Source organism: Rutidosis leptorrhynchoides, chromosome 10 (assembly GCF_046630445.1).
Source record: "Rutidosis leptorrhynchoides isolate AG116_Rl617_1_P2 chromosome 10, CSIRO_AGI_Rlap_v1, whole genome shotgun sequence".
Classification (NCBI taxonomy): Eukaryota; Viridiplantae; Streptophyta; class Magnoliopsida; order Asterales; family Asteraceae; genus Rutidosis; species Rutidosis leptorrhynchoides.
In genome coordinates, this window is record NC_092342.1 from 320958348 (window position 1) to 321030436 (window position 72089).

At 31.9% G+C, this 72089-nt stretch overlaps 2 protein-coding genes across 2 annotated transcripts; one reads left to right on the forward strand and one right to left on the reverse strand.

Annotated features, from left to right (window-relative positions):
* Window positions 1-18605: 18605 nt before the first annotated feature.
* LOC139871963 (inactive protein kinase SELMODRAFT_444075-like) lies at window positions 18606-22380 on the forward strand. The gene is made up of 9 exons (XM_071859727.1): window positions 18606-18891; window positions 19364-19518; window positions 19584-19678; window positions 19769-20757; window positions 20978-21138; window positions 21232-21308; window positions 21402-21549; window positions 21796-21945; window positions 22058-22380. Exons 1-9 carry the CDS (start codon window positions 18711-18713, stop codon window positions 22262-22264), a joined length of 2163 nt encoding a protein of 720 aa, XP_071715828.1. The 5' UTR covers window positions 18606-18710; the 3' UTR covers window positions 22265-22380.
* Window positions 22381-24021: 1641 nt separating this feature from the next.
* Window positions 24022-29262, reverse strand: LOC139873344 (3-epi-6-deoxocathasterone 23-monooxygenase CYP90D1-like). The gene is made up of 7 exons (XM_071861270.1): window positions 28986-29262; window positions 28282-28606; window positions 25752-26153; window positions 25396-25485; window positions 24662-24847; window positions 24439-24569; window positions 24022-24145 (listed from the first exon to the last, which is right to left on the reverse strand). Exons 1-7 carry the CDS (start codon window positions 29231-29233, stop codon window positions 24058-24060), a joined length of 1470 nt encoding a protein of 489 aa, XP_071717371.1. The 5' UTR covers window positions 29234-29262; the 3' UTR covers window positions 24022-24057.
* Between the last annotated feature and the right edge of the window lie 42827 nt (window positions 29263-72089).

Genomic DNA, 72089 nt, shown 5'->3' on the forward strand with positions numbered 1-72089 from the left:
ACCCACCATATTGCCCTCTTAACGATGAACCTGAAGCACTTACCGGCGAACCTATTCGAGACACCATTTTCTCTCTCATTCCAGAGTATCTCGTCACGATTATATACTATCCCATATTTTAGATCTTATTCACCCACTTGTCCGAACCGATAATCACCCCGATGTAATAGAAGAAGTTAACGAACTTCGCGCTCGGGTAGTGGCTTTGGAGAATATGGTGCAAAGGTTACAAGCACCAGCAGCAGCACCGGCATCAACAGTACCACCATCAACAACATCAGCAGTACCACCAACAGCAATATCTGCTTCTCACACCTCAACATCATAATCTGTATCTCGAACTTCAACATCATACACACCATAGATACCAAGGAGTACCAACAACAATGAACGATGAAGTATTGATCCGTAACTTCATTGAAGAAATATTTTGCGAAAAATATGTGGTTTCTAAAAGTTTTAGAGATTACTTATTTTAGCTCAAACCGAAAAGCAAATGAGATTAATATCATATTAACTCATTAAATCCATGATTACATCTGAAGAAAATATATATGTATATATGTTTTCATAAAGATTGTAATTAAAAATTCTTTTGTACAAACTGTTAATGGTGAAAATATTTTAACGGGTAGGTAATACCCGAGGAATATTTAGATTTCACATTAATAAGTCACACTGTACATTTTTCGAATCTGATTCATCGGTCATTTACTATCCTACTTACATCCACAGATATACGTATCCATTCACAGCAGAATAACCATTTTTATTCAAATTTCATATTTGGATTTTAACCTATTAAAATCCAACAAGTGGCATAATGAAGAAAACATTGGACAAAATAAAATTTGTTAGAAACAAACAAATTAACTATGAGAAATTTTGTTAAGAATCCCTAACAAAATCCTCGCTAACTGTTCCTAGCTAACTGCTAATTCCTTATTACATTTTAATTATCGTAATTTAATTTTCGCAATTTTATTTATTGTCATTTAATTTCTGTTATTTATTTTACGCACTTTATTTATCGTCATTTAAATACTATTAATTACGCATTTTAAATATCGGGACACGTATACAAGGTTTTGACATATCATATCGACGCATCTATATATATTATTTGGAACAACCATAGACACTCTATATGCAGTAATGCTGGAGTTAGCTATACAGGGTTGAGGTTGATTCTAAAATAATATATATACTCTCAGTTGTGATCGAGTCTGAGACATGTATACAATGGGTCACGATACGTATTAATTAATTCGAATATTATATATTAAACTATATATGAATTATTGAAATATTAACTGTGAACTACTAACTGTGGACTACCAATATTGGATAATTAAAATGAGTTAAAATATTGATTATAACATATGAAACTAAACAATTCTTCAAGTTTGCCACTTGATTTCATCTTAAACTTCATTTGTATCTTGACGATTACAATCTGCGTTCAAACCTTTCATGATTCTTGAAAACACCTCAATCAAGAGGATGAACCAACCGTACTTCATCTACGGAAGAAAAGATAGATGCATATAGTTATGCACCTGTTTTGGAACCTGAGTAAACGTTTAACACGTATCTGTGCTAGCTTCCTTGGCATTGTTATTACCGAAAATAATTTTACAATCCCTCTCCAAATTAGCCAATTTTGTCACAGCTCCAGCAAATCAACTTCGACTTTCATTCGAATTAGCCTTATTTTAACATTGATGTATAAGTTTGCCTTCATCATCGTTACTGGGGAACCGTTTATATTCCACCACAGTAGCAGTAAACTCATCAACAACTTCATTACTCATTGACTTTAAGTCTCTCCGAAGAACCATTATATTTGTTCGTTAAAACCTATTCATATGCTCATCTACATCTTATAACGAGAATTACCACATCAATTACCGAGAATTAGCAATCAGTATTTTGAAATCTCGCAGCATGTCTACATCTACAGTTATATGTATACATATAACCTTTATCTCTTAGAATTATGATCTTCCATTCTGAAATTCTGAAAAGCACCCAGTCTACGAATCAATACTCTAAATTCTGAAAAAGCTGAATGAAACAGCAAAAAAAAAACTGTACACGACCTTAACCATTGGAAGTTTGTTGATAAAGAATAATATGTTGGCAAAGCTCAGAAAAGTTGGAACTGGAAAACGGATTGAGCAAACCATGAAGGATGCTATGGAAAAATCACAAAGACTAAACATACCTTCAAAGAATCCAAATGATTCAGTATCTGCTGAAGTCATTAACGAATACCTTGCTCCTGACTCTACACCTTTACGGATAAATCTTCATCATCATCCATCGATATTAGAAATTCTATGATATCATCGTATCTTTCATTATAAATATCCTCAATATTTCTGAAGATATTTTCATAACTATTCTTATCTGAAATCATTTATCTTTTCGCGATATCAGTGTTACATCAGAAAGGAAAACTGTTTTAGTTTCTAAATTCTGAAAATTTAGAATTTAAAATATGAATATTTTTGAAGTAATGTTGAGAACTGAAGCATGAGTTAGTATAATATAATGACACTTGATCAACATGGTTATATTACAGTAAGTCATGCTGAGTTTCTAACGAAACATGATGATTCACAGACCATACCGTCATCATGTGTCATGTTACACGACTCTTACATTCTACCTAATCTTCAAACATACCAAGAACATAAATTCTTGATATTTCAATCTTTATGGTAATTTAACCAATCAAGATCGTGCTGTTACAATCTCTCTTAGAACATTAACTATGTTCATTCCGAAATTCATATCTACGAATTCTGGACTATTATTCGCTTGACTTAAAGTCGGGAAGAGAAAACAAAAGTATGGAACTCCAAAATATAAAGGAAATGGAGAGGGTGGATTTATAGTGAAATATTCGACAGAACAATCAAAACAGATCATCGCATTTAACAAAGAGGATTCTAATTTCCTTAATTACCGAAGAATCAAATCTTACCACGAAGATTTTCTCTAAATCCCTTGAACTCCGAAAATCAACCATATCTACGTCAAAGGATATGACGAAACATTATTTTCTCATTTCACTCTTTTGTGATAGCTTCACTTATACTCTTCGCGTAATCGAATTGTTTTATCCATATTACTCAATGATGATAAAACTTTAATTTCTAACTCGTATGCATCATGAAAACATACTTATTGTCAGCCATGATGATCCCACTCAAATTTCGGGATGAAATTTCTTTAACGGGTAGGTACTGTGACGACCCGAGAATTTTCGACTAAATTTAAACTTAATCTTTTTATGATTTCGATATGATAAGCAAACTACGTAATGTTGAGTCTAGAAAATTTTGAAACGATGTTCATATATTCAATTGACATTCGACTGCTCTCGACGATTCACGAACAATTAATTATAAATAGATATGCGTGTATGTATATATAAATAATAATTCGAAATATAATTTGAATATTATATGTTGTTGTTATTAAAAATTAATAAAATAAAAATAGGATATTATAATAATTATTATTTAAAATGTATCTCTATATATAAATAAAGTATATTAAAAATAAATATTAAATGATTGTAATACTCGTTTGATGTTCCGATTGATATTAAGCAAGTTAAATTCAAACATATGTAATTTTAAAATAAACGGTGATAAGATAATGAGTTCTATAAATTATAGGCTTATTAAAAATGTATTTAGAAACTATTTGTTGAATTTTAAAACTTTTTATATTTTACTTGGGATTGGGAGTGAATAATTAATGTAATTTTTATTTAATAGTTAATGCTCGAATTTTATACCATAATGACCAAAATAAATAAATATACTTAATTTAAAAAAATGGAATTTTTCTGAATACTTTTATCCGCCACTGATTTATCAACGGAGTACGATATTGCAGTCCGTAAAAACTGTCGGTAGGAGAGTACAAATTAAGTGGCTGCTAATTTTAATTCACACGTTTATTAATTAATATTATATTCTATACATTTCTTTTCTCATTTGGACGAACCTTGAATTGATTAAAATTAATTGGAGACAATATATTGTGACTTACTGTTTCTTTTTGTTCCTTTTGAGCATCATAATTTAACTATCAATTCTCTAATTCTATATACATACTTTATATACGTACATTATGAGGCATAAACCACTTAACTCTCTCTTACTATCTCTCACTCATATTCTTATTCGAAGAACAGCGATAACTAAGAATTCTATTACTCATTCTTTACTATATTTTGCTATTCTTATTCGTTTCATCTTAACTCAATACCATCACCATACTTCACTACTACTTTTATGTTTGGTTTTAATCATGAACTCAATATTCACCATCTTTAAATACTACAAACACCACAGACACCTTGAAGCCCCTATGAACCACACCCGTTGTCACCTCAAACCCACCACTTTTGAAATTGTTTTTGATATAAGTTTCGTACACCACGTAATCTTTTTCTATTACTAACTCGATTGTAATACCCATTTGAATCACACCCATTCGATCACCACAACCTTAAGTCACCAACATCACAACAATGTTTGTTGCTATTGATGCAGTATGCTTCATGTGTTGCTCGCAAGAACCACCTCCAATAGAACACCAATTATCACCACCTATGTTCACCATAACCATCGCCCCAAAACCACCAAGTAACCGCCATGAAATCATCTATCTGCTTATGTTTCGATAACCATCATCTTAATCATTTTATTTTTCGAACTTACACTGCTACTGTTACTTGAAACAAGCTTCTGCCGTGATTTTCTGTTTTCTGTTTTAAATCAAACACCACATCGACAACCACTGCAGTTTGCTCGATTGTTTCCTGTTTCATTCTTCCTTCTGATCGAACAGATTTACTGCTATTACAGCTGTATCTGTCTTCCTGTTTATACCCACAGTTATGATTAAGAAGATGATCACGTTATGATTAAGATAGATGTTATGATAGTGATACAAAACCAATGAAGATGATGAAGATATACGTGTAAGATGATGATGAGCGTAATTTGTTTCTTCTGTTTGAGAAATCACAAAACGTAACCCTTTTATTCTATTGTTGTCGGCCACAATCATCCCACTAAGTCCCTCGTTCAATATTTTTTTTTCTCTTCAACTGCTTTTGCTTTTTATCTGTTCTCCCGTTTCTAACTTGGATCGAGAACATACAAATGATTATTGGGCTTTATTAAGTTATAAGATTGGGCTTGGGAAATATGGAGTTGGGCTGCTATTTAAACCGAAATTTGGCTGCTACTTAAAACAGAAGATGGACCGCCTTTTTTTTTCTTTTCCTGTTTCTTCTAAACCATTTCCTGATTTGCCAACTATTGTTTCTGTTTTATATCGACAACCAATACAGCATTAGGGCTTTTGTACTGTCCTGTTGGATTAAAATGCGAAGACATGAAGAATGATGATGAAGACAATGATGTTAGATGATGTTATGAACTTAATTTTATTTGATGATGAAGTTAAGATCATGAGTTATGGGGATCGTGCATATGATAACGATTAGGATAATAAAGATGATAACATTACACGATTTTGATGATGATAGGATAATAATTAGGATAACGAGGATTGCTAGCGATGATAATTAATATGATCACATAAAATAACATTGAGGTGGTGTGTATATTAAATCAAAAAGGAGAATAGGATGATGATGGTTGGGTTGTGGTAATGAGATGGGATGATGTCGAATGATTGGAGTTTGATGAAAAAGAAGAGATAGAAACAGAAAAGAATGGTTATATATATTTAGGATACATTTTATTCAGTTAAAACATAAACAGAGGAGTGGTTTGGTGTGGTGTCGGGTTAGCGAGAGGTCTCAGGTTCGAGCCCTGGCATAGGCATTATTTTTGGAACTTTTTCTTGAGAGATAGTCATTACTATTACTATTATTATTATTATTATTATTATTATTATTATTATTATTATTATTATTATTATTATTATTATTATTATTATTATTATTATCATTATTATTATTGTTATTATTAACTAAACATTACTAGTATTATTATTATTAATAATATCATTATTAGCATCATCCTTATTATTAATATGATTATTATTATTAGTATTATTATTTTAAAAATTACTATCATTATTATCATTAGTAGTAAATTTATTATTATAGTTATTATTTTTATCAGTATTATTATTATTATTATTATTATTATTATTATTATTATTATTATTATTATTATCAGTATTACTAAAAGTATCACTAGTTTTAAATTTATCTTTTTATTAAAGTTAGTATTATTTTTATCATTATTGTTATTATAATTAATATTACTAACTATAACTATAGTTTTAAATGTATTTCGTATATAAACTTTAACTAAATTTTTATGATCTTAAACTAAAAAGATAGATATTATAAATTAGATACAACCATTAGATATATGGAAGTATATATAATAAGTATACTATTTTTACTAATAAAATACTTTTTGTTCAATTACGTTTTAATATAACTCGAATTTATTAAAAATGTTATCATATTAAAAATTATGAGTATTTAAAAATATTAATACTAAGTACTTATTCAAAAGATATTAATAAAGTATATAATATATTATTATGATAATTTAATAGAATATATATATATATATATATATATATATATATATATATATATATATATATATATATAATAAATATAGTTAAGTAATTATTAATAATAAATTTAATATCACAAGTATATTACTAATATCAAAAATATATATTTATTTGAATATTAGTATATATGTTAATGTATGAATAAATGATATAGGTTCGTGAATCCGATGTCAACCTTGCATTGTTCAATTCTGTCGTATGCATATTTTTACTACAAAATATCGTATTGTGAGTTCATTTGATTCCCTTTTACTCTTTACATTTTTGGGACTGAGAATACATGCGCTGTTTTTATAACTGCTTTTGAAATATATTTTTTGAACTGCGAATACATGAAATACTTTTATAACTGTTTTACGAAATATACACAAGTAATCGAAACTACATTCTATGGTTGAATTATCGAAATCGAATATGCCCTTTTTATCATGTCCGAAGTTGTCCCGGAATGATGGCGAATTTATCATGTCCGAAGTTGTCCCGGAATGATGGCGAATTTATCATGTCTGAAGTTGTCTCGGAATGATGGCGAATTTATCATGTCCGAAGTTGTCCCGGAATGATGGCGAATTTATCATGTCCGAAGTTGTCCCGGAATGATGGGAATATTCTATATGCATCTTGTTAAGGTCGATTACCAGGTGTTCAATCCATATGAATGATTTCTGTCTCTATGCATGGGACGTATATTTATGAAAAATGGAAATATGAAAATCTTGTGGTCTATTAAAATTATGAAATGCTTATTTAGGATAAACTAATGAACTCACCAACCTTTTGGTTGACACTTTAAAGCATGTTTATTCTCAGGTATGAAAGAAATCTTCCGCTGTGCATTTGCTCATTTTAGAGATATTACTTGGAGTCATTCATGACATATTTCAAAAGACGTTGCATTCGAGTCGTTGAGTTCATCAAGATTATTATTAAGTCAATTATAGTTGGATATATTATGAAATGGTATGCATGCCGTCAACTTTCGGTGAAATGAAAGTTTGTCTTTTAAAAACGAATGCAATGTTTGTAAAATGTATCATATAGAGGTCAAGTACCTCGCAATGAAATCATATGTTATTGTGTTCGTCCTTATGGATTAGGACGGGTCATTTCATTAGTGTTTTCGGATCATTAGTTGTGTTAAAATGAAGTTTGGTTCGTGCATTAAGTGTTCAAAACTGCCCAAATTGCTGATCAGACACCCTGAGGGCCGCTCAAAGGCTTGGAGCGCCGCTCTAATCTCGGCTGACCAAAATTACTATGTTTTTGCAATTCCATTCCCGATTACTCGCAACTCCGGTTAACATGAAACTTGGCCAACATGCTTATATATGACTACGTTTTTATATGCAATAGTCAGATACCCGACTCGACCTCGTTGACTTTGACTTTGACCAAGTTTGACTTTTAGTCAAACTTAACCAAATGCATATGCAATCGTTCTAACATGCTTTTATACTTATATCTTGCATGAAACTTGACAATTTGACTCACATGCTATATTAAACGAGTCGTAACGAGCCATAGGACTAATTGAACAACTTTAACCGACTCCATACCTTACCGATATTGATACAACCTATTGTTTAGGTCGAGACTAGCATTTGTTCATGCACACGTTTACTTTGTGAAGTACCTTTTTACTTTGGCGTGCAACTACGGTGAGATCATAGTCCCATCTTTTCAACAACTTTTATACTTTTAAATCATGGGATGAGAAATATATACGGTTTATACTTTTATACTTTGAACACAAGTACGAAAACAAACATTCCACGTACGAATTAGAACAAAAATCCTCAAGTCCAATTATCATCAGTTACACTTGCAGGGTGTAAGTGTAAGCGTGAACTTATGTTGTGTGGCCATACGGGTTTGACGAACCCTCATTCGGACGGTTCGCTACCGTCGGTGGATGAAATATATTTTCGGGTATAGTGTAAGTTCTAACACTATGATTCAGAGGTACCATTCAGTTAAGCCTTGATAATTGGGTGCTCGACAAACGAACAACATCTTTGGAATGCAAACGATTTGGATAATCAACATATACTAAATCTTGTGGTTCAAAAACAACGTTTACAAATACACCTATGATTTCACCAACGTTTTTCGTTGACAGTTTTCTATATGTTTCTCAGGTTCATACTTGGCTACTTGATACATGCTTCCGCACACTTTGATTACTTGCTTGGGGTCAAGCATACATGCATACGCTAGTGATAGCACCTTTGGATTATAACTTAATGTTTACATGCATACGCTATTAATAGCATTCGTGATTTTTAACTTATATTATGTCGCAAGTTATTTCATTTATACTTATTAACTTTTGTAAACTTATACTTGTTGTCGAACCGTTTGGTTTACTTAAAACTTTGCAAGTCATGCACGTCTCAAATTAATGCGACATAATTTTGGTCAAACGCATCTCATTTAGGGACTATGACCACGTAACGGGACCTAAGTTGACGGCGCCGTCAATGGCGATTTTGTCGGGTCGTCACACCTCACTTACATGCATTGCGACACATTATTCGTTATTTACGTGGCACTTTATCTTACGGTTTGCATTTGTACAAATCTCCTAACCGTCGTCTAATTGCATATACAGATGATGATTGGGCTGGTTGCCCAGACACTAGACACTCCACTTCTGGTTATTGTGTTTATTTTAGAGATAACCTTATCTCTTGGTCGTCCAAGCGTCAACATACCTTGTCACGTTCTAGTGCCGAAGCAGAATATCGGGGTGTTGCTAATGTCGTTTTTCATTCTTGTTGGATACGGAATTTACTGCTTGAGTTACACTGTCCGCTGCCTCAGTGTACGCTTGTGTTTTGTGATAATGTCTCCGCTATTTTTCTTTCCGGGAATCCAGTTCAACACCAACGAACCAAACATATTGAGATGAACATCCACTTTGTTCGTGAAAAGGTTGCACGTGGTGAAGTTCGAGTTTTGCATGTTCCATCTCGTTATCAGATAGCTGATATTTTCACCAAAGGACTTCATCGGCTACTTTTTGATGATTTTCGAGACAGTCTCTGCATCCGGCCTCCTCCCGCTGCGACTGCGGGGATGTATTAGCATACATATTTAGTTACCATATCTATTTAGAATTATAATTTCTTTTCAATTTGAATATCATTATTTATAGTAGATTTGTTAGGCTTGGTGCCCAAGACATGTAATGCATATGTGTGTGTGTATATATATATATATATATATATATATATATATATATATATATATATATATATGATTGAATGGAATGAGAAGGGAACATAGAGAATTCCAAACATTTTCAATAAGATTGTGTATCTAGGAATTATTCGGGTCAATCGATGGTAAATCAGGGTGTAGCATGTTTAATCTTGGTTAATATTGTTTAGTCATTATGTACGCAGTTTAGCTTCAATCCGTTGAAATCTTTTGAGCTAAATTTAGTTGGTTGTAAACTTGTAATTTTTTTAGTTCTTCAGCGATTAGATGAATTGTCCCTGGATCTATATAATTCTTGTTTCTTTGAAGAAAAAAAATATACGGAGTAATAGAAATTAATTAGAGGGTATGGACGTACATTTGATGCTTGGTGATAAAAACAAAAGCGTAGGCGTCAATTAATTAGAGGGTATGAACGTGATTTGGTTACGTTCAAAAACAAAAGATAGAAAGTGATTTCGGTTCAAGTCTAAGCAAAGCGTAGGCGTCAATCTCGGTTTATATGGTCAAGGCTTGGTGATAAAAACACAAGAGTTTTTCATTTTGTTTCGCGATTTAGACTACAATCCTCATATATAGCAGGTCATATGTGGGATTTTATAATTCTTCATTGTATCATTAGTCTTAGACTCTTTCATGTTGTTCTTGCATTTCATCTTTGGGCTTTCAAGCTTATGTCTTGTAATGTTTTGGTACTCTTCATTGCTTTAATGAAGGTATCCTTTTAATATAATCCTTTTTTCGTCAAAAAAAAAAAAAAAAACGTACATTTGATGCGAGTGTGTAATTAATTTCATTAAATTCAATACCTTTCATCTGTACCACTTCCCCATGGACCAATGCCCCATTATTCCCTGCCTTGTAGATATTACATTTTCAAGTTTCTTTCGAAAAATTCTATGGTAAATTGCTAATTATAAAGTTATATACAATTTAGACTACTCACTACGCCGGCAAAACGGTAGTTGTTACCGTTTTACCAACCCACAACAGCCAAAACGGGCAACAATTAATATTCAATATAAATATCACACTACCATCTACAATTTTTACACACACATTTTCTTTTTCATCTTCATAATTCTCTTTCAATTTCTACAGTATAGAAAAACAAAAGCAAATTGAAAAAACATACGAGAATTTTAATCATGTTTTAGAATCCGATTTGAATGATGAAGTCTTGAAATTTATAAAACTTACTAACAAAGCCGAAGCCGCAACCAGTGAATCTTCAAGGAAAAAAATACCACGCACGAGAATATATCCATAGAGACCGTGAATGTGTCACGCAACATTTATGAGACGATTATTTATCTTAAACAGCCATATATCCAAAAAAAAAAAATCGAACGACGATTTCGTATACGTTGTCAATTATTCATGCGGATCGTAAGTGATATAACTCAAGTAATTTCTAATGAAAATTTTCCCGCCCACTTCTATATTTTAAGCAAAAGAAATATGCTATTGGTTGGAAAGGACTAACAATCTTTCAAAAGATTACATCTGTCATACGTTAATTGGCGTATGGTATTGTGCCAGATGCTCTTGATGAGTATTTACAAATGAGTGAAACGTCATATTTGAGATGTCTTCATAAACTTTGTCAATGTGTGTGACTTATATGGTCATGAGTATTTGAGGGAGCCAACTTCGTCCGACACTGCACGTTTAAATAATGCATACGAAGAGAAACACGGTTTCAGGGGATGTTAGGTAGTATTGACTATATGCATTGAGAATAGAAAAATTGTCCTAACGCGTGAAAAGGTTTATACACTAGGGGTGATTAAAAAAATACCCAAAATTCATGATTTAAGCAGTTGCCACATGATATGTGAATTTGACACGTTTTCTTGGCATGACGGGTTCTAGTAATGACATCAATGTTTTAAATGATTCTCTGATTTTTGATTCGTCTAAATTGGAACCGCACCACCTATATCATTTTATGTAAATGGACACCACTACACAAAAAGGAATAATATTGCTGATTGATAATGCTAAAAACGAACATATATTTCATAGCATTATTCCTCAAGAAAGACAAGCTTTTAGTTGCAATTGTTCTATTTACAAGTAATATTCGTTTAAAATAATAAAAGGTGAAGACAAAAGACAGATTCGACGAATTGAAGACGCAAACGACCAAAAAGCTCAAAAGTACAAAAGACAATCAAAGAAGTTCCAATTATTGATAAGAAACGTCTCGAAATTACAAGAGTACAAGATTCAAAACACAAAGTACAAGATATTAAATTATTCGCAAGGACGTTCGAAAATCCGGAACCGGGACCAGAGTCAACTCTCAACGCTCGACGCAACGGACTAAAAATTACAAGTTAACTATGTATATAAATATAATATAATATATAATTAATTCTTAAAATTAATATATATATTATAATATATTTATAATTCGTCGGCAAACAAAGAGCCAAAGCTGAGTGAGCTGTAATTTCAAACTCCGCGACTTGCGGAGTTTGAAGAAGGAAAATGCCGCGAGTCGCGGAGTTCCCCTGGACTCAATTCCCTATAAAAAGCCAACGCAGTTCGACGTAAAAAATATCCTAAAATCTCTCTTTCTCTATATGTAAACGTAATATATATATATATATATATATATATATATATATATATATATATATATATATATATATATATATATATATATATATATATATATATATATATATTTTAATTTTAATTTTAATTATAATTATAATTCTAATAATAAGGGTATGTTAGCAAATGTTGTAAGGGTGTAAGTCGAAATTCTGTCCGTGTAACGCTACGCTATTTTTAATCATTGTAAGTTATGTTCAACCTTTTTACATTAATGTCTCGTAGCTAAGTTATTATTATGCTTATTTAATCCGAAGTAATCATGATGTTGGGCTAATTACTAAAATTGGATAATTAGGCTTTGTACCATAATTGGGGTTTGGACAAAAGAACGACACTTGTAGAAATTAGACTATGGGCTATTAATGGGCTTTATATTTGTTTAACTAAATGATAGTTTGTTAATGTTAATATAAAGATTTACAATTGGACGTACCCATAAATTACCATATACACTAGATCGGACACGATGGGCGGGGTATTTATATGTACGAATAATCGTTCATTTAACCGGACACGGGAATGAATTAATAGTCTATGGAATTATTAAAACAGGGGTGAAATTATGTACAATGACACTTGGCATAATTGATAACAAAGTATTAAAATCTTGGGTTACACTCAGTCGACATCCTGGTGTAATTATTAAACAAAGTATTAAAATATTGTTACAGTTTAAATCCCCAATTAGTTGGAATATTTAACTTCGGGTATAAGGATAATTTGACGATGATACTCGCACTTTATATTTATGACTGATGGACTGTTATGGACAAAACCAGACGGACATATTAAATAATCCAGGACAAAGGACAATTAACCCATGGGCATAAAACTAAAATCAACACGTCAAACATCATGATTACGGAAGTTTAAATAAGCATAATTCTTTTATTTCATATTTAATTTTCTTTATTTTATATTTAATTGCACTTCTAATTATAGCACTTTTATTTATTGTTATTGTATTTAATTGCACTTTTAATTATCGTACTTTTTAATTATCGCAAGTTTATTTTATCGCACTTTTATTTATTGCAATTTCATTATCGTTATTTACTTTACGCTTTAAATTAAGTCTTTTATTTATTTAATATTTTACATTTTGTTTTAACTGCGACTAAAGTTTTAAAATCGACAAACCGGTCATTAAACGGTAAAAACCTCCCTTTATAATAATAATATTACTTATATATATATTTGTATTTTTATAAAATAAAACTAATATAGCGTTAAGCTTTGATTAAAAGATTTTCCCTGTGGAACGAACCGGACTTACTAAAAACTACACTACTGTACGATTAGGTACACTGCCTATAAGTGTTGTAGCAAGGTTTAAGTATATCCATTCTCTAAATAAATAAATATCTTGTGTAAAATTGTATCGTATTTAATAGTATTTCCTGCTAAAATTTAATATTATTTTATACCCCTTAGCTTTAACATCACTGATGGTATATATCTGGATTGAGCAACACTTATGATAGGGTATTCACAATCTACGGATGAGAAATGTGCGAAGTTCAAACGATTTCAAGAAAGTGGGCGGAAATATATTCAGATGACATTTGGTGTTCTTCAAGGAAGATTCGCGTTTCTGAAATAGCCCGCACCATACAAGATCTATAAAGTTCAACAAATTACGAAAATATATTAATACTTGTGTTTTGTTACACAACATGATTCAAGAAGATACCGGGTTTCAAATTAGCTCAACCGAAGAAGCTATGATTACTGACCCAGAGAACCATCCAAGAAGGGATGTCAGGAATAGATTAAGAGATCGGGATACGATTGATAGAGAGTTTCGAGATCGAAGAGTATACGAACAACTATGAGACGAACTTACTAAGCACATTTGAAATTTGCCAACAAACTTTCATAGTGTTAACTAGATTTTAATATTATGTGATTTTTTATTTTTAAGCATTTTAATATTATCACACAACCCCTCCATTTCACAACAACGTCACGTCATCATAAATCACTTCTACAACACCACAATACTACAAACAGTTAAAAAAGTTTATAAAATTAAAATAACAAATGGTCTAATATATTTAGTTAATAAATGTTATGTTACTTGTAAGTTTTGTAATGTGCATGTACATTATTTACATTAAATTTTAAACACATAATTGATTAATATATCATCTTTTAATTAATCACTTAACTTTATTGTGTAAAAACATGATTATATAGTAGTCAAAGTTCATCAAATTGTGTTTATCAATCAAATATATTTAGAAACGATTTTGTAAGCCACTCAAATTTATATATTGATCAACACATGTCAAATTCCTCTAAAAACTCATCCAAAACATGTACGTAATCATAAATTTCTCAATTAACGATAACTCTGTTTTTCAAGTTTTCTTCAAATATAATAATATTTGCATTCTTTTATACATTTACGATGAATTTTTAGCTAAATTTTATATGTATGAAATAAATTACAATTTGGGTGATTTACAAAATCATTTTTAAATACGAGTGACCTATGAACACAAAATGATACACTTTGATGACGTACTAGTGTATCATTCAAAAAAACAAAGAAAAAACACAACTTCGGTATATTTTATGTGAATATATTAACTGTCGCTTTATTTAAACATTATTATTCATATCTACTACTAGTCACGCTTATTTTTGTTGTTTAAGTGTAGCAAACGACGTGATCAAATAATAGAGAGACTATTACCCATTATGGATCAAGAGTGGGTAGATCTTGACTTTTTTTGACGTCGTCCCTCACCTTTCTTTTTTCTTATTGCACATTTCAAACCCTAACTTCTCTTTTTTTTTCTTGAACGCCGCCATCTTTCATTTTGTTTTCTCGTCTGCTACTACTTTTCCTCCGATCATCAGCACCTCGCCGGTGTTCCGGAGGTATCTTTCTCCGGTAATCTTCTTCGTTCTTTCTTCTTATTTTTCTTTCCGTCCGGTCGTGATGTTCCCCGTAGTCTGAGATCTCCGACGGTCAAGCCTTTCTCCACCGTTGTTCTCGTGGTAGGAAGGGTTTTGGGTGTTTGAATAGCTTTTTAGGATCACGAGCTTGTTCAAACTCGATATAAGAAAGTCAAGTTCGTTTATTTTTTTAATAATATGTTCAAACTCGGGATTAACCTCGTTTAAACCCAAATCGAATCAATTTTTTACCGAGTCGAACTCGAGTAGCTCGCGAAAAACCTGGATCCTTTACAACCATAGTAAAAATCATGATGTGACCTTGTAAGTACTATATATTTTTTTATAATTCATTTAGAGGTTGCGCGTTTACATAATTTTACGATTTCATTGGTTTAACATGCCACAAGTTTAAATATCGTATTAAATAACGTTTGATTTAGCGGTATCGAGGTACTTATCAATATTAAAGTTATGAGTTCGAATCATGTGTTGGATTATTTGTAATTGTGTGTTATGTGTTTATCGTTCTATAACAATTATAAGATCGTAACTTCAAGTGGGTAACTTGGTAACTGAGGCTTAAAAATATCAAATGGCAACTCAAATTCAATCCATATGAACAATAATTTTAGAGCTTTACTTTTTTGGCGTGCTCAATCTTTACTTTTTTGGCATTTTTCTTTCCGATCTACTCGATCCTCCATCTTTTACCTTTTCTGACGATCTTTTCCCGGTAATTTTCGTGAATTATTCTACGCTCGCAGGCGACGAGTGGCTTCCACTCTGTGATGTGGGGTTTTGTATGGGTTGATTTTGGTGAGGGTTCGATTCGTTGATGTGATTGGCCGGATTTCATGTTGTCATCGGAGTAACTTTCCTGATGGTTACTGTTAGGAGCTCGGGCAGCGAGCGCTTTTTGAGTTATGGGTTCCTCTCAGACGGTGGTGGTCTTTCGGTTTTCATATTTATTTATTTTTTACAAAAATGGGGTTTTCTTTGTCAGCGTGTTTCACATCCTAACTTACTACAGGTGTGAGGTGTCATTTCCGATGGATTTGGTTGATTTTCCTCATCCCTTCATAGCTAGCTTGGTTATGTTATACTGTTGATGACTCCGACCGGAGCTCCAACGAGTTTGGTCGGAGCTCGTGTGGTTACTGTGATTGGTTTTTTGGTTGTGGTGTGTTCTGTTAGTGGACGGATCTGTTTCCTCATGTTTTTGTTGTAGGTTGGGTATGAATATGCTCGTTCCATCTTCCTCGTCACCGGATTCGGTTCTGAACGATCCGATGTTGTTGCCACCTTAGTAGTTTCGTTTGAGCTGCTAAGCGCCAATATATTAGGTTTCCGAGGTGTCTCCTCCGGTAGTTTTTCGACCGTCCATAGGTTTCGACGGGCTAGGGTGTCTAAGTGGATCGTTTGAGATTTTCTTGGATTTACTGGCCATCGATGTTCTCTCCGGTCTTCTGATTGCGGTCTCGATGCGGGTGTTCTTAGATTGCCCGACGAACGTTTTTGTATCAGGTTTATGATGGGGTGGGATGTTACAGTTGGATGTTAGGGAGGTTTCGCGCTTGCTGACTTCAGTTCAGGTGAGGAGTTTTTCCAGATGTTTGGTGATCTTGGTGGCAGTTACGACAACATTTCGATTAGGTATATATTGGTTACGAGACTTGTTTTGTCTTCGTGTTTTGTTTCAATGTATTAATTAGTTGTATTCAAGTGCGTTTCATGTTGGACGCTAGTGTAGTTCTCAAACAGATTTGATATATGTCATGTAACGCTTCAGATAATTAGATTTTTTTTATATAATATAATAATAATATGTATGTGTATTCTCCCAAAAAAAAATTAGGGCTTGATTTATAGATAAATAATAAAATCATAAATATAATAATTAATAAAATTAAAATATTAAAATAATTATAAGATCATGAACCCAAAAAATTATTAAAACAACTTATAATATTCGTTTCTCAGTAAGAACTTGTCGACTTGTCGTTAGTTAAATTGAGGTGTGAAATTTGATAAATCAACCTTTTTAATGTTTTTCGATACTCGCAATTTCTGAAAACGAAGCAAATAATCCACTTGTGTAAATCCATCCAAAACCAAGGGCATTTTCGTCAACTTAACTTTCCCCTTCAAACTCAACAAAACTCTGTAGATTTAAAAGTATAAAACATAACATCTCTCACTCCTTCGCTCACTAAAAATAAGAAATAAAATACAGCAACAGTTTCAAAATATTAATATCTCCATTTTCAGATTCCTAAATCTGCATCACGGTAAATTTAACATAATTCCTAGTAATTATTTTAATACGCACGTTTAGAAATAAACGAATATGTTAATTGTTAAATGTTCATTATTGTTTGAATTTTTGATTTTGAGCTAATGATGTGATGCTATTTTTGTGTATATATGATGCTATTACTGTGTGTTTACAGTGAAATACATTATTGCATGTTTATTCATTTATTATTACGTTTGAGTAATCACTTCAAGTATTTGCTGTATTTTGTTTGTATATACCAACTCTGTGTGAAATTGAATCCGTGATGTAATCTATTTTATCGTTTTTTTGCATAATTATTTTTTTTGTAATAGTTGAAATTGAAAAATTGAGGTGATCATTAGCTAACACTATTTAGTCATGTCATGTCATTGATTGATTGATTTCGTTTTTGTTTGTATTTATTTATTATAATTTATTTATATTTGAAGAAAACATTATACAATTTATTCTATTTCAGTAGTTAGGGTTTTAAGTAGATCCGTTGTAAAATCAGCTGAATCTGTTAAATTGACTGGTTATAGAGATTGTAAGGACGATGTACGGATTAAATGTGTCATATATCATGTGATACAAAGCAAGAGATATAAAATTGTGGTCAGGTGAAAGAGATCCTAATTTTGGATTTATTTGGTTATAATTTTGCAGAATTGGAATATGCTTACTAAATTTGGTGAATACGAACTTTCACTCATGGTTTGATTCATTTGCAAACATTGTTTATTTTAGGAAATAAATTGATTGGAGAAATATAGATAAACTTTTACTGTTTTATTACTAGTCAAAAGGTCAAAGGATCTTTACAATATTTTTTTGGAGGTATTCATCTTAAGCTGTTAATATAAGACAGCTGGCATTATTTATACTACAAGGAATCAAAAATTTGTGGTGGGGGCCAAATGATACCAACACAATAATGCGAATTGGGCTATATTATCGCTCGAGCTGGGTTCATTGAAGAAGGGATTTATTGTAAAGTGAGTCTTTATAAGGTGCAATGAGTAAAGAACATAAGATGGTGAAGGTGGAAAAAGGGGTGGATGGTGCTGAGAAGGTGGTTGTTGCAGTCAAAGCTTCTAAAGAGATACCTAAAACTGCTTTGGTTTGGGCTTTGAGTCATGTGGTTCAACCAGGGCATTGCATTACATTACTTGTGGTCATGCCTGCACAAACATCAGGTAACATAATTTGTTAGTTTTCAGTTTTGAATCACATTATGCAATTACAAACCATCACTAGACTAGATAGCCCAATGGTTGGGGTCTTGGTTCTTTGCAAGAGGTCTCATATTCGAGTCCCGTCCAGGACGAATATATAGTAGTGGCCAGGGATGGGTTGGAAACAGCCAGGGAGTAATCTTGCTGGGCTGCATACATCAGAGTATGGGGTCGGATTACTCGCCCTCCGGGTAGCCCGAACAAGGAAAACCTTCTACCTATTATGCAATTATAATTCATTTCCTTGTAGCTTAATTACATCAACTTCTGGCTGTGTATTGTTTGGCTTTGTCAACACAATTGAATGTTGAAGGTGCAATTTTATCCCTTAAAGTTTAAACCCTGAGATTGAATGGTATTTTATTATAAGCAAGTTAATCCTATTTGATTTGTTGCTTTAGTCAACCAATCATTATGTTATTCATCAATATAGGTAGAAAATTATGGAAATTTCCAAGATTTACTGGGGACTGTGCTAGTGGGCACCAAAGGTCTAATATGGGAACAAGTTCAGACCAGAAGATTGATATTACTGATTCTTGCTCCCAAATGATCCTTCAGCTTCATGGTGTTTATGATCCTAATAAGGTTTGTCTCTCTTAATCCATATAGTTACTCATTGTGTAGTGTTTAATGATCTGATTATTTTATAGATAAATGTGAAGATAAAAATTGTTGCTGGATCGCCATGTGGGGCCGTAGCTGCAGAGGCCAAGAAAATTCAAGCTACTTGGGTTGTACTTGACAAGTAAGATAAACTAAATTCTAATGAATTTTCTTTATTTTTTTTATTTTACGTTCTTTGATTAACTTTTTGGGTCAATTAACATAATTGAAGGAAGCTCAAACATGAACAAAAGCGATGTATGGAAGAATTGCAATGCAACATTGTGATAATGAAGAAATCACAGCCAAAAATTCTTCGTCTGAACTTGGTTGGATCACCTAAGAAGGGATCCGAAACTAACTGTTCATCATCTTCAACAAATCAATTATCTAAAAAACAAACAAAAAATAAAGACTCATCCATTGATTCTGTTCGAGGACCAGTTGTTACTCCAACAAGCAGTCCCGAATTATTTACTACAACCGAAGCTGGAACCTCATCAGTATCGAGTTCTGATCCCGGAACGTCACCGTTTTTTATCCCAGTAACCAATGCTTCATTAAATAAGGAGAAATCGTTATTAGCCGAAAAGGAGACGGACCCCACCGAGTTAAGTTCAGACTCCGAAAGTGATCAGCCATCATCATCTTCCTCTAGCTTAAGGTTCCAACCATGGATAGTTGACCTAATCACGTCAAGCTGTCAATCGTCTCAAAACCGAGAAGAAAGTTCACAACGATATAGTTCATTAGCTCCCATGGTTGATAAAGATAGTGAGCATGGAAGCCATAGAAGTGATATAGAATTTAATGGCAATGTTAGAGAAGCTATATCATTGTCCAGAAATGTACCTTCGGGCCCACCTCCGCTGTGCTCAATATGTCAGCACAAGGCACCGATATTCGGAAAGCCTCCAAGATGGTTTACTTATGCTGAGCTGGAACTTGCAACTGGAGGTTTTTCACAAGTGAATTTCTTGGCTGAAGGTGGATACGGGTCGGTACACAGAGGGGTACTACCAGATGGTCAAGCAGTTGCTGTTAAGCAACATAAACTAGCAAGTTCTCAAGGGGATCAAGAATTTTGCTCGGAAGTTGAAGTGTTGAGCTGTGCTCAGCATCGAAACGTTGTAATGTTGATTGGATTTTGTATTGAAGATGGGAGGAGGCTGCTAGTTTATGAATATATATGTAACGGATCGTTGGATTCACATCTTTATGGTAAATTTCTAAAAGTTAAACTATGTTTTATATGCTCTACAAACGAGGCCAAAATTAGTCTTTTTATATTTCTCTTTGTTGTTGAATCGTGTTTATACCTTCATCTAGTTTTGCTTAGGAAAAGTTGTCTTCAAACTTGTTTGAACGAAGTAGGCGTTTTTAGGCTTGAGGATGCATTACTGTAATCCTGATCTTAAACAGGACTCTTTGATAATTGCAGGACGTCATCGAGATCCATTAAAATGGGCAGCACGACAAAAGATTGCAGTTGGAGCAGCTCGAGGGTTACGATATCTTCATGAAGAATGCAGAGTTGGTTGCATTGTACATCGCGACATGCGGCCAAACAATATCCTCATTACCCATGATTTCGAGCCTCTGGTACATTATTCTTTTAAGTTCATTTAAAAGTTCACTTATAATATGTTAGCTAAACAAATTAAACAATTTTTTTTTTTTCTATAATTTTGCAAGGTAGGGGATTTCGGCCTAGCAAGGTGGCAGCCTGATGGTGACACTGGAGAAGAAACAAGAGTAATTGGAACATTTGGGTTGGTCTTTAGTTTGATCCTATTTTTAATTGTATGTACCATATTTATCATATGTTATTTATAATTATAATTATTATGTGTTTCTGGTTTTAGATATCTGGCCCCTGAGTATGCACAAAGTGGCCAGATCACTGAAAAAGCTGATGTATACTCATTCGGAGTTGTATTGGTGGAACTTGTTACTGGACGAAAAGCAGTGGATCTTAACCGACCCAAAGGTCAACAATGCCTCACAGAATGGGTGAGTCATAGACACATAATTTGGGTTATGTTTCATTTCAAATGGGTCAAATGGGCCAGACAGATTAAACGTGTTAAAACTTCAAAGTTGTTTAAAGCGTACTCTTAATTCATACAACCTCCTAAATATTTTGTTAAAGCAGTTAGATTACTGTTATCGTAATATTAATATTATAAATAAAGACATTTTTTTGTTAAAGCAGGAAATGATATTATTTGTGATATTTGTTTCTTTGATATGTGATAGGCACGCCCATTATTGGAAGAAGAAGCCATTGATGACTTAATTGATCCTCAGATAAGAAACTCATACGCAGAACAAGAAGTTTATTGCATGCTGCAAGCCGCTTCTTTATGCATTAAAAAAGATCCACAGTTGCGTCCGCGTATGTCACAGGTACTTCCTGGTCTTAATCTTTTTTATTCTCATCATCTAATATATGAACTTTCTCTCAAATTTCAAAGTTGGCTAAAATACTATGGTATGTTTATGATTAATTTGTCGTAAGGTGCTACGAATACTAGAAGGCGACATGGTGATGGATTCAAGTTACGAAGTGGGGAATCGTAGTGGTAGGATTTACATGGATCGTCAACAAAGTCCTATGAGGGAGACATTTGAAGGTTTCAGTAGCAAACCTTCTCTTGATTCAAATCGTTCTTTGTATTGGCAAAGAGAAAAGGCCAGGAGGACTTCATCTGAAGATAGAAGGTAACACAAACTCCAGAGTACCCAATATGATTAATCCACTTTTCGACCATCTTTTTATTTATGATATTGTCCTTGATTAGTTAGTGTTCTTGTAACTTCACCCTAATGAAAAAAATGAAACTGTACAAATTGTTGGTTAGAATTCCAGGGTGAATATATCGTTGAGCGAAGGACTACTATTAGATCGAACCAGATGCCTTAAATAAGTACATACTGAACCTTGGTAACAAGTCTTAGAATAAGTTAAGCTACTAAGGAACCAAATAGAATGTGTACAATAATTTGTTCGTTAAAGTACCTTTGTTTTTGCGGAAAAACAAAGAAACTTACATAAATGATAAAAAAAAGGAGTTCATCAAAAAGATGAAGTCACATACAACTCTAAAAACTACCGAGCTAAACCGAATTATGAACCAAACGGAAACTCACAACATTTAAACAAAATCCACAAGGCACGGCAAACAAACCAAAGCTAAACGGACTAAAAAGAGGGTAACCAATCTACTAAACGAGCAAAAGATTTGGAAACCATCTAATCCAAAAAGTAACAAACGAATCCGACCCTTTGCACCCGACCTCAAATATTTTTGATAAACTCACTGAACTCTTTACTCTCGCCCCCTGAACCGGTTTATGCATTTTTTCTTAACCTTAACCGGGGCCTTAGAAGCGTCGCTTGAGTTGATAAGAATGGCATCAACGGGTTCGCCCTCCATTTCACTCATCATATCATCGAACGCCTCTTCGAACACTGATTTCTTCCCTAAAGATTGATCGAATTTTGGAGCAATGGAAGAAAAGTCATTACCCACGACTTAACAATCTGCAGGAACACGTAATCCAGTATCCGTAGACTTCGAGACATCTTGACCCCCAAAACATGTGCTGGATTCGAAGAGGAACCCACGACAACCTCTATATTCGAACCAAAATCATAATCTTCATCCTCTAAAATATTAACCGAGTCGAAAACCGACAAAGAGGTAGAACTATAGAAGTAATCCCAACCAAAATGAACGTTAGTTAAGTACCATTAATGAACCAAGCATATGAATGAATTGCAAGTTAGTTGCATTCTTGTTGATGCAGTCTAACCAAGTCCACCAACTCTACACAAAACATGCACTCATATTCATGCAGATTCAATACCATAATATTCTAATCACGGCACTTCAGGTTGCTGTTAACAATACTTTTATTTGCTTCAACGATTATAGATTTTAGATGATTATAAATATGTCTATTATTTACTTTTCAAACACTTTTACTTTCTTTGATAAATAGAAGAATGTATGACAAAACAAGACACGATATTATAAATTAGCTACTACAAAATCATCCTATATAAGACAAGAAATACATCACAAATTAGCTTCAAATGTTTACTTCATTTTTTTTATTTTTTATTTTTTTTTATTTTTTTTTTATTTTTTTTGTTTACTTCATGAACATGGATTATTCTACAAAATCAATTGCTACATTCTTTATGCATGTACGTATATACGTATATTGCACATCACTAAAATACTAAATATGATCCCTGATTAATTTTATTTAGATAAAAAGTTACCTAATTGATCTTAATCAAGTTCACATAAAGGAGTTCCTGTTGAATTACTCTGCACACGTGTTCTGTTTATGCGTAAGTTGAACAATGGGACAGATGCATTTCATCCCTCATTAGTCATTTCATGTCCACCCACACGTGTGGTTCTCAATCCAGCCTTTTCTTCTGCTTTAGACAAAATGATCCCGTTAAAAATTTTCAATCATAACATCCTCAACCTGGCCCACATCTTATATCTCCTTTTTGACCCAAATTGGCATTCTGTTCTTCAATTTTACTGTTGGGAAGTTGATTATGGTGTCTTTCTCAGCTATCCACCTGCAATTCTTGCTCATCACTATACATTACAAGTAAATACAGTATATATAGGATTATCATAACGATAACCTTTACGATAACCTTTAGAGTTGTCGTTAAAGTGCATAAAAGTATTGTACTATTAAATAACTATTACTTTATAGTCAATATGTAACAGCTATGCACAACCTTTTTACGCACATAATATATGCACGCAAGTTCGTTTATAAAAAATAAAAAGATGACATGGATAGAATTGTCATTTGTTATAGATAATTAGTTGCGTCGCTAAACTTTTTTAACGTGAAAATTACCTAAACGCCGTAACGAAGTGATGTAGGAATATAGAAGCCTCTAGTCTAGCCAAATCCAGCCCTGGACACAGTCTAAGCCCTCCTCCAAAAGGAGTAAATCCAATACTATTACAATTGCTCATGTTTTTATCCTAGTTAGCAAAAACATTAAGGATTGTTAAAAAAATATATCAAAATTTAATAATAGTGTACAATTTAAGCGGCACAATGTACTACTAATCACCTGCCATCTCCAAGGATTAAACTGGTGGGGAGATTCATGATAACATTCATCAAAATGAACTGATCTAAAATGAGTTAATACACGCCATCCCTTTGGTATTAAGTAACCTTTAATCTCCACATCTCTCATAGCCTTTCTAATCACACCCATTATTATATTCCCCATTCTTAGTGTTTCCGTAATCACCTGAATAAATATTAATCATCGTCACTAATTAGTGTTGTAAGTGGTTTATTATAGAGCTTGATAAATTAAGTCAACTTTAATAACCCTGGGTAGGTTGTGTAGGATCGTTTCAGGTCCACCAACATGTGCGACATATAAGCTCATGAGTTTCACATTACTCTAAAACCAATTGTTGATAGAGGGAGGTCCTAAACTTATATGCATGCATTTGGTTCTTTCATCCTCGTGCGTCCGGTTTACTTGCTCTCTGCTCCGGCTCTGATATCACGTGTAGGATAGTTTCAGGTCCACCAACATGTACGACATATAAGCTCATGAGTTCCACATTACTCTAAAACCAATTGGTGATAGAGGGAGGTCCTCCTAAACTTATATGTATGCATTTGGTTCATTCATTTTTCTATGTGAGACATGACTTGCAAACCTTAACCGATTATACTTCAACAGGTGGTTGGTGGACACTTGCGAATCTCTAGTAGAGACTCAAGTTCAATTCAGATTACAACTTTAAGATCTTACGTTATAAAAAAAATCTAACGTGAACTTACGCTTTGAGTAAATGGCAACGATAGGTAATCATCCCAAGACAAAGTATCTCCGAGGTTTTCTTTACGTCTTTTCAACCCCAAATTTTCCTCCTAATCATCATCATCATCATCAAGTTAATTAAGTGGGTAAGAAAATTACAATTAGAGAGTCATTATGTCCTTAATAATCATTACATTACCATTCCTTAAAGTTAATCAAATATCAAATCCTAATAGCAAGTGATAACCATGAATAACATGTAGCTCAATGAAATTAATTAATAAGTTTGTTATATTATATAGTAAATTTCTAATAATATTTAACACAATATGACATGATATACATTTGTTGAGGTGACAAAATGCTAGTTCTATACCTTAAGTTGATGAAGAGCTTTGGGACAATCTGATAAGTATTTGATAGCTAAAGTCATAAGCATTGGCACAGAATCCTCGCCGGGAATCATCAAATCGATCATATTATCAGATATTAACTCGTCTGTTAGCTTTTCGCTCTTATCATTAAGCAAAACATCAGCCACATTATATGATTGTTGTGAACGATCAAGACCATCTACCCGTTTATCGCGAATAATTTTAAGGATTAATCTAACCATCTTTTTCTTGGCGTCCAATGATCGATGAAGCTGTGTTCCCGGTAAGTTTATAGGTATGGACATGAGACCCGCGATGAATTTTCGAAATTCGACCATCAAAAAGTCCATTTCTTGACCCGGATCCAACCCGATCAAAGCTTTGGCTAGTACTTGAAACGCAATCTGAATATAATCAATATAATTAGTAACAAATAGTTAGTTAATGCGTGTAAGTTATAACAAATAGTTGTAAATTCTAATAGCGAGTTCATTTTTTTTTTTTTTTACATATACATATAAATATAATGATAAAAAGATCCGAGGATCAATTGAAGTAATATAGATCCAAAACGATCTACTTACACAAAACACTGTCAACTAACTAATAGGGACATCTAAAAGAGTTGGGGAACATATGATTAATAACATGGACCATATGGTGGTGATATTTGTAGACAAAATAAATATGTTTAAATGATTGTGTAACCAATAATATGGGTTGTAATTGCTGTATATATACAGTAAAAAGCGTTAAGAAAAAATCAAAAAGTTACACTGCTTTTGTAACTAGTTCTAGCATTGCTTTATGCTTAAATCCCATTTCTTCAAAACACTGAAGACACCCAAACACATACTTTTGGTTTTGCAATTTTGTGTATTTATTTCTCACAAATTGCCAAAATAGTTAAGATACATCAATACCTTTTATATATACTCCGTATACACTTATTATTGTGATAAAAATTAAATCATAAACAAAATATGAAAGGAAATTCAAGAAATATTAAACGTAAGCTTTTGGTAAAAGGTAATGTTATTTTTAAACACAAACGTCAATATATAGACGAAGGCAATTACTTACTTTGACATAAACTAACCATTCAGGCTTGTCTGAGTGGCCACCGAGTTGCCCAATGAAACACACCACCCGGGTTCAATTCCTGGCTATGTCAAATTGTTCAAAAAGGGAGTGTGACTAGAGGGTGCGCATAATGCGCAATTCACCCGGTACCAGGTCTCGCGCTCGGGGGGCTTGATTACCCGAGGTTTTACCTTCTGTGAGGGAGCCAATGTGCTCGTTCATAGGAGGGTTTCCTCGCTTAACCAAAAAAAATACTTTGACATAAACTATTTAAAATTTTAAAGATCTATTAACCTGATAAATAATGGTCAAATGAAGCAACGTGTTTCGGGTTTAATTATTAATTAGCAAAAATTTATCGTGCAACAAAAATTAATAGTAATAAATTAAAATTGTAGAATGTATAATAATTGAGGGATGATTCTCACACACTGTTTTTTGATCCTCACACACCAATTTACTTGAACTCCTCCCTAATAATAGGGTAAAAGAGTGTGTGAGGATAAAAAACAGTGTGTGAGAATCATCCCCCATAATAATTTGACTATTTAACTTTTAATATCCACTTTACATAATACATTATACATTCATACATTTAGATGTCATGATATTCAACCATATTCATACGAATACATATAAATAAATGTCACCCGAGCATTTAATTGAGTGGTATTGCTTTGGAATACGTGTCTCAAATTCAAGGGTAAGAATCGAAGAACGTGACCGGGTTCGATTCTCACCAGGGTTATACGTGGTCCGAATTAGAATTGATGTGTTTTCCGGCATATAAGGTGATATGAACGGGTGGGTGATTTTCACATGTGTTGGACCCTAGTTAGTAACTTCTACATGGTGTTCTAAAAACAAAATTCATGGCACAACTTTTGTTTTGTTTGGGGTGTATATATGCGCAAAGGCGTAAAGCCGTAAATGGCGGGTGATGTTAATATTGTCATCATTTTTTTAAAGTTGGTTTGGATTCACTGACGGGGATAAGATCCGCCCACTAGATTATTTTTAGCGCACACACGCGTTTTCGAGCGAATATTCGAACCGCATAACATGGACCCGATCTATCATTCCATATGCGCATGTGGATCAGGTTGCGTACAGGACAATATAACGTTCCTCACGGACTTTTTACAGAGCCACAAATTGAACCCTGACCTTAATCGTGCTAAATACTCAAGGTATTGGAGTTGAACTATTTGACCACGGAGGCGGTTCTTAATATTGTCATCATTGACATACTAAGGTTATTATTATTAATTTTTATTTTATACCATTTATATAAAAAAAAATACGTGAAATGATATACAACAACAAACATGTTTAGTTCGACGTGATATAAAATCTTTTCTCAAACAGAGACAGGTCATAAATGAGATTGAACATTTAACAAAAATTGCTATAGGTTTTTGTAGGTAGAGAAAGATACAGAGAGCATACATGTTTAGTTTCATCTTGTATGTAAATAGGACGATCTTCCTTCCAAGTTGCCATGGATTGAAGAAGTAACTTTTGCATATTGGAAGTAACTTGAGCTTTAAGATATGGAGACTTGAAGAACGAACCAATTAAACCATGAATTCTCCTATGAAAACTTCCATTGATCCTTAGAATTGAACACTCGCCCATCAACTCGGTTAGTGATTTAGGATACGAAGGTACGAAGCTATTAGCATCACTTTGTAATATGATTCGACTAACTTTTGCATCAGTCGATATTATCGTTGGATTACCAAACAGATGAGATTTGAATACCTTTCCATACCTAACCAAAAGAAGAAAAAAAACAACTTATTAGATATAAAACGAAAATGTTTTGTTTGTTCATGTACCCGAGAAAAGTATCATATACTAGATGTAAAGCATTCCGACACGATTTTCGGTATTTTTATGATCACTCTAATATATGTTGCCGATGAAATTTGATCCTAATACCCCTTTCCTTAAGCTATAAGATATAGCTTTTAATACGTTTTTATAATTCGTAAAAACATGTAAAACATGATCAAAGGGCCAATTAGTCAATCGGTATCCAGTAAATTCATTGACCTTAAAGTTATGTGTTCAAGTTTTATAGGAGTATTTGTAAATATTCGTGTGATATGGGTGTATGTTTGTGTAGCATGATCACGACGGGAACTTACAATAAACGACGTTTTTCCATGAATGATTCAGGATGATCGGTGTAACCGCAAGCTATAAAATCTAGCGTTTCGCCGATAAAAGGCCATCCCATGGATCCTAGGAGAGTCCTTTTAAGCGGCGATGATGGTTTACCTAGCGGTTGGAGGTAGTTGATGAGGAAGAAAGTGAATATAAGTAACAACATGGTGGATATGAAAACCGTTGTGGTGGTTAAAAGGAGGATGAAGGGGTTGAAAATGAACTCCATGAAGGATGGTTTTGTGTGTGTTTGATTAATTATTGGAGTGGATTATTTATGGAAGCGAATTGAGAATACGGAAATCTTATGTTTTTATACTGTAAATACGTACTCCGTATAATACATGCACGCGTGCTGCTTAATTTTTTAATCAACACATAATACCTTGATTTGAAGACCTGCTATAAAGCAATTCAATTGGCTTTTTTATTTTGAGAAAATTGCGCAGTTGGTCCAATGATTTAAATGAAATGAAGTTTTTGATCCCCAAACTTCATTTTCGAGATGGTTGGTCCTTGTGGTTTATTCAATATATAGTTTGAATTACGAATTGTTCTACGATGATGACGGAAATGAAGATGACGACGTATATGAAGACGAAAAGTTTTGATAGATTGTACCGCATTTCGCAAATGAAGATGGCGATGATGTAAATGAATACGAAGTATATATTTGTTTACATAGTGTTTGATTTTCGTTGTGTTTGAGGTTTATATATAAGAGCAATATATTTTTGAGTGGTTTAGTAATTGCATATACATTTGTTTACAAAGTGTTTGATTTTGTGTCTATCACTATTTTGTTTTATATCACTATGTTATTTTATGGCACGATGTTATTTTGAGTACATGCACGCGTGCTGCTTAATTTTTTAATCAACACATAATACCTTGATTTGAAGACCTGCTATAAAGCAATTCAATTACGAGTAGCTTTTTTATTTTGAGAAAATTGCGCAGTTGGTCCAATGATTTAAATGAAATGAAGTTTTTGATCCCCAAACTTCATTTTCGAGATGGTTGGTCCTTGTGGTTTATTCAATATATAGTTTGAATTACGAATTGTTCTACGATGATGACGGAAATGAAGATGACGACGTATATGAAGACGAAAAGTTTTGATAGATTGTACCGCATTTCGCAAATGAAGATGGCGATGATGTAAATGAATACGAAGTATATATTTGTTTACATAGTGTTTGATTTTCGTTGTGTTTGAGGTTTATATATAAGAGCAATATATTTTTGAGTGGTTTAGTAATTGCATATACATTTGTTTACAAAGTGTTTGATTTTGTGTCTATCACTATTTTGTTTTATATCACTATGTTATTTTATGTCACGATGTACACTTGAATATTGATTTTGATTTGGATGTAGATTTTGATTTGGTTTGAATTAAATTGGGTTTTGATTTGATGAAGTTGTTTGGAAGTTAAAAAAGTTAGGGTTAGTGAATTTGGGTAAGGAATGAGTGATTGAAAAAATGAAGCGGTAAACAAGATGGAGGGAAAGATATAAATACCCCTCACATGCGTGGCACATACATGGCTTATGTTAACGGATGTTACTGACAAGGACCACCCACGTCTATTTAGTAAATCACAGGACTAACCATCTCGAATATGAAGTTCGGGGACTAAACACTACATTTCGTGTAAATTACATAAACTAACCGCACAATTTTCTCTTATTTTCTATGTTATATCGAAAATAAATTGATGAGAAACACTACTTTAAAAGATTTAAGTTTTCCTCATTTTAAATATTAACATTAATATTTTTATTATTAAATTTGATAGATTATTTGTGATGACCCGGAAATTTCTGACCAAATTTAAACTTAATCTTTGTATGATTAACATTTCCGACACGATAAGCAAAGTCTGTAAAACTGAATCTCAAAATTTTTGAACTATTCAAATACCTTTCGGTTGTTCTTGACGATTCGCGAACAATTATATGTATATAGATACATATATATATATACTATAACTTGAAAACGTAACAATGTATTAATTGTTTAATACCGTACATTAAACTTATTGGTTTAAATATTTATTTGAATATATATGATAAGTTGGAATATTAATTGTATGAATAACTTGCGGCGTATATTTAAAACGTGTTTATGAATGTTGAAAATATATATTAACTTGGTCATAAAACGATTTGTTATTATATATATATATATATCAACAAATAGCGAGACAATGATTTATAGAAGTAAATGACCAAAACACTCGAAATTTTAAGATACACTTTGAATGATGTAGTTTATTGATAATTTAAGACTATATTTTGACATAGGTACGAGTCACAAAACGTAAATTGCGAGTTTTCTAAGCGTACGAAAATGCGTTCGAGAAACCGGAACCGGGACATAAGTCGAGTGACAACGTACGAGTCATCGGAACAAAAATTACAAGTCAGCTATGCACATGAATTTAATATAATATATAATTAATTATTTAAATTATATATATTATATATATTATATTTAATTATGTCGACAAACAAGAAAACAAAAAAATATGTGAGCTGGATCTGACGGCCATGCGATCGCATGGGAAATATGCATAAAACCCATGCGAGTGCATGAGCTCATGCAAGTGCATGAGATTTGCACTAAAATCCCATGCACTCGCATGGGCATCAGAATCAGGAATTATGCCTATAAATACCAGGTTTCTGCTAGAGTTTTTTTACACGTATATTACTCCGTAAGTATTTATTTATTATAATAATAATAATAATAATTATTATTATTATTATTATTATTATTATTATTATTATATTATTATTAAGATTATTATTATTATTAATCTTAATATTTTTAGTAATATTATACATAAAATATTACGACGAGGTTATGAGCGTGTCACTTTCAAAACAAGCTTCAAACGGGATAGAACTAAGAAAATTATGGGTTATAGCTATGGAGGTTATGGGTAATGTTCATGGGTATTGTTCGCAAGTCAAACCTAGTATTTATCATCTCTGTTGCGTCTACGTACTTTCCTGCAATATTGAATCTCAATATTGATACGTTGAGATCTACAGTTAATCTTGCATTCCGAGTTACGGTCACTTTTTGATGAATGACCTTATGTGCTGCTAAGGTGAGTTTAATTTGCTCCCTTTTTAATTGCTTTTGCAATATATATTTTTGGGCTGAGAATACATGCACTTTATTTTAAACGCAATGGATACAAGTACATACTAAATTCTACACTGAGTTTGAACCGAAAATCCCTTAGCTTTGGTAACTAGTAACTGCCAGTTATAAGAACTGGTGGGCACGAGTAGTAGTATATGGATCCATAGGGCTTGATATCCCCGTCCGAGCTAGAGCGCTAGCCTTTTAACGGACGTATGCTATTTGAGAAGCGTACACGTTGGTTTGCGTGTATTATTAAGATGATTATACAAAGGGTACAAATTATATATACGTTAAGTTTAGTTACCAGGGTGCTCAATTTCGTAGAATATTTTGATAAACGTTTCTGGATGAAACAACTGAAATCTTGTGATCCACCTTTATATACAGATTATACGATACATTAAAACTATGAACTCACCAACTTTTGTGTTGACACTTTTAAGCATGTTTATTCTCAGGTTTCTAGAAGTCTTCCGCTGTTTGCTTATATGTGATACAAGCTATGTGCATGGAGTCATACTTGCTTTATTCAAGAAAACTTTGCATTCACAAAATCATTACCGTGTATCTTATTTTGACTTCATTGTCAATGGATGTATTATGGTAAACTATTATTTATGGTGATTGTCTATATGTAGAAATCATCAAACGTTGAAAACCTTAGAAATTGATATTCATTTAATGTGTACCTTTTGAAAAGAATGCAATGTTTACAAAACGTATCATATAGAGGTCAAATACCTCGCAATGAAATCAATGAATGACATGTTCGTCCAGATGGATTTGGACGGGTCGTCACAGTTGGTATCAGAGCGTTGGTCCTAGTGAACCAGGTCTTGCATAAGTGTGTCTAACTGATAATTGTTAGGATGCATTAGTAAGTCTGGACTTCGACTGTGTCTGCATGTCAAAAGTTTTGCTTATCATTTCTTGTCAGAAATTATCTGTCTATCATCTTAAGTCTAAACGCATCTTATTGCATTGATTGCATAGATAGTGTATAGACAAAATTCATATCTTGGCATATCTATTACAGTAAACTTTGACTGCCATCTTCCAAAAATTTCTCCGTAATTTATGGGATTTTGGTATTATATATACATATGTAAATTATGTATTGATAAGTACCAATCTAAATTCTATAATCTATTTCATATCAAAAATCATCTCTCTAATTATACAAGATGGATCCCGTATCTAGTTCAAATTACTTAAATTCCGACAGCTATTCCGATATGGATATTCACCTGAACTCTGAAGAAAGTGTAACCGGAATGGATCAACCAATCAGCCATCACCTATTCTGGATGAATTAGAGATGGGTTCGTAGCCTACTTAATCATTGGAGACAAGAAGAAGGTGATCCCTTCTGTGATGACCCGAAAATTTTCGACCAAATTTAAACTTAATCTTATATGATTTCGATACGATAAGCAAAGTCTGTTAAACTGAATCTCAAAATTCTTGAACTATTCAATTACCTTTCGTTTATTCACGATGATGCACGAATAATTATATGTAAATAGATACATATACTATAACTTGAAAACGTAACTAAGTGTTGGGTATATGATACTGTGCATTAATCTTATTTGATTGATTACCTGATTGATATATTTAACTACGGAGTTAAAAGATTATGCCAAACGATTCAAGTAAAAGACATTTACTGAGTCTCTTAAGGATTATGATATCATTACGGGTCTCTATTGAGAGGTCCACGTTGATTTGAGAAATTATTCATTTTTAACGGTATTCGGAACAAATGATAAAGTGTTTGTTTAAATAACGTAACTTGGACACATACAATAATAAGGAATATTAACTGTTGGAATTAGATATATGAATAACCTGTGTTATGTATTTTAAAAACGTGTTTATTAAATATTGAATATATATATTTAAATATAATATTAACTTGGTCATAAAACAATCTGTTATTATATATATAATAACAAATAACGAGATGATGATTTATAGAAGTAAATGACCAAAATACTCGAAAGTTTAAGATATACTTTGAGTGGTATAGTTTAGGAATAATTTAAGACTATATTTTGACAAAGGTACGAGTCACGAAACGTAATGTACAAGTTTTCTCAACGTACGAAGGGACACTCGAAAAACCGGAACCGGGACATAAGTCGAGTGATGACGTACGACTTATCGGAACAAAAATTACAAGTCAACTATGCATGTGAATTTAATATAATATATAATTAATTATTTAAATTAAATATATTATATATATTATATTAAATTATGTCGACAAACAAAATTACAAAAAATATGTGAGCTGGATCTGACGGCCATGCGATCACATGGCAAATAGGCATAAAACCCATGCGATCGCATGGGCATCAGAATCAGGCCACACCTATAAAAGCTCGAGCATTTTGGTCTCTGTCTTACACACATACATCTCATACTCCATATTTATATTATTATTATTATTATTATTATTATTATTATTATTATTATTATTATTATTATTATTATTATTATTATTATTATTATTATTATTATTATTATTATATTATTATTATTATTATTATTATTATTATTATTATTATTATTATTATTATTATTATTAAGATTAATATTATTATTAATCTTATTATTATTAATATTATTAATTAGTATTATACATAAAATACTACGACGAGGTTATGAGTGTGTCACTTTCAAAATGGTTTTAAGAGCGGGATAGAGCTAAGGAAATTATGGGTTATTGCCAAAGAGGTTATGGGTAATGTTCGAGGGTATATTTATGAATCAAATCTAGTGTTTATCATCTCTGTTGCGTCTACGTACTTTTCTACAATATTGAATCTCAATATTAATACGTAAGCATTTATATTTTATATTTTATAAATTAATAGTGTATACATACTAGTGCTCGAGTGTATATATTTATACATTATTGTACGCTAAATTTTGTCGTTAAACAGTTATGATGAATCACGAAGTAAATACATATATTAATGATAAAAGGTATATGATATGCATGTTTTTGGAAAGCTGGCGAAAAATCAATAACTTTTCATTTAGAAATCGCGTAATTTCGGTGAACGAATTAAAAGATATGATCAACTTAATTATGATTGATATTGATTGAAATTGCTTTTGAAACTTGTTTGTAAGAATGATAAATTGGATTTTTGAATATTACCAGGCAAGTAAATGAATCCATATATAAGGCACGTCTCGTTTTGTTGAATTATTGTCAAAATTGACTTTTTGAAACGACTTTGGATAACTTTTGTATGTCGATCTCGAGCATTAGGATTGTTATACACTATGACCTGACCTAGCTTGATAGACATTTATTGACCAACATATGTTCTCTAGGTTGAGATCTACGGTTATTTGGTAATCCGAGTTTCGATCACATTTTGGTGAACGACTTTATATGCTGCTAAGGTGAGTTTCATATGATCCCTTTTACTCTCTACATTTTTGGGCTGAGAATACATGCAAATGCTTTATAAACTGATTTACAATATTTATATGCGTGAGTTTCATTGCTCCCTTTTTAATTGCTTTTGCAATCTATATTTTTAGGCTGAGAATACATGCATTTTATTTTAAACGCAATGGATACAAGTACATACTAAATTCTACACTGAGTTTGAACCGAAAATCCCTTAGCTTTGGTAACTGTTAACTGCCAGTTATAAGAACTGGTGGGCGCGAGTAGTAGTATATGGATCCATAGGGCTTGATATCCCCGTCTGAGCTAGAGCACTAGCCTTTTAACGGACGTATGCTATTTGAGAAGCGTACACGTTGGTTTACGTGTATTATTAAGATGATTATACAAAGGGTACAAATTATATATACGTTAAGTTTAGTTACCAGGGTGCTCAATTTCGTAGAATATTTTGATAAACGTTTCTGGATGAAACAACTGAAATCTTGTTATCCACTTTTATATGCAGATTATGCGAAACACTAAAACTATGAACTCACCAACCTTTGTGTTGACACTTGTTAGCATGTTTATTCTCAGGTTCCCTAGAAGTCTTCCGCTGTTTACTTATATGATAGACAAGCTATGTGCATGGAATCTTACATGGTATATTTTTCAAGAAAACGTTGCATTCACCAATTCATCACCATGTACCTTATTTAGACTGCATTGTCAACGGAAGTACTATTGTAAACTATTATATAAGGTGATTGTTTATATGTAGAAATCATCAGATGTCGAAAACCTTTGATTTAATATTCATTTATGGTGTGCCTTTTCAAAAGAATGCAATGTTTATAAAACGTATCATATAGAGGTCAAATACCTCGCAATGAAATCAATGAATAACGTATTCGGCCAAATGGATTTGGAGCGATCGTCACAGTTGGTATCAGAGCGTTGGTCCTAGCGAACCAGGTCTTGCATGAATGTGTCTAACTGATAGTTGTTAAGATGCATTAGCAAGTCTGGACTTCGACTGTGTCTGCATGTTAAAAGTTTTGCTTATCATTTTTTGTCGAAAATTACATGCTTATCATTCTTAAGTCTAGACACGTTTTACTGCATTGATTGCATAAATAGTGTATAGACAAAAATTCATATCTTAGCGTATCTGTTACTGTAAACTTTTCCTGACATCTTCCGAAAATTTCTCCGTGATTTATGGAATTTGGTATTATATATACATATGTAAATTATGTATTGAAGAATACCAAACTAAATTCTATAATCTATTTCATATCAAAAATCATCTATCTAATTATACAAGATGGATCCCGTATCTAGTTCAAATTCCTTAAATTCCGACAGCTATTCTGATATGGATATTCTCCTGAACTCTGAAGAAAGTGTAACTGGAATGGATCAACCAATTAGCCATCATCTATTCTGGATGAATTGGGGATGGGTTCGTAGTCTACTTAATTATTGGAGACAAGAAGAAGGCGATCCCTTCCATCCACCACATTGCCCTCTTGGCGAAGAACCTGAAGCACTTACCGGCGAACCTGTTCGTAATACCATTTTCTCTCTCATTTCCAGAGTATCTAGTCATGATTATATACTATCTCACATTCTAAATCTTATTCGTCCGCTCGTCCGAATCGACAATCATCCCGGTGTAGTAGAAGAAGTCAACGAGCTTCGCGCTCGGGTAGTGGCTTTGGAGAATATGGTGCAAAGGTTACAAGCACCAGCAGCATCACCGGCATCAACAGTACCACCGACAACAACACCAACAGTACCATTACCACCACCAACAACATCTGCATCGCAAACCTCAACTTCACAATCTGTTCCACGAGCATCAACGTCATACGCACCGTAGTTACCAAGAAATACCAGCAACAATAACCGATGAAGTATTAACTCATTTCCCCTGAAGAAATTTTATGTATATTTAATATATATGAATTTTGAAATCAAAATAAGTCTTTTCGTACCAAGTTATTACGTGTGAATCTTAACTGGTAGGTACTACTCTGTTAATTCATATTACTAATATGCTATGATGTACATACTTCGTTAATGACTTAACCATCGTTAACTACAATCTCTGTTTCCAACTCAATGAATTCCATTTCATAATAAACTAAGTATATTATTCAATTATATGGTTGATTTTATAATTTCATCTTCGATGTATTCGAAACTTTCTAGAAAACATCATTCGTACCTTGCGAAGTTAGCAAGAGTTCCATGAGCACCAACATGATTCACTGAGAAAATATCAATAAAACTGAGTATTGATTACATTAGTGAAATACTCCGTAAAGATTATTAAATCTTTAATGTTTTATTCATTTCTAATTCAAGTCAAAAATCAAATGAGCTTAATATGATATTAACTCATCAAATCTGTATTACATCTGAAGAAAATATACATACATATATTTTCATAAAGACGGTAATAAAAATTCTTTTGTACAAAATATTACTTGTGAAATCTTTAACGGGTAGGTAATTCCCGAGAAATATTTAAGTTCACAATTAATATGTTACACTGTACATTCTTCAACTTTGATTCAAAAATTATTAACTATGCTCACAGCGATATACAATCGTTTCCATACAAATTCAATTGCATATTCTGATATTGACGGATCAGAATCCAAGTCAAGATTTAACAGGTGACATCATTCTTAGATCTCTACATCTTTCAAAGCTATACTTTGACTTCAAAAATGTGAAAGATCCTTTAGCATTGTTATTACTGAAAATAACCTTGCAATTCCTTTCCAAAAGTATCCAGTATTATCAACCGTTCAACCAGTCAACGACGACCTTTCAGACTTGTAACTTTGGCATATACGTTTTTGTTACTGGGGAACCTTTCATGTTCCACCACATTAGCAGTAAATTTACCAACAACTTCATTGATCTTTGACCTTCCGAAAAATCCTTATACTCATTGAAACCGTATCATGTACTCATCTACATCTTGTAACGGCAATTGCCATACCAACTATCAGGAATTAGCAATCAGTATTTTGAAATCTTGTAGCACGTCTACGCCAACAGTTATATGTGTACATATAACGTCTACCTCTTGGACTTACATACTTTGAATGTGAAGTTTCCGAAAAACACCCCAAACTACGAAACTAGTTCTCCGAATTTTGGAAAAATGTTGATGAAGCAGCAAAAACTGTAAACGACCTTAACAGTCAAAAGTTTGATGATAAAGAATAGTATGGTGGTAAAGCTGAGAAAAAGAGAAAGTTTGGAACTGGAAAACGGATTGAGCAAAGTATGAAAGAGGCTGTGGATAAATCACAAGGACGAAACCTGTCTTCAAAGAATCCAAATGATTCAGTATCTGTTGAAGCCATTAACGAATACCTTGCTTCCGAATCTAAACCCTTGCGGACAATATTCTTCATCATCCTCTGATATTAGAAATTCTAAGATATCATCGTATCTTTCATTATAAATATCCTCCATATTTTTGGAGATAATTTCATAATCATTCTTATCGAAAATCAATTTTCTCTTTACGATATCTGTGTTACACCATAAAAGAAACTATTTTAGTTTCTAAATTCTGAAACTTTCAAGTTTAAAATATAAATGTTTTGAAGTAATGTTGGGAATTGAAGCATGAGTTAATATAATATAATGACACTTGATCAACGTGATTATATTACAGTAAGTCATGCTGAGTTTCTAATGGAACGTGATAAAGGTTCACATATCATACCCTCATCATGAACCATGTTACATAACTCTTTCATTCTATATAATCTCTAAAAATATCAAGAAAATATTTTCTTAATGATTCGGTCTTTTTTGAGGTATTCTGGTAATTTGACAAGTCAGATTGTGCTATTACCATTTCTTTCTTAGAACATTAGTTATGTTCATCTGAAACTTCATACCTACGAATTCTGGACCATTATCCGCTTGACTTAAGGTCAGGAAGAGAAAACGAAAGCATGAAGCTCCGAAATATAATGGAGAATATAAAGCCCAATAACAACCTCAAAATTTACAAACTGTGTATATCAATGCGTATAGCAATATACAGACACGGGAGAATGAAAAACACTATAACCCCAAGGTAATGGTAGAAGAAAGTAACTTCCTCTGGTGGTAGATGAAAAAGAAGAATGACAGATATGAAAGTTAGGAGTATATCAAGAATAAGAACTGGATGAAGCATTTCACAATCTTTTGGAAGTATGAAATGAGGAAGAAGATGTAGGAGTGGTGAAAATAATGAGACGAAAGGGGGTTAATTTATAAGCAAAATAACAGACAGAGCAATCGAGGCAGGTGACCTCATTTAAAGAAGATCTTAATTTCCTTAAATTCCGAAGAATCAAATCTTATTTTGATTATGAAGACTTTCTATTCCTTAAATTTCATAAATCAATCGTTACTACGTCAAGAGATAAGACGCATCTCTATTCTCTATTTCACTTTATTACGATAACTTCCCTCATACGCTTTGAGTAATTGGATTGTGTTATCCATATTATTCAACTGTGATAAAACTCTAATTATCAACTCATATACGTCATGAAAACATTTTTATTGTTAGCCATGATGACCTCACTCAAATTTCAGGACGAAATTTCTTTAACGGGTAGGTACTGTGATGACCCGAAAATTTTTGACCAAATTTAAACTTAATCTTATATGATTTCGATACGATAAGCAAAGTCTGTTAAACTGAATCTCAAAATTCTTGAACTATTCAATTACCTTTCGTTTATTCACGATGATGCACGAATAATTATATGTAAATAGATACATATACTATAACTTGAAAACGTAACTAAGTGTTGGGTATATGATACTGTGCATTAATCTTATTTGATTGATTACCTGATTGATATATTTAACTACGGAGTTAAAAGATTATGCCAAACGATTCAAGTAAAAGACATTTACTGAGTCTCTTAAGGATTATGATATCATTACGGGTCTCTATTGAGAGGTCCACGTTGATTTGAGAAATTATTCATTTTTAACGGTATTCGGAACAAATGATAAAGTGTTTGTTTAAATAACGTAACTTGGACACATACAATAATAAGGAATATTAACTGTTGGAATTAGATATATGAATAACCTGTGTTATGTATTTTAAAAACGTGTTTATTAAATATTGAATATATATATTTAAATATAATATTAACTTGGTCATAAAACAATCTGTTATTATATATATAATAACAAATAACGAGATGATGATTTATAGAAGTAAATGACCAAAATACTCGAAAGTTTAAGATATACTTTGAGTGGTATAGTTTAGGAATAATTTAAGACTATATTTTGACAAAGGTACGAGTCGCGAAACGTAATGTACAAGTTTTCTCAACGTACGAAGGGACACTCGAAAAACCGGAACCGGGACATAAGTCGAGTGATGACGTACGACTTATCGGAACAAAAATTACAAGTCAACTATGCATGTGAATTTAATATAATATATAATTAATTATTTAAATTAAATATATTATATATATTATATTAAATTATGTCGACAAACAAAATTACAAAAAATATGTGAGCTGGATCTGACGGCCATGCGATCGCATGGCAAATAGGCATAAAACCCATGCGATCGCATGGGCATCAGAATCAGGCCACACCTATAAAAGCTCGAGCATTTTGGTCTCTGTCTTACACACATACATATCATACTCCATATTTATATTATTATTATTATTATTATTATTATTATTATTATTATTATTATTATTATTATTATTATTATTATTATTATTATTATTATTATTATTATTATTAAGATTAATATTATTATTAATCTTATTATTATTAATATTATTAATTAGTATTATACATAAAATACTACGACGAGGTTATGAGTGTGTCACTTTCAAAATGGTTTTAAGAGCGGGATAGAGCTAAGGAAATTATGGGTTATTGCCAAAGAGGTTATGGGTAATGTTCGAGGGTATATTTATGAATCAAATCTAGTGTTTATCATCTCTGTTGCGTCTACGTACTTTTCTACAATATTGAATCTTAATATTAATACGTAAGCATTTATATTTTATATTTTATAAATTAATAGTGTATACATACTAGTGCTCGAGTGTATATATTTATACATTATTGTACGCTAAATTTTGTCGTTAAACAGTTATGATGAATCACGAAGTAAATACATATATTACTGATAAAAGGTATATGATATGCATGTTTTTGGAAAGCTGGCGAAAAATCAATAACTTTTCATTTAGAAATCGCGTAATTTCGGTGAACGAATTAAAAGATATGATCAACTGAATTATGATTGACATTGATTGAAATTGCTTTTGAAACTTGTTTGTAAGAATGATAAATTGGATTTTTGAATATTACCAGGCAAGTAAATGAATCCATATATAAGGCACGTCTCGTTTTGTTGAATTATTGTCAAAATTGACTTTTTGAAACGACTTTGGATAACTTTTGTATGTCGATCTCGAGCATTAGGATTGTTATACACTATGACCTGACCTAGATTGATAGACATTTATTGACCAACATATGTTCTCTAGGTTGAGATCTACGGTTATTTGGTAATCCGAGTTTCGATCACATTTTGGTGAACGACTTTATATGCTGCTAAGGTGAGTTTCATATGATCCCTTTTACTCTCTACATTTTTGGGCTGAGAATACATGCAAATGCTTTATAAACTGATTTACAATATTTATATGCGTGAGTTTCATTGCTCCCTTTTTAATTGCTTTTGCAATCTATATTTTTAGGCTGAGAATACATGCATTTTATTTTAAACGCAGTGGATACAAGTACATACTAAATTCTACACTGAGTTTGAACCGAAAATCCCTTAGCTTTGGTAACTGTTAACTACCAGTTATAAGAACTGGTGGGCGCGAGTAGTAGTATATGGATCCATAGGGCTTGATATCCCCGTCTGAGCTAGAGCACTAGCCTTTTAACGGACGTATGCTATTTGAGAAGCGTACACATTGGTTTACGTGTATTATTAAGATGATTATACAAAGGGTACAAATTATATATACGTTAAGTTTAGTTACCAGGGTGCTCAATTTCGTAGAATATTTTGATAAACGTTTCTGGATGAAACAACTGAAATCTTGTTATCCACTTTTATATGCAGATTATGCGAAACACTAAAACTATGAACTCACCAACCTTTGTGTTGACACTTGTTAGCATGTTTATTCTCAGGTTCCCTAGAAGTCTTCCGCTGTTTGCTTATATGATAGACAAGCTATGTGCATGGAATCTTACATGGCATATTTTTCAAGAAAACGTTGCATTCACCAATTCATCACCATGTACCTTATTTAGACTGCATTGTCAACGGAAGTACTATTGTAAACTATTATATAAGGTGATTGTTTATATGTAGAAATCATCAGATGTCAAAAACCTTTGATTTAATATTCATTTATGGTGTGCCTTTTCAAAAGAATGCAATGTTTATAAAACGTATCATATAGAGGTCAAATACCTCGCAATGAAATCAATGAATAACGTATTCGGCCAAATGGATTTGGAGCGATCGTCACACCTTCCATCCACCACATTCACCTCTTGGCGAAGAACCTGAAGCACTTACCGGCGAACCTATTCGTAATACTATTTTCTCTCTCATTTCCAGAGTATCTCATCATGATTATATACTATCCCATATTATAAATCTTATTTATCCGATCGTCCGAACCACCGATCATCCCGGTATAATAGAAGAAGTCAACGAGCTTCGTGCTCGGGTAGTGGCTTTGGAGAATATGGTGCAAGGGTTACGAACACCAGCAGCAGCACCCGCAGCATAACCGGTACCACCATCATCCAAACCAACAGGATCATTACCACCACCAACAACCACATCCGCATCACACGCCTCAACATCACAATCTGTACCTTGGATATCAACATCATACGCACCATAGGTACCAAGAAGTACCAGCAACGACAAACGATGAAGTATGGATTCATAACTTCATTGGAGAAACATTCTACGGCTATTATGTAATTTCTAAAGTTTAGAGATTATCTATTCTAGCCTTAACCCTAAATCAGATATAGTAGAAACCCTTATCCGAATGGTGTAAGATACAAGCTAGACTTGTTTTACCAACAGCATCAACAGTACCCTTAGCCTCACCAGCACAGTTGTGAAGACCCGTCCTAATCCATCTGGACGAAGTCCATATCGATTATAAACAATTCACAACAGTTGATTACATCGCGAGGTACTTGACCTCTATATGATACCTTTTACAAACATTGCATTCGTTTTTGAAAAGACAATATTTCATTACATCGAAAGTTGACAGGCATGCATACCATTTCATAATATATCCAACTATAATTGACTTGATAATAATCTTGATGAACTCAATGACTTGAATGCAACGTCTTTTGAAATATGCCATGAATGACTCCAAGTAATATCTATAAAATGAGCAAATGCACAGCGGAAGATTTCTTTCATACCTGAGAATAAACATGCTTTAAAGTGTCAACCAAAAGGTTAGAGAGTTCATTAGTTTATCATAAATAATCATTTCATAATTTTAATAGACCACAAGATTTCATATTTCCATTTCTCATAAACATACGTCCCATACATAGAGACAAAAATATCATTTATATGGATTGAACACCTGGTAATCGACATTAACTAGATGCATATAAGAATATCCCCATCATTCCGGGATCCTTCTTCGGACATGATATAAATTTTGAAGTACTAAAGCATCTGGTACTTTGGATGGGGCTTGTTGGGCCCGATAGATCTATCTTTAGGATTCGCGTCAATTAGGGTGTCTGTTCCCTAATTCTTAGATTACCAGACTTAATAAAAAGGGGCATATTCGATTTCGATAATTCAACCATAGAATGTAGTTTCATTTACTCGTGTCTATTTCGTAAAACAGTTATAAAAACAGCACATGTATTCTCAGCCCAAAAATATAAAGGGTAAAAAGGCAAATGAAACTCACCTAATGTATTTTGTAGTAAAAATACATATGACAATATTGAACAACTGAACAATGCAGGGTTGGTCTCGGATTCACGAACCTATATCATTTATATACATTAACATATATATTTGTAATCGAACAAATTTATTATATCTTAAGTTATATATTATATATATTTAATTTGTATGTATCTTAAAAAAATGGCTAATGTTTATATAGTTATATTAATATTTATATATGATTAATATTATATAAAAAATACATCATTTGTTATATATGAATGTTTATATAAAAATATATGTTTATTATAAGTATAACTTTATGTGCATAATATTTATTTGTTGTAAAAATAATAATAATGATAATACTAGTAATAAAAATAATGATGATAATATTAATGTTAATAATTTTTAAATGATACTTTTGATAATACTTATAATCTTAATGAATATGAAAATGATAATTTTAAAAAATATTGCATCTTTAATAATAATAACAAAATTGATAATAATAATAATAATAATAATAATAATAATAATGATAATAATAATAATAATAATAATAGTAATTCTAATAATAATAATATTAATAATAATATTAATAATAATTAATAATAATTAATAATAGAAATTCTAATTCTAATAATAATAATAATAATAATAATAATAATAATAATAATAATAATAATAATAATAATAATAATAATAATAATAATAATAATAATAATAATAATTGTTAAAATACCTCTGTGAGGGTTTGTTGACAGCTACAACAGATCGAGAAGTAGCAGAACCAATTCGCAGAGAAAAATCATGGTGCAAGGGTAATTTGATTTCTCCAATCGATCAATTTATCAATCAATCCAACAACAATTAAAGGTATAACCGGTTATCAATTTATTATCAACATCGTGTCAATATCATCATCAGTCTTCATCTTTATATCATCATCATCATCATCCGACACACGTAAACATGATTAAGAATGGTTCCAATATTTGTGATGGTGATTTACGGTTATTAACAGGAACAATAGCCATCGTTGGTGTTTGATTGGTTTGAGGTGAACAGAAACAGGATGATAGGAAGGAGATGAATACGAGCAGGATTAGGGTTTTAATTACATGTATCAAATCAAGGAAGGTAGTGATAATTGATTAATTGTTTGTATTTCAATTAGTTTTAAATTGGTGTTTGATTACCTAATAACAGTTTATGCAGGTTCATCGATGGTGATGCTCGATTGCAAAGTTAACACAATGCAGTAGCAGTTTACAAAGGTTAGATGATTCTTGTTTGATTGAATAATTTAGGAGTTAATGAATTTAATTGTGGTTATCAATAAGTAATCTGGTTATGATGGTGTGATTGCAAATCGAAAGTAAATTTGGGTTGTTTTGAATTGGGTCGATCAAGATGTGTTGCAGGTGTGTTGTTTTTATTTAATTATTTATTTATGATTCTAACGAAAAATAAAATAAGTTATGGTAGTGTGCAGTAATTTGTTTTGTGTTTGTGAGAGTTCTTAGCGATTTATCAGGCTGCAAACAGCATAACAGGAAAAATTAAAATGGGTTTACTTATGCTTGTTCATACAGAATCCAGGAACAGATTATCGAGCAATACTGGTGGTATGTGGTTGTTTGGGGTGATGGTTTGATGGTAGTTTTTACGGTGGACAGCAGCAGTAGGTAATAATAACAACAATATCATTATCTTTGTAATTACTAAACATTATCATCGTATTCTGACCTATTATATATATAAACATGAAAACAAAAACTGCAGTTGTTAGTATAAAAGTGACGACCTGTGTGGTGGTTTACAATTGTTGAACGAAAATGTAAGCTAGCAGTGATAGTTGATAAAGTTATAGCCTATTCTATTAATAGTTTGATGGAAATGCTTGTAGGTTCCATCATGGTTTTGGCTTGGTGAAGTGATTTCGATACGATTATGATGGTGGTCGTATGATAGCCAAGGAAATCAATAATAGTGGTAGTTCTCGGTCGAGAAGAGAAGAAGAAGAATCAAGTGGTGGTGGTGATAGATTGGCGTGTGGTGTTTGAAGGAAGATGGTGATTGAGACGGTGATGACTCACGATGAAGATGATGAAGAAAAATGGTGATGAATGAACCGGTGGTTTGATAGATGAAGAAATTCCTTTTGAACAGAAGTTAAACGATTCATTATATGAATTGAATTTGTCGACATAATATTCTGGCCAGAGAGAAAGAAACAAATAAAATAGAAAGTAGATGGGGATGTGTAACGGGTTGCAATTGTTAATCTGCTTTTGATGTAAGAAAGTCAAATAAGATCAATAATCATATAAAGTTGATTGTAACTTGAAACTGTATAGGATCCTTTTCACAACAATACGTATTTACTCTTATTCATATTTGATTATACTGTATTTATATATGTATATATATATATATATATATATATATATTTATCTGTATATGTATTGAATATATATAAGTACGGGTACAAGTATATGTATATCTAATGTATATAGATAGATAATGACATATGAACATAGATAGATATTGCTGGGAAATGATAGGTAACATAAAGTAGACTTTTGAAACTCTAATTCAATTAATTAAGGCAATTTAGCATAGTAAAGATCAATTTAACATAGTAAAGAATTTGGTGATTTGTTATGCAGTGGATTGTGGGGATCGATTACAAAATTAAAAGGTTGATTGATCAAACTTATGTATCGTATATCATTATATATATATATATATATATATATATATATATATATATATATATATATATATATATATATATATATATATATATATATATATAGCAAAGGACTAGTAACAACACTAGTGATGCATGTCATAACAACTAAAAATGATATGCCAAACATGATTGATGTTAAAATATCACCAATTATAAGGTAGAAAATATATCTTAGTAATTATCATTGATTAATCGGTAGGATTCAATTGTATATATATAAAAAAAATAATAATAATAGTGAGCCGTGTCAACTATAAGTCCAAAAGTAATATGAGTAATAATTAAACAAATATAGATATAATCCATTTTCTGATCACCATTTATTTTAAAATCTCGCAAGTTCGTTTATAAGCAAGTAATACAATCATTTAATATTTATTTTTAATACACTTTATTTATATATATAGATATATTTTAAATAATAATTATTATAATATACTCTTTTTATTTTTATTACTTTTTAATAACAACAACATATAATACTTCAAATTATATTTCAAATTATTTATATATACATACACACATATCTATTTACAATTAATTGTTCGTGAATCGTCGAGAATGGTCGAAAGTCAAACGAATATATGAAACCGTTCAAAATATTTGTGACTCAACATTAGCTTATCGTGTCAAAATAATATAAGATTAAGTTTAAATTTGGTCGAAAATTCCCGGGTCATCACAGTACCTACCCGTTAAAGAAATTTCGTCCCGAAATTTGAGTGAGGTGGTCATGGCTGATAATAAAAATGTTTTCATGACGAATATGAGTTGATAAATAGAGTTTTATCATCATTGAGTAATATGAATAAGACTATTCGATTACTCGAGGAGTACGAGTGAAGCTATCACTAAATAGTGAAATGAGAAAGACAAGTTTCATCATAACTTTTGACTAGTCATGGTTGAATTTCCAGAATTCAAGGGATTTAAAGAAAATCTTCGTAATCCATAAAAGATCTGATTCTTCGGTAAAAGAGGAAACTAGGATCTCTTTAATTAAATGTGATGATCTGCCTCGATTGCTCTATCAAGTAATTTCATTATAAATTAAGCTTCTTCCATTCCATTATTCTCACCATTCCTATACTTTCCTTCTTAGTTCATACATCCAAAGATTGTGAAAATGCTTAATCCATTTCTAATCCTTGATATTTTCCTAATTATCATTTCTGTCATCCTTCTTTTCAATCTTCCACCAGAAGAATCTGTTTACTTTTACTATTACCTTGGGTGATACTATTCTTAATTCTACCGTGTCTCTATATTGCTATTCGTATTAATATCCACGGTTTGTAACTTTCGTGTTGTTATCGAGTTTTATATCTTCCCTTATGTTTCGGAGCTCTTTGCCTTTTTACTCTCTTCTCGACTCCTAGTAAAGCGAGTAATGGTCCAGAATTTGTAGATATTAAATTCGGAATGAACATAGTTAATGTTCTAAGAAGGAAATTGTAATAGCACGATATTGATTAGCTGAATTACCAGAATTCAAAAGAAAAGATAGTACTATCAGGAAGATATATTCTCGATATGTTTGGAAATTAGATAGAATGTAAGAGTCGTGTAACATGGCACATGATGACGTTATAATCTGTGAATCATCATATTTCATTAGAAACTCGGCATGACTTACTATAATATAATCACGTTGATCAAGTGTCATTATATTATACTAACTCATGCATCAATTTCCAACACTACTTCAAAATCATTCATAATTCAAACTCAAATTTTAAAGAAATTTAGAAACTAAAGTAGTTTCCTTTATGAGGTAATGTAGATAGCACGAAGAGATAAATAATTTTGGACGAGAATATTTATGAAAATATCTTCAGAAATATTGAAGATATTTATGATGATATTTTGGAATTTCTAAGTTCGATGGTCGATGAAGAAAGATTTTCCGCAAGATTTTAACATGACTTCGGAACAAGATATTCTCTAAAGATTTCAACGGATCCAGAATTACCTGGATTCTTTGAATGTAAAGTATGGTCCTTGTATTTGTCCTTGGTCTCCTTTGTGGTTAGATCAATCCGTTTTCCAGTTTCAATTTTTCTGAGCTTTTCCAACATACTATTCTTTATCATCAAACTTCCGACAATTAAGGTCGTTTACGGTTGCCTACAGTTTCTGCTACTTCATTCAGCTTTTTCAAAGTTCAAAGTATTGATTCGTAGGCTGGGTGCTTTTCAAAATTTCAGAATTGAAGATCGTAATTTTTCGAGATAATTGTTATATGTATATATATAACTATTGATGTGGAAATGCTACGAGATTCGAAACACTGATTGCTGATTCTCGATAATTGGTATGGCAATTATTGTTACAGGTTATAGATGAATACACGATGGGGTTTCAATGAGTATAATGATTTTTCGAAAAGTCCAAATTCATTGAAGTTACTGGTAAGTTTACTGCTAATGTGGTGGAATATAAATGGTTCTCCGGTAACGATGATGAAGGGCGAACTTGTATATCAAAGTTATAATAAAGTTTATTCGAATGAGAAGTCGTAATTGATTTGCTGGAACTGTGATAAAATTGGCTAATTTGAGAGGGATTGCAAAGTTATTTTCGGTAATAACAACGCCAAAGAAGCTAGCACAGATATGTGTTAAATGTTTACTCAGGTTCCGAGTGTTTTCAGATGCATAATTATATGCATAAATCTTTCCTTCGGTAGATAAAGTGCGGTTGGTTCATCCTCTCGTTTGAGGTGTTTTCAAGAATCATGAAAAGTTTGAACGCGGATTGTAATTGTCAAGATACAAATGAAGTTTAAGATGAGATCAAGTGGCAAACTTGAAGAATTGTTTAGTTTCATATATTATAATCAATATTTTAATTCATTTTAATTGTCCAATGTGATTAGTCCACAGTCGATAGTCCACAGTTGACAGTCCAATAATTCATATAAAGTTTAATATATAATATTCGAATTAATTAATACGTATCGTGACCCGCATACATGTCTCAGACTCGATCACAACTCAAAGTATATATATTATTGTAGAATCAACCTCAACCCTGTATAGAGAACTCGATCGTTACTGCATATAGATTGTCTATGGTGATTCCAAATAATATATATATATATATATATATATATATATATATATATATATATATATATATATATATATATATATATATATATATATATATATATATATATATATATATATATATATATATATATGCGTCGATATGATATGTCAAAACCTTGTATACGTGTCCCGATATTTAAAGAGCGTAAAATAAATAACAGAAATTAAATGACGATAAATAAAATTGCGAGAATGTAAATTGCGATAATTAAATTGCGATAAATAAAATGTAATCAGTTAGCTAGGAACAATTAGCTAGGAACAGTTAGCGTGGATTCTTAATAAAATTCCTCATAGTTAATTTGTCTGTTTCTAACAAATTTTATTTTGTCAAATGTTTTCTTCATTATGCCACTTGTTGGATTCTGATAGGTCAAAATCCAAATATGAAATTGAATGAAAATGGTTATTCTGCGGTGAACGGATACGTATCATTTTAGATCTAAGTAGGATAGTAAATGACTGTTGAATCAGATTCGAAGAACGTACAATGTAACTTATTAATGTGAAATCTTAAATATCCCTCGGGTATTACCTACCCGTTAAAATATTTTCACCATTAACAGTTTGTACAAAAGAATTTTTAATTACAATCTTTATGAAAACATATATACATATATATTTTCTTCAGATGTAATCATGGATTTAATGAGTTAACTTAATATTAAACTCATTTAGTTTTCGGTTGGAGCTAGAATAAATAATCTCTAAAACTTTAGAGATTACATATTCGCCATGTCGAACGAAGATAAATGAGGTAGAACGATACGTCGAACGAAGATCATACTCGAAGTACAGATAATGATATTGAGGCATGGATTGTTGATGGTACTGGTGCTGTTATTGATGGTACTGTTGGTGCCGGTGATGTTGCTGAAGCTGGTAGATTTTGCACCATATTCTCCAAATTGATTACTCGAGCGCGAAGTTCGCTAACTTCTTCTATTATTCCGGGATGATTGTCGGTCGGAACGAGCAGATGAATAAGGTTTTGAATTGTGGGTAGAATATAATCGTGTCGAACTACTCTGGAAATGAGGCTGAAAATGGTGTTTCGGATAGATTCGCCAGTAGATGCTTTAGGTTCTTCGCCAAGAGAGCAATTTGGTGGATGGAAAGGGTCGCCTTCTTCGTGTCTCCATTGTTTAAGTCGACTACGAACTCATCAGATGAATTGAGGATGACTGATTGGTTGATTCATTCTGGTTATACTGTTTTCGGAGTTCGAGTGGAAATCCATATCGAAATAGCTGTCGGAATCCGAGGGATTCGAACTGGTTGAGGGATCCATCTCGTACGATCAGATGGAGGATTTTCGATAAGAAATAGATTATAGGATGTAGATTAGTACCCTGCAATACATAATTTACATATGCATATATAATACTAAAATCCCATAAGTTACGGAGGAATCTAGGAAAGCTGTCAGGCAAAGGTAACAATAACATATACGCTAAGATATGAATTTATCTATACATTGTCTATGCAATAGAGGCTGTAAGACATGTTTAGACTAAGAATGATAAGCAGGTAATTTCCTAAGGATGATAAGCAGAAGATTTCCGACTAGAAATGATAAGCAAAACTTTTGACATGCAGACACGGTCGAAGTCCAGACTCACTAATGCATCTAAACAACAATCAGTTAGACATCCTAATGCAAGACCTGGTTCGCTAAGACCACCGCTCTGATACCAACTGTGAAGACCCGTCCTAATCCATCTGGATGAAGTCCATATCGATTATAAACAATTCACAACAGTTGATTACATCGCGAGGTACTTGACCTCTATATGATACCTTTTACAAACATTGCATTCATTTTTGAAAAGACAATCTTTCATTACATCGAAAGTTGACAGGCATGCATACCATTTCATAATATATCCAACTATAATTGACTTGATAATAATCTTGATGAACTCAACGACTTGAATGCAAAGTCTTTTGAAATATGCCATGAATGACTCCAAGTAATATCTATAAAATGAGCAAATGCACAGCGGAAGATTTCTTTCATACCTGAGAATTAACATGCATTAAAGTGTCAACCAAAAGGTTGGTGAGTTCATTAGTTTATCATAAATAATCATTTCATAATTTTAATAGACCACAAGATTTCATATTTCCATTTCTCATAAACATACGTCCCATACATAGAGACAAAAATATCATTCATATGGATTGAACACACCTGGTAATCGACATTAACTAGATGCATATAAGAATATCCCAATCATTCCGGGATCCTCCTTCGGACATGATATAAATTTCGAAGTAATAAAGCATCCGGTACTTTGGATGGGGCTTGTTGGGCCCGATAGATCTATCTTTAGGATTTGCGTCAATTAGGGTGTCTGTTCCCTAATTCTTAGATTACCAGACTTAATAAAAAGGGGCATATTCGATTTCGATAATTCAACCATAGAATGTAGTTTCATTTACTCGTGTCTATTTCGTAAAACAGTTATAAAAACAGCGCATGTATTCTCAGCCCAAAAATATAAAGGGTAAAAAGGCAAATGAAACTCACCTAATGTATTTTGTAGTAAAAATACATATGACAATATTGAACAACTGAACAATGCAGGGTTGGTCTCGGATTCACGAACCTATATCATTTATATACATTAACATATATATTTGTAATCGAACAAATTTATTATATCTTAAGTTATATATTATATATATTTAATTTGTATGTATCTTAAAAAAATGGCTAATGTTTATATAGTTATATTAATATTTATATATGATTAATATTATATAAAAAATACATCATTTGTTATATATGAATGTTTATATAAAAATATATGTTTATTATAAGTATAACTTTATGTGCATAATATTTATTTGTTGTAAAAATAATAATAATGATAATACTAGTAATAAAAATAATGATGATAATATTAATGTTAATAATTTTTAAATGATACTTTTGATAATACTTATAATCTTAATGAATATGAAAATGATAATTTTAAAAAATATTGCATCTTTAATAATAATAACAAAATTGATAATAATAATAATAATAATAAAAATGATAATAATAATAATAATAATAATAATAATAACAATAGTAATTCTAATAATAATAATAATAATATTAATAATAATATTAATAATAATTAATAATAGAAATTCTAATAATAATAATAATAATATTAATAATAATAATAATAATAATAATAATAATAATAATAATAATAATAATAATAATAATAATAATAATAATAATAATTGTTAAAATACCTAATAAAAGGGATCTGTGAGGGTATGTTGACAGCTACAACAGATCGAGAAGTAGCAGAACCAATTCGCAGAGAAAAATCATGGTGCAAGGGTAATTTGATTTCTCCAATCGATCAATTTATCAATCAATCCAACAACAATTAAAGGTATAACCGGTTATCAATTTATTATCAACATCGTGTCAATATCATCATCAGTCTTCATCTTTGTATCATCATCATCATCATCCGACACACGTAAACATGATTAAGAATGGTTCCAAGATTTGTGATGGTGATTTACGGTTATTAACAGGAACAATAGCCATCGTTGGTGTTTGATTGGTTTGAGGTGAACAGAAACAGGATGATAGGAAGGAGATGAATACGAGCAGGATTAGGGTTTTAATTACATGTATCAAATCAAGGAAGGTAGTGATAATTGATTAATTGTTTGTATTTCAATTAGTTTTAAATTGGTGTTTGATTACCTAATAACAGTTTATGCAGGTTCATCGATGGTGATGCTCGATTGCAAAGTTAACACAATGCAGTAGCAGTTTACAAAGGTTAGGTGATTCTTGTTTGATTGAATAATTTAGGAGTTAATGAATTTAATTGTGCTTATCAATAAGTAATCTGGTTGTGATGGTGTGATTTCAAATCGAAAGTGAATTAGGGTTGTTTTGAATTGGGTCGATCAAGATGTGTTGCAGGTGTGTTTTATTTATTTATTTATTTATTTATGATTCTAACGAAAAATAAAATAAGTTATGGTAGTGTGCAGCAATTTGTTTTGTGTTTGTGAGAGTTCTTAGCGATTTATCAGGCTGCAAACAGCATAACAGGAAAAATTAAAATGGGTTTACTTATGCTTGTTCATACAGAATCCAGGAACAGATTATCGAGCAATACTGGTGGTATGTGGTTGTTTGGGGTGATGGTTTGATGGTGGTTTTTACGGTGGACAGCAGCAGCAGGTAATAATAACAACAATATCATTATCTTTGTAATTACTAAACATTATCATCGTATTCTGACCTATTATATATATAAACATGAAAACAAAAACTGCAGTTGTTAGTATAAAAGTGACGACCTTTGTGGTGGTTTACAATTGTTGAACGAAAATGTAAGCTAGCAGTGATAGTTGATAAAGTTACAGCCTATTCTATTAATAGTTTGATGGAAATGCTTGTAGGTTCCATCATGGTTTTGGCTTGGTGAAGTGATTTCGATACGATTATGATGGTGGTCGTATGATAGCCAAGGAAATCGATAATAGTGGTAGTTCTCGGTCGAGAAGAGAAGAAGAAGAATTAAGTGGTGGTGGTGATAGATTGTCGTGTGGTGTTTGAAGGAAGATGGTGATTGAGATGGTGATGACTCATGATGAAGATGATGAAGAAAAATGGTGATGAATGAACCGGTGGTTTGATAGATGAAGAAATTCCTTTTGAACAGAAGTTAAACGATTCATTATATGAATTGAATTTGTCGACATAATATTCTGGCCAGAGAGAAAGAAACAAATAAAATAGAAAGTAGATGGGGATGTGTAACGGGTTGCAATTGTTAATCTGCTTTTGATGTAAGAAAGCCAAATAAGATCAATAATCATATAAAGTTGATTGTAACTTGAAAATGTATAGGATCCTTTTCACAGCAATACGTATTTACTCTTATTCATATTTGATTATACTGTATTTATATATGTGTATATATATATATATATATATATATATGTATATGTGTATATTTATCTGTATATGTATTGAATATATATACGACCTGGTACATGTATATGTATATCTAATATATATAGATAGATAATGATATATGAACATGGATAGATATTGCTGGAAAATGATAGGTAACATAAAGTAGACTTTTGAAACTCTAATTCAATTAATTAAGGCAATTTAGCATAGTAAAGATCAATTTAACATAGTAAAGAATTTGGTGATTTGTTATGTAGTGGATTGTGGGGATCGATTACAAAATTAAAAGGTTGATTGATCAAACTTATGTATCGTATATCATATATATATATATATATATATATATATATATATATATATATATATATATATATATATATATATATATATATATATATATATATATATATATATATATATATATATATATATATATATATAAAATTTATATATAGATAGCAAAGGACTAGTAACAACACTAGTGATGCATGTCATAACAACTAAAAATGATATGCCAAACATGATTGATGTTAAAATATCACCAATTATAAGGTAGAAAAGATATCTTAGTAATTATCATTGATTAATCGGTAGGATTCAATTGTATATATATAAAAAAATTTAATAATAGTGAGCCGTGTCAACTATAAGTCCAAAAGTAATACTGAGTAATAATTAAACAAATATAGATATAATCCATTTTCTGATCACCATTTATTTTAAAATCTCACAAGTTCGTTTATAAGCAAGTAATACAATCATTTAATATTTATTTTAATACACTTTATTTATATATATAGATATATTTTAAATAATAATTATTATAATATACTATTTTTATTTTTATTACTTTTTAATAACAACAACATATAATACTTCAAATTATATTTCAAATTATTTATATATGCATACACACATATCTATTTACAATTAATTGTTCGTTAATCGTCGAGAATGGTCGAAAGTCAAACGAATATATGAAACAGGTCAAAATATTTGTGACTCAACATTACAGACTTTGCTTATCATGTCGAAATCATATAAGATTAAGTTTAAATTTGGTCGAAAATTCCCGGGTCATCACGACAGTCAGTGCTGTCAACATCGTCAGAATCAGCAGCACCTCTAACATCACAAGCTCCGTCAGTTCAAGAAAGCACCGTGGACATCATTACGAGTCAACAACGAGTATATTATATCAATGAGTTATGAAGTAATAACTCAATTCATCTAAAGAATTTATATGTATATCTTATATATATAAATTTTAAAACCATCATGAATCTTTTTGTACTAAGCTATTTCGCGTGAATTTTAAGGGGTAGATACTACTCGGTTAATTCATATTACTAATATGCTATGATGTACATCCTTCGTTAACAACTTAACCATCGTTAATTACAAATCTCTATTTCAACTCAATGAATTCCATTTCATAATAAACCAAGTGTATTATTCAATTACATAATTGATTTTACATTTTCATTTTCGATATACTCAAAACTTTCTAGAAAACATCATCTATGCCTTGTAAGGTTCACAAAAATTCCACGAGCATCAACATCCTTCACCGAGGAATAAGAATAAATAATGAAGTATTGATTTCATTAGTGAAATACTCCGCGAAGATTATGTAATCCTTAATGTTTTAGAGATTATTCATTCAATTCAAAAATCAAATGAGCTTAATATGATATTAACTCATCAAATCTGTATTACATCTGAAGAAAATATACATACATATATTTTCATAAATACGGTAATAAAAAAATTCTTTTGTACAAAGTATTAATTGTGAAATCTTTAATGGGTAGGTAATACTCGGAAAATATATAAGTTCACAATTAATATGTTATACTGTACATTCTTCAACTTTGATTCAAAAATTATTAACTATGCTCACAGTGATATACAATCGTTTTCATACAAATTCAATTACATATTCTGATTTTGAAAAATCAGAATCCAAGCCAAGATTTAACAGAAAACATCACTCTACATCTTTCAAATGTTATACTTTGACTTCAAAACTGTGCTAGAACATCACTTCTATTCATAAACCCAGAAAAAAAATTGTATCGTTCAAAATTCTAGAACATCATATGTATCTTGACAATTACAATCTTCATGCAAGCCCTTCAAACTTTTGAAAACACCTCGGATTAATAACCGACGATTCGGTTATGATAACTTTGAATGCTGATGAAGCAGCAAAAACTGTAAACGACCTTAACAGCCAAAAGTTTGATGATAAAGAATAGTGTGTTGGCAAAGCTCAGAAAAAGAGAAGGTTTGGAACTGGAAAACGGATTGAGCAAAGTATGAAGGAGGCTGTGGATAAATCACAAAGACTAAACCTGCCTTCAAAGAATCCAAATTATTCAGTATCTGCTGAAGCCATTAACGAATACCTTGCTTCCGAATCTAAACCCTTGCGGACAATATTCTTCATCATCCTCTGATATTAAAAATTCTAAGATATCATCGTATCTTTCATTATAAATATCCTCCATATTTCTGGAGATAATTCCATAATCATTCTTATCGGAAATCAATTTTCTCCTTTGATGTTTTGCGAGGTGTATACGAAATAGTTTATATTTTTTACAGGAAATACTATTAAATACGATACAATTTTACACAAGATATTTATTTATTTATAGAATGGATATACTTAAACCTTGCTACAACACTTATAGGCAGTGTACCTAATCGTACAGTAGTGTAGTTTTTAGTAAGTCCGGTTCGTTCCACAGGGAATCTTTTTAAACAAAGCTTAACGCTATATTAGTTTACTTTTATAAAAATACAAATATATATATATAAGTAATATTATTATTATAAAGGGGGGTTTTTACCGTTTAATGACCGGTTTGTCGATTTTTAAAACTTTAGTCGCAGTTAAAACCAAATGTAAAATAATAAATATAAATACAAGACTTAAATTAAAGCGTAAAGTAAATAACAATAATGAAATTGCGAATAATAAAAGTGCGATAAAATAAACTTGCGATAATTAAAAAGTACGATAATTAAAAGTACAATTAAATACAATAACAATAAAAATGCGATAATTAGAAGTGCAATTAAATATAAAATAAAGGAAATTAAATATGAAATAAAAGAATTATGCTTATTTAAACTTCCGCAATCATGATGTTTGACGTGTTGATTTTAGTTTTATGCCCATGGGTTAATTGTCCTTTGTCCTGGATTATTTAATATGTCCATACGGATTTGTCCATAATAGTCCATCAGTCATAAATATAAAGAGCGAAAGCCTTCGTTAAATTATTCTTATTCCCGAAGTTAAATATTCCAACTAATTGGGGATTCGAATTGTAACAAGGTTTTAATACTTTGTTTAATGAATACACCAGGTTATCGACTGCGTGTAAACCAAGGTTTTACTACTTTGTTAACAATTACACCAATTACCCTTGAATGTAATTCACCCCTGTTTCAACAAGTCTATTAACTATTAATCCAGTTCCGTATCCGGTAAAATGAATAATTATTGGTATTTATAGATATCCCGCCCACCGTACCCAGTCAAGCGTATGTGGTTATATATAAATACGTCGAATTATAAGTTTGTATATTAAATTAACAAGGTATTGTTTAGTTAATATAAAACCCATTAATAACCCATAGTCTAATTTCCACAAGTGTCGTTCTTTTATCCAAACCCCAATTATGGTACAAAGCCCAATTACCCAATTTTAGTAATTAGCCTAACATCATGATTACTTCGGATTAAATAAGCATAATAATAACTTAGCTACGAGACATTAATATAAAAAGGTTGAACATAACTTACAACGATTAAAAATAGCGTAGCGTTACACGGATAGAATTTCGACTTACACCCTTACAACATTAGATAGAGAGATGGATATTTTTGGTGATTTTTTCGATCAGAATTCGTTTGCTTTTATAGGGATTTTCAGAAATTGGGGCTCCGCGACTCGCGGCATTTTTGCCTTCAAACTCCACGAGTCGCGGAGTTTGCTTTTACAGCTCACACGAGTTTGGCTCTTTGTTTACCGACGGTTTTATAAATAAATATAATATATTAAATAATTATAAGAATTATTTAAATATTATATTATATTTATGTGCATAGTTGACTTGTAATTTTTAGTCCGTTGCGTCGAGCGTTGAGAGTTGACTCATGTCCCGGTTCCGGATTTTCGAACGTCCTTGCGTACAATTTAATATCTTGTACTTTGCGTTTTGAATCTTGTACTCTTGTAATTTCGAGACGTTTCTTATCAATAATTGGAACCTCTTTGATTGTATTTTGTACTTTTGAGCTTTTTGGTCGTTTGCGTCTTCAATTCGTCGAATCTGTCTTTTGTCTTCACCTTTTATTATTTAAACGAATATCCTTTTTAAATAGAACAATTGCAACTAAAAGCTTGTCTTTCTTGAGGAATAATGCTATGAAATATATGTTCGTTTTTAGCATTATCAAATATTCCCACACTTGAGCGTTGCTTGTCCTCAAGCAATATCGTCTTGAAATACTAGAATCACTTCTTTATTCTTCACACTTTGTACATCAGTGATTTCTATACGGTGGTATAAACAATGGTAGTAACGATATGGTTTACAGTCCCACATGACTATAAAAATTTAGATCCATTAAGGAAATTGGATCTTTATGAAAACATTTGATCTTTTGAAAATTAAATCTAGTTTTTACCCTAGATAAGTTTTCCGGAATAACCCTTTACCGGTGTTTGCAAAATATTTTTGTGGGTTTGGTGGGTTTCAGATTTGAAAATTTTAGCTCAAAACTTGCGGTTTTGTGTCACCCACTTGCTAACCTTGTATTTGGAAAGCAACACGTCCAGTTTACTTGTCCCGTATATTACTTTTCGGTAAACTACCGTCCGGTTGTAAAGGAAAGCGTTTGAACAAGCAACTGTTAAGGCAATGTCTAATGACATGTATTTGATTATGGTCTATAACGTGTCGGACGCAATTACTATCCTTGGTAGGAGCAATAGTAAAGCTCACCCTTATAATTTTTCGGTCTGGCACAAGGTCTTGTCTTTGACCATGCTATGCAACCACCGTTCTTACGGTTGATACCCGATTTGGTTCAGGTGACCTAATGAATTCCAGGTGAATTCCTAGGATTTTACGTTCAATGGTAATGAACGCATTGAAAATAGGGTTTTCAGAAAACAAATCGGTTTGTAATTTTAATCAAAATATTTTCTCGTTCAAGCTCGAGTTTAGATATCATTGAATTCCATGAGTTTGTAATTCTCAATCTTTAAGGTCAATCTCTAGGATTGAGTAATATCAGGCTTAAAAGCTAATTTTTGATCTTTTAAGGAGATTATCCTTTCTGGGGATCTGATTTATTAGTCTTATCCAGCTAATTTTCATGGTGCCCCCCCATTTTACGAGATAAATCCTTCTCATGGTTAGGATAAATCTGACCACTTGGCGACCCTGTTTAATGCTGAGGTCCGTGGATTTCCTGCTGATTTTAGTGATGACTTTTCTAGATTTTTCGTCAACCTACAGCTGGTCTGGACGACAACTTCATGACCTAAATCAAGAAGCGCGTGTCTTTTTCGGAAGACTTTACTTCCTTTTAATGATGGAATTGATTCATCGTGTAGATCCATCTCTTCTTTTCTTTCATCGGGTAAAACAGTTTAGTTTAGTCCAAAGCAAAAGTATTTTCAGTTATTTGTACAAAAATATGTGATAAATGTTTAAGATAACTTGGTAAATTTTCCCACACTTGGCTTTTATTTTCCTTTTTATCGTCCTCTATTCCATTTTAAATGAATTTTAACATTTTGGTTTGTTTCTCAATTTATGTCCTTTCCGAGGTTACAATAATTTTGGTGTTAAAACCTAGTTTTATCGTTCATAAATATGTATAAACATGATTTTGAGTTCATTTAATTGAAAATTTTGTAAAATTTTACTAGAATTGGGTAGTCAGTATATAAGACTAGGGCTGTTCTTTATTATCAGAGAGCACTAGATTCTAATACAACTACTGCTTTACTAGTATTTTTAATGGTAACCAAGTGTTTAAGATAAAAATTTTAAAATCCGAAAGAATTTAACCCCTTCCCACACTTAAGATCTTGCAATGCCCTCATTTGCAAGAAATCAGTAACAATTTAAATTATTGAGGGTGATTTGTGTGAAATTGATTAAATTTTACCAAAGTTTCCAAATATATTGGCGTTTGTTTGCTGAATGATAAATGGTGCACATCATTCGTTCATTCCGTCTCGTTGTTATTTCACATATATTTTGCATCTTGTCGTCAAAATTAGTTGCTTTTGCTGAACTTAATGCCAGTCTTTGAAAATGCGTTGTTTTACCCTGTTGTGTACATAAGATAAACTGCAAACATATATACATATTTTTGAAGTTTGGTATATTACCCCACATTCAAAAATTATTAAAATCTAGGAATAAAAGTTAGAAAATTATAAAAACTATTACAATATTAACATAAGTATTAAACGTATCAATATTACAAATTACAAAATAAATAAAACTAAGTAGACTAGGGATGATACTGGTACCAATAAGGGTTCCAAGCATAACCATAGGTGCTATAAAATGCTTCGACAGGGTCATACGTAAGATACGGTGGTTGCATCTCAATAGACCAGGGAGGGAATATGGGTTTTGGTGTAGGAATATAGTTTCTACCTATATGTAGGCAATGAGCTATGATTTGGTTCTGATGAACTTACCAATCTTCAAATGCTCTCTGTCTAGCATTTTCGTATTCCTGTGAAGCTATAAACCTTTGCATTTCTTGCATCTCATTTCCCCCTCCTACATTACCTTGCTGTTGGTTTCTCTCAACCTGTGGATGTCTACCATGGTATTGTACTGCGGCGTTATTTCGCCTCTTCAAAACTTTCGCACCATGGTATACATTTAAACCTATAGTATCGCGGGGTTCTGGTTCTTCGACTAATAATCCCCCCCGACTTATATCCACACCGAGATATTCAGCAATCAAAGTAATAAAAATACCACCTTCTATTATGCTATGCGGTCTCATCCCCCTAACCATAGCTGATAAATAATAACCCACACAATAAGGTATACTTACAGCGCTTTGTGGGTCTCGAATACACATATGGTAAAACAAATCCTGTTCATTTACCTTTTCCTTGTTCTTACCTCTTTGTGTAATCGAATTAGCTAAAAACCTATGAATCACTCTTAATTCAGCTCTATCTATATCCAAATAAGAGTAATTTCCCCCTTTGAAACGGTGATGGCTTGTCATTTGACTCCACACACCGTGTGTATCAAAATTTTCATCTATCTTTCTACCATTTAGTATCAACCCTCTACAATCGGCAGATGCTAACTCCTCAGGCGTACATATACGTAAAGCCTGAGCCATGTCTAGTAAAGACATGTGGCGCATCGAACCTCCTAACAAAAATCTAATAAAAGATCGATCGGTTAAACTAGCTACCCGATCGTTTAATTCTATACTACATAACAATTCTTCACACCATACTTTATATACAGGTCTAAGCATGGTGAATAAACGTACCCAGTCATTAAAAGTAGAATTACCATACCTCTGTACAAGTAATTCCCTAATTGGCCCGGCCAATTCTACAGCTTCTAAGGGTCCCCATTCTATGACCCTAGGTACCTCAACAACTTTGGAATGAAGAGTATGCAAACCCCTTTGATATTTTGGATAATCTATCCAAAGTATGTCAAATCTCAGGTTCGGATGCAAATCTTCCAAGTGCATATCAGAAAATATCATGACTGGATGAGGTATATCTTGCTTGTAGTAGTTATCTACCTCCTGTTGTTCCGCATTCTCAGCAGGAGCATTGCGAGCTTGGGATGAAGATTCACCCCTTTCAGTCTGCAAAACACATCAAACACAATTTTTGTGCATCCAAATATGCATTAGTGTCAGCAAAATCATCAATCAAAATAATTACAATGACATGATCAATTTATATCAAACTTAAGCTCATTTTCACATTTTTATCAAATCTACACTTTTTCAAATAAGCATATACGGAAATGTTCGCCAAGTTCATAAGCATTCAACTCAAATAACATGTCAAAATAATCATTACTAGCAATTAAACAAGTTTCAAATGGCATTATCTTTCAAAAATCAAGTTCATGAATTTTAGACTTGAAAAAGTCCACTTTAATTCCCAAAATCATGTTTAGGCTCAAAGTTTGGATCATTTAACTACCTAAACATGTTACACTACTTAATTTAGCAACAATTCATGACAAAAATCGGCCATAACCTGTTTATATCAAAAAGCCCAAAATTTGTTCAAGAACACAAACACTAGATTACTCAAAATTTAAAGTTTAAGGCTTCTAATCATGTTAAATAGCATCAATCTAGGTTATACAAGCATAATACATAAACAATTTAAGCATAATTACACTAAAAAGCATCAAAATCAAATTGGGGAAAAAATTGCTCAAGAACACTAATTTTCGGATTAAATGGTGTTTAGGTGTAGAAATTTACCGTTTTTCTTGAGTAATTCCTTGATAGCATCCTTCTCAACATGATTTTAGTAAAAGATTTGATGATTAACGGTTAAAAATTGTGATTTTGGGGGTGTATTTTTCGAGTTTTTTCAGAGTGTTTTCGCAGTGTTTTCTGTTTTGGTGGGTTGGGACTGAGCTGTTCGATCAGTATATTTTTTTTCTGGTTTTCGGTCCTCCCGCGACTCGCGGTGAATTACCCTTCAAACACCGCGAGTCGCGGAGTTTGCTTTTTTTTTTTTTTTTTTTAACATCTTATATTAATTAAAACAATTAAGTAATTAATTTTAAAATTTTGTTTCCCTTGTTATTTAGGACGAGGTCGTTTCGGATTGATGTCCTAGTCCGTCCTTCGACAAAATTTTAAACTTTGTCTTTTTGTAGCGATTGTTTTAAAAGCTAAGATTTTTGGGTTTTTTAATGTTTTTGGCATACTTTAATTCAATAAGATTAAAAATAATGATAATAAAAGTTCTCGTCCCTCCCTCGGGTAAAGCAATTTCGGTTCAAAGACCTAGTCTTCAACTTACGACGAATTTTAAAAATCATATTTTTAATTTAATGAGATAAAGTAAATTTTTATTTTTAAATTCACACAATTTAAATATAAAATTCAAAATTAATATTAAAAATTCACACCAAACTTAAAATTTGAAATGCATAAAATTAAAAATTCATATTTTAAAAATAAAAAATTCACACCAAACTTAATTTAAAAATTTATATTATAAATTCACACCAAACTTATATTAATTTTTCAAATATTTACAATTTTAAATATATTATTTTTACAAAGTTTACAATATTAATTTAAGATTTATATATTAATTTTAAAAACATGGTAAAAATAAAATTAAAAATCTTTTTGGCTTTTTATCCCACTTTAATCAATCAAATATTATCAAAAATATGCGCCCCTCTTTTTGGTAAAGTAATTTCGGTTCCAAGACCTAATTTAACTCATGACGAATTTTTGAAATATTTTGAGTTGATTGATTAAAGATATTTATACCTTAAGAATAAACGTTAAATTTCGCAGTGATGTAATAAATTTTTGAATGATATCAATAGTTTCGGTCGCCAAACCTAATTTTATTTAATACCAATTTAATACTTTTTAGCGAACAAATTAGCGTTTATTATCAAAAGGTTAAAAATAAAAATAAAGAAATAAAAACTATACAAACATACCTGTGAAATAGATTTCTTAGTTATATGATCTATCCCATTCATAAGATAGTCGGTTTGATTGGTTTTCCATAGCTACATAGGCGTAACCTCGAGCATTCAATGTCTTTTCTTCTAAACATATGAACGGTCCGTCTCTGCATAAAGTAACAAATTCGGTGTTTGAATAGGTTTGATTATTTGAACATTTACCTCCATGTGAACATTTTCCGCATTTGTGACATCTTTCTAGGTGTCGTGCTCTTCTTTTTGCTGCGGATTTTGATTTTCCTTTACCAAATTGTAACTTATTATCTTCGCATCTGGATTCTTTTCTAACTCCGTCCATTCTTTCTCTGATTACTGATACTATTTCACTCGGAAGTGTGTCATTATTACGTTTAGTGATCAAAGCGTGTAGCATTAGACCATGGTTTAGTTCACAGGCAGTCTTCATTTTGTAAAAACCTAAAAAAAATAAAAATTCAGAATGGGGGGAGAAGACTAGTTCTTTAGGGTCTGCTAGGGAAAGACCATTAGGATTCCATTTTCGAGAACTACACGAAAACAGATAATCTAACTCTAACAGAAATACATATTATCCTTTAAAGACTTGATTCTCCCCACACTTAGTTAGCTGTGGTGTCGAAATTGTGATTAACATTATTTTCAATTGAATCATCAACAACTTGTATATCTTTGACTTTTACTTCAATCCATTTGTTGATTTCCTCCGTAACTTTCACAAATTCAACTAACATTGCCTTTTCTTTTGACGATAAATTGGATATTAATCGGTTATATAACTTAAAGTTTCCTTTAATCTTAGCATCGTGAATCCGTTTATAAAGTTTCTTCGTTAAACTGTTAAAAATAGGTTCATCTAATTTCGTATCATCAACGGCATTCTTTGTGATTGGATCATCATTAAGTGTTTCTTCATCTTCCCCACACTTATGTGTTTTTATTGGTCTAACAGTTTTGGTTTGTGGAGATCTAAACTTTCGGTTCACAAAGGTGATCGATGTATCAACATCCCTAAGTGTCATTCTACCTTCTCTTATATCAATGAATGCCTCGGTGGTTGCTAAAAATGGGCGACCTAGAATTAGAGGAATATCAAGGTTTTCCTCCATATTAATCACTATGAAGTTTGCAACAAAGGTCAAACTTCCCACGTTAACAAGTAAATTATTTGCTATTCCAACCGGGTGTTTAATGGTTTGGTCAAATGATTGAACACTTATTTTGGTTGGTTTTAATTTACCCATGCCTAATCTTCTGTATAAGGAAAGAGGCATAATATTTGCACTTGCTCCTAAATCTGCGAGTCCATTATATACAGCACCATCATTAAGTAAGCAAGAAATGATAAATTCACCCGGGTCTCCTGCTTTAGTAAGTCGAGTTGGTTTGTAAACCTTTTTCGAGTGTTCTTTCCTTGGTTCTTTCATTTCTATTTGAATTTCTTGTTCACATTTTTCTTCGTTTCTTGGAATGGGAGGTTTGTATAGGAATTCTTCTTCATCACTAAAATTTGAATCCTCCCTATATTCCAGTTTTGATTTTTCATATGTTGTTGATAACATATTTATGTTTTCATTTTGAAGGTTTTCTTGGGTGGTGAAATTATGATTAACTTCATTGTCAACTTCCATCGGACCATGTATGTAATGTTTAACTCTGTGACCATTAACTTTAAATTCAATCCCATTTGAATTTATTAATTCTATCGTTCCGTATGGGAAAACTCTTTTGACTATGAATGGTCCAGACCATCTTGATTTCAATTTTCCAGGAAATAGCTTGAATCGTGAATTGAAAAGAAGAACTTTGTCTCCTTCTTTAAATTCTTTTGAACTTCTGATTCTTTTATCATGCCATTTCTTCGTTCTTTCTTTATAGATTAACGAATTTTCGTATGCTTCATGTCTTAATTCTTCTAATTCGTTTAGTTGACTTAATCGTAGACGTCCGGCTTCATGTAAATCAAGATTACATGTCTTCAAAGCCCAAAATGCTTTGTGTTCAATTTCTACTGGAAGATGACATGCTTTTCCATAAACAAGTCTAAAAGGTGTGGTTCCAATTGGAGTTTTGTAGGCTGTTCTAAAAGCCCAGAGTGCATCCTCCAATTTAATGGACCATTCCTTCGGATTTGATCCTATGGTTTTCTCTAGAATACGTTTTAAAGCTCGGTTGGTATTTTCAACTTGTCCACTTGTTTGTGGATGATATGCGGTGGAGATTTTATGAGTTACTCCATATCTTTTAAGAACTTTCTCAAGTTGATTATTACAGAAATGAGTACCCCGATCACTTATTAAAGCTTTCGGTGTTCCAAACCTTGCAAAAAGACGTTTTAAAAAGTTGACTACAACTCGGGCATCGTTAGTTGGGAGAGCTTGTGCTTCCGCCCATTTAGATACATAATCAATGGCTACGAGTATATATAGATTATTATGAGATTTTGGAAATGGACCCATAAAGTCAATACCCCAAATGTCAAATACTTCACATACTTGGATGACATTTTGTGGCATTTCATCACGTTGACTTATTTTTCCGGCCCTTTGACAAGCATCACAGGATTTGCAAAGAAGGTGTGCGTCTTTGTAAATTGTAGGCCAATAGAATCCAGCATCATAAACTTTTCTTGCTGTTAGTTGAGGCCCATAATGCCCTCCTGTTGGTCCTGTGTGACAATGGTTTAATATTTTACTGGCTTCATCTCCGAATACACATCGGCGTATTATTCCATCGGGACAACTTTTAAACAGATGTGGATCTTCCCAAAAATAGTGTTTTATATCACTGAAGAATTTCTTTCGTTTTTGGTACGATAATCCTTTTTCAAGGAATCCACAAACTAAGTAGTTTGCATAGTCTGCAAACCATGGAATTTCTTTATAATCTATCTTCAATAGATATTCATCAGGAAAGTTGTCTTGTATGGCCGATTCATTTAGAACTTCTAATTCGGGATTTTCAAGACGAGAAAGATGATCAGCGGCGAGATTTTCTGCTCCTCTTTTATCTCGGATTTCGATATCAAACTCTTGTAAGAGTAAGATCCAACGGATTAATCTTGGTTTAGCATCTTGTTTTGAAAATAGGTATCTAAGAGCAGAATGGTCGGTATAGACCACCGTTTTTGCTAGAACGAGATATGATCGAAATTTGTCAAAAGCAAAGATAATAGCAAGGAGTTCTTTTTTAGTAGTTGTATAGTTCGTTTGTGCTCCTTGTAATGTCTTACTAGCATAATATATAGGTTGAAATCTTTTTTCAATCCTTTGTCCTAAAACGGATCCCATTGCAAAATCACTTGCATCGCACATTAGTTCAAATGGTAGATTCCAATTTGATGTTATCATGATCGGTGCATTAGTGAGTTTTTCTTTAAGAATATTAAAAGATTTGATACATTCATCTGAAAAGATGAATGGAGCATCCTTTTCTAGGAGTTTATTCATAGGAGTGGCAATTTTAGAAAAATCTTTTATGAAACGTCGGTAAAAACCGGCATGCCCTAGAAAACTCATAACTCCTCTAACATTGGTGGGATGTGGAAGTTTAGCAATTACATCTACTTTAGCTCTATCCACTTCAATTCCTTCTTTTGAAATTTTATGACCAAGAACGATGCCTTCTTTAACCATGAAATGGCATTTCTCCTAATTAAGTACTAGATTTGATTGTTCGCATCTAATAAGCATTCGTTCCAGATTAACTAGACATGATTCAAATGTATCACCGAAGACTGAAAAGTCATCCATGAAAACTTCCATGCATTCTTCTATCATGTCGTGAAAAATCGCCATCATACACCTTTGAAAGGTTGCAGGGGCGTTGCAAAGTCCAAATGGCATGCGTTTGTAAGCAAAAGTACCATAAGGGCACGTGAATGTGGTTTTCTCTTGATCTTCGGGTGCTATTGGAATTTGAAAATATCCGGAAAATCCATCTAGAAAACAATAATAACTATTTCCGACTAATCTTTCCAACATTTGATCTATGAAAGGTAAGGGAAAGTGATCTTTTCTGGTGGCGTCATTTAATTTTCTATAATCAATACATACACACCATCCTGTTACAGTCCTAGTAGGAATAAGCTCATTTTTCTCATTTGTAATGACAGTCATGCCACCCTTCTTAGGCACGCATTGAACTGGGCTTACCCATGGACTATCAGAAATTGGATATATCAAACCTGCATCTAGCAGTTTAATAATCTCTTTTTTAACTACATCTTGCATATTTGGATTTAGTCTTCGTTGGCGTTGCACATACGTTTTATGACCTTCTTCCATAAGGATTTTATGTGTGCAATACGAAGGACTTATTCCTTTAATATCATGAATCTTCCATGCAATGGCTGGTTTATGAGCTTTCAACACAGAAATGAGTTGTGATTTCTCATTTTCAGTAAGAGAAGACGATATTATTACAGGTAATTCAGATTCACCATATAAATAAGCGTATTCCAAATGGTTTGAAAGTGGCTTTAACTCTAATTTCGGAGGTTCTTCTATCGATGATTTGTATCGATATCTGTCTTCTTCTTTTAGCATTTGAATTTCTTCTGTTGTTGGTTCATATCCATTAGCTATAAGTGTAGCTAACATTTCAGCTTCATCAATTGGTTCATTACCTTCTCCTAAAGAACATTCTCCTGTTCCTTGTAATTCTGGAAATTCTTCTAATAATTCTGCATGTGCATCTATAGTTTGAATATAATAACATGTATCATCTGCAGATTGTGGTTGTTGCATTGCTCTATCAACTGAAAAGGTAACACTCTCATCCTCTATACTTAGGGTCAGTTTCTTACCGAACACGTCTATCATTGCTTTAGCCGTGTTTAAGAATGGTCTTCCTAATATGAGAGGAACTTAAGAATCTTCTTCCATGTCGGACATCCTCTTAACAACTTTCCATATCTAGTCCATGCCTCATATAGAGTTTCATTTGGCTTCTGTGTAAACGTAACAATTTCTGCTTGAAGTCTTACGGCTTTAGATGCAGGAAAGAATTGTTTAAGAAATTTTTCAACTAAAACATCCCATGTATCAATCGCCCCTTCAGGTAACAATTCCAACCAATCTTTGGCTTCTCCCTTTAAAGTCCAGGGAAATAACATGAGATATATCTGTTCATCCTCCACTTCTCGGATTTTAAATAGTGTGCAGATCCTATTAAAGGTACGTAAATGTTCATTTGGATCTTCCTTCGGTGCACCACTAAATTGGCATTGATTAGTCACCATGTGTAGAATTTGTCCTTTGATTTCATAATCTGGTGCATTAATGTCTGGATGAGTAATTGCGTGACCTTGGCCAGTGCGTTTAGCTCTCATTCGGTCTTCCATACTTAAAGGTTCCAGATTCTCCATAATTGAATTTGTTGAATCGGAATCACTAGAGGATTCTGATTTAATGGTTCGTTCCTCAACAATCTCTGTTTGAATGATTGGTGGTTCCGGAGGAAAGTTTAGTGGTTCAGGATCTACGAATCGTTCCTGAATATTCTCCGGATTCTCAATTGTGAGGTCGGGTTCAAAAAATGGATTATCGGAAATTTGAACTGAAGTACTTGGTTGACTGGATGACGATTCTAAAGAAAAATCAATGGCAGTAATATTTGCTAAATGTCTTGATCTAGTTACAGGTGGTGAACGTACAAAAGGTGGTGAACGTCTTGCTCGGTGCATTCACTGAATATCCTATTAGTTTTTAAAAGGAAAGAAAAATTATAATAAGTTATCCAATCAATAGACTTTTCTGATTTTGCCCACGTTTCGAATAGCCAAAAGATGCAGCAGAGGGGCAGGATTCGTTTGGTCTCAATATAATTGAGGACTGTTTGGCTCCAATAACCCGGTCCACTACAAATCCAACTATTACTACGAACCAGAAAATTTTGATGTCTATTAATTTAACCACTTAAAATAAATTTTCGTAATTTTAAGAAATTTAGATAAGAAGTAGAATAAAAATCTATGTCCTAAAACTAGAATAGCGAGAAATAAGAAAGAAAAAGAGTTCGTCGGAAAAAGATCGAAAAAGAAAAATGGTTGAAAAATAAAAGGTGACGAAAAAATAAAAGAAACTTATAAAACTTAAAATACTTGACTAACCTAACCTTATTACTACAACTAACTTAAAATTATAATCGCAAATTGAGATTACTAATTGGAATGATAATTGATACATAGGTAAAAGTCGTCTAAAAATATTAAAGCTTACAATAAAAACTAAATCCCAAATGGAAATAACTTAAAAAGAAACTAAATCTTAAAAAGGTGTCGCAAAATTCTAAAGCACCTAAATCTTAGTCTAAAGAAAAAGCACTTAAGGGATTTTACGGCAAAGCCTAAAAATCTAGAAGTAAAAATAACTATTGCAAAAACTAAGTTTAAAACTAAATATGAGCTAAAAATACAAATATTACGCTAAAACGATTAAAAAGGGATAAAATATAAAAATATACAAAAAGTTGTAAAAAGTACAATTTTTATAAAAATATTATTTTTATATTATTTATTTATTAAAACTACTAATTTTATAAATTAATTAAACTAATTAAACAAAATATTAATAAAAACTAAAATAAATAAAAAGTAAAACTTAAAATAAAACTAATTATAATAATAATAATTAGGGTTAAATAATAATAATAATTAATAATTACCCGTAATAAATGCAGAATTAGGGTTCTGTCGCGTGTCAGATCCCCTCCGCGAGTTGCGGTATTTAAAGCAGCAAACCCCCGCGAGTCGCGGGGTTCAGAAATTCAATTGACAGCTTGTTTAAAATTTGACGCGTTTTTATTTTTTTATTTTTTTTTCTTCTTTTCTGTTTTTAATTTTTCTGTTTATATAAAAAAAAATATGTGTATAATAAAAACTTATATTTAAAACTTAAATAAAAATAGAATTACTTTATAATTTTAT

Bases quoted from the DNA above. Each gene is read 5' to 3' on its own strand.
- LOC139871963 (XM_071859727.1), top strand. From the start codon at position 18,711: ATGAGTAAAGAACATAAGATGGTGAAGGTGGAAAAAGGGGTGGATGGT. The intron at 19,679-19,768 runs GTAAGATAAACT...ACATAATTGAAG, and splicing joins ACTTGGGTTGTACTTGACAA to GAAGCTCAAACATGAACAAA. The intron at 21,946-22,057 runs GTACTTCCTGGT...ATTTGTCGTAAG, and splicing joins TGCGTCCGCGTATGTCACAG to GTGCTACGAATACTAGAAGG.
- LOC139873344 (XM_071861270.1), bottom strand. From the start codon at position 29,233: ATGGAGTTCATTTTCAACCCCTTCATCCTCCTTTTAACCACCACAACG. The intron at 28,607-28,985 runs GTAAGTTCCCGT...TCTTTTGGTTAG, and splicing joins ATGGAAAAACGTCGTTTATT to GTATGGAAAGGTATTCAAAT. The intron at 24,848-25,395 runs GTAAGTTCACGT...ATATTTATTCAG, and splicing joins CGTTGCCATTTACTCAAAGC to GTGATTACGGAAACACTAAG.